This window comes from Salvelinus alpinus, chromosome 7 (genome assembly GCF_045679555.1).
Source record: "Salvelinus alpinus chromosome 7, SLU_Salpinus.1, whole genome shotgun sequence".
Taxonomy (NCBI): Eukaryota; Metazoa; Chordata; class Actinopteri; order Salmoniformes; family Salmonidae; genus Salvelinus; species Salvelinus alpinus.
The window spans coordinates 24,871,895-24,943,983 of NC_092092.1; the positions used below are offsets into that span (position 1 = coordinate 24,871,895).

Below are 72,089 nucleotides of genomic sequence, written 5' to 3' on the forward strand. Positions count from 1 at the left end.
CACCTTTCCAGAAACAAGTCTCTCACCATTGCCGCTTGTTATAAACCCCCTTCAGCCCCCAGCTGTGTCCTGGACACCATATGTGAATTGATCGCCCCCCATCTATCTTCAGAGTTCATACTGTTAGGTGACCTAAACGGGGGCATGCTTAACACCCTGGCCGTCCTACAATCTAAGCTAGATGCTCTCAATCTCACACAAATTATCAAGGAACATACCAGGTACAACCCTAAATCCGTAACCATGGGCACCCTCTTAGATATCATCCTGACCAACCTGCCCTCTAAATACACCTCTGCTGTCTTCAACCAGGATCTCAGCGATCACTGCCTCATTGCCTGCGTCTGTAATGGGTCCACCGTCAAACGACCACCCCTCATCACTGTCAAACGCTCCCTAAAGCACTTCAGCGAGCAGGCCTTTCTAATCGACCTGGCCCGGGTATCCTGGAAAGATATTGACCTCATCCCGTCAGTAGAGGATGCCTGGTTTCTCTTCAAAAGTGCTTTCCTCTCTGTCTTAAATAAGCATGCCCCATTCAAAAAATTTAGAACTAAGAACAGATATAGACCTTGGTTCACCCCAGACTTGACTGCCCTTGACCAGCACAAATATACTAAGTCCGTTAGGAAAGCTAAGGCTATCTTTTTAAAACAGAAATTTGCTTCCTGTAGCACTGATTCCAAAAAGTTTTGGGACACTATAATGTCCATGGAGAATAAGAGCAACTCTTCCCAGCTGCCCACTGCACTCAGGATAGGAAACACTGTCACCAACGATAAATCTAAATAAAAAATAATTAGAAGAAGCAATAATTTCAAGAAGCATTTATCTACGGCTAGCCATGCTTTCCACCTGGCTACCCCTACCCCGGCCAACAACTCAGCACCTCCTGCAGCAAATCCAAGTTAATAAACAGATCACCGACCATTTAGAATCCCACCTTACCGTCTCCACTATGCAATCTGGTTTCCGAGCTGGTCATGGGTGCACCTCAGCCATACTCAAGGTCCTAAACTATATCATAACCGCCATCGATAAAAGACAGCCGTCTTCATCAACCTGGCCAAGGCTTTCGACTCTATCAATCACAGCATTCTTATAGACAGACTTAATAGCCTTGGCTTCTCAAATGACTGCCTCACCTGGTTTACCAACTACTTCTCAGATAGAGTTCAGTGTGTCAAATTGGAGGGCCTGTTGTCCGGACCTCTGGCAGTCTCTATGGGGGTGCCACAGGGTTCAATTCTCGGGCCGACTCTTTTCTCTGTAAATATCAATGATGTTGCTCTTGCTGCTGGTGATTCTCTGATCCATCCCTAATCAGACGACACCATTCTGTATACATCTGGCCCTTGTTTGGACACTGTGCTAACAAACCTCCAAACGAGCTTCAACGCCATACAACACTCCTTCCGTGGCCTCCAAATGCTTTTAAATGCTAGTAAAACTAAGTGCATGCTCTTCAACCGATTGCTGCCCGCATCCTCCCGCCTGACTAGCATCACTACTCTGGGCGGTTCTGACCTAGAATATGTGGACAACTACAAATACCTAGGTGTCTGGTTAGACTGTAAACTCTCCTTCCAGACTACATTATTAAGCATCTCCAATCCAAAATTAAATCTAGAATCGGCTTCCTATTTCGCAACAAAGCCTCCTTCACTCATGCTGCCAAACATACCCTTGTAAAACTGACTATCCTACTGATCCATGACTTCGGCGATGTCATTTACAAAATAGCCCCCAACACTCTATTCAGCAAACTGGAAGTAATCTATTACAGTGGGGTGGCGGATAGCCTAGTGGTTAGAGAGTTGGACTAGTACCCGGAAGGTTGCAAGATCATATCCCTGAGCTGACAAGGTAAAAATCTGTCGTTCTGCCCCTGAAAAAGGCAGTTAACCCAATGTTCATGGACCCTCATTGAAAATTAGAATTTGTTCTTAACTGACTTGCCTAGGTAAATTTAAAAAAGTGCCCTCTTTTTTGTCACCAAAGACCCATATACTATCCACCACTGCGAACTGTATGCTCTCATTGGCTGGCCCTCACTACATATAATTTCGCTAAACCCACTGGCTCCAGGTCATCTTTAAGTCTTTGCTAGGTAAACCCTCGCCGTATCTCAGCTCACTGGTCACCATAGCAACATCCACCCATAGCACGCGCTCCAGCAGGTATATTGCACTGGTCCCTTTGAGCGCCTTTCCTTACAGTTCTCTGCTGCCAATGACTGGAACGAATTGCAAAAATCTCTGACGCTGGAGTCTTATATCTTCCTCTCTAACTTTAAGCATCAGCTGTCAGAGCAGTTTACCGATCACTACACCTGTACACAGCCCATCTGTAAATAGCACACCCAACTACCTCATCCCCATATTATTACTTACCCTCTTGCTCTTTTGCACCCCAGTATCTCTACTTGCACATCATCATCTGCACGTCTATCACTCCAGGATTAATGCTAAATTGTAATTATTTCACTTCTATGGCCTATTTATTGCCTTACCTCCCTTATCTTACCTCATTTGCACACACTGTATGTATACTTTTTTCCCCTAATGTGTTATTGACTGTATGTTTGTTTATTCCATGTGAAACTCTGTGTTGTTGTTGTTTGTGTCGCACTGCTTTGCTTTATCTTGGCCAGGTCGCAGTTGTAAATGACAACTTGTTCTCAACTGGCCTACCTGGTTAAAAAAAGGTGAAATATACAGTGGGGAGAACAAGTATTTGAAACACTGCCGATTTTGCAGGTTTTCCTACTTACAAAGCATGTAGAGGTCTGTAATTTTTTATCATGGGTACACTTCAACTGTGAGAGACAGAATCCAGAAAATCCTGAAAATCACATTGTATGATTTTTAAGTAATTAATTTGCATACGGTTTGCAACTGCACAAGGGGACAAAGATCGTACTTTTTGGAGAAATGTCCTCTGGTCTGATGAAACAAAAGTTTGGCCATAATGACCATCGTTATGTTTGGAGGAAAAAGGGGTGAGGCTTGCAAGCCAAAGAACACCATCCCAACCGTGAAGCACAGGGGTGGCAGCATCATGTTGTGGGGGTGCTTTGCTGCAGGAGGGACTGGTGCACTTCACAAAATAGATGGCATCATGAGGCAGGAAAATTATGTGGATATATTGAAGCAACATCTCAAGACATAAGTCAGGAAGTTAAAGAAAACTTGGTCGCAAATGGGTCTTCCAAATGGACAATGACCCCAAGCATACTTCCAAAGTTGTGGCAAAATGGCTTAAGGACAACAAAGTCAAGGTATTGGAGTGGCCATCACAAAGCCCTGACCTCAATCCTATAGAAAATATGTGCGCAGAACTTGAAAAGCATGTGCGAGCAAGGAGGCCTACAAACCTGACTCAGTTACACCAGTTCTGTCAGGAATGGGCCAAAATTCACCCAACTTATTGTGGGAAGCTTGTGGAAGGCTACCCAAAACGTTTGACACAAATTCAACAATTTAAAGGCAATGCTACCAAATACTAATTGAGTGTATGTAAACTTCTGACCCACTGGGAATGTGATGAAAGAAATAAAAGCTGAAATAAATCATTCTTTCTACTATTATTCTGACATTTCACATTGTTAAAATAAAGTAGTGATCCTAACTGACTTAAGACAGGGAATTCTTACAAGGATTAAATGTCAGGAATTGTGAAAAACTGAGTTTAAATGTATTTGGCTAAGGTGTATGTAAACTTCCGACTTCAACTGTATACACAAAATGTTTAGGTGGTCTATTCGAAGCTATTTTACGCTAAATAAAAACAACATCATAAAACAAAACGTTTTTTAAAGTTATAAAAATAGAATATGAATGGCCGGTTTCCTGGACTTAAAACAAGCTCAATGGAGAATCTCCACTGAAAAATATTTTTAGTCCAGGACTAGGCTTAATATTCGGGAAACCACCCTAAAATGATTAGTGGAACAGTCAGTCAGTCCGTAGATTATTGCTGAATGTTTTCTCATCGTCAGTAACACGGTTCAGAGCATAAAGACCTGCCATATCCTTCTTCATCATGGGAAGATCATCTGCTGGCCGACAGATCACCTCGAGGCGCTGGAGAAGTAAAGCGGTATCAATATAAGTATAATCAATTTGCAGTGAAAGCATTCTTCAAAATGTATCTCAGAATAGTTAAAAAATATGAGACAGGCCCAGATGAAATGTCCCAGCCTTATTGATCGGATTGTCATAATTTATTTTATTTTATCTAGCAGCAATAAAAAATATCTTTCAAGTGCTAAATATTCAAGAGAAAAACTAAAATGCCATTGCCAGAAATGTCCCATTGCCTCGGTACAGTTTGTAGACCATAGTAATGGGGATGAGAGAGAGGGAGGACATAGCCAGGAACCAGCCCAGCCCGTAGGCCCACCACGGGTACACATAGGTGTTGTTGAACCACGGGTACACATAGGTGTTGTTGAACCACGGGTACACATAGGTGTTGTTGAACCACGGGTACACATAGGTGTTGTTGAACCACGGGTACACATAGGTGTTGTTGAACCACGGGTACACATAGGTGTTGTTGAACCACGGGTACACATAGGTGTTGTTGAACCACGGGTACACATAGGTGTTGTTGAACCACGGGTACACATAGGTGTTGTTGAACTTCAGAGGGTTGTACTTCAACAGCGACAACACAAAGGTTCCCTGAAGAGGAAATAGATGTCCAAAATATGTTGTTTCGTTCTTATCTCGTCTTATTTTATATTAATAGAATATGGTATTGTAAGCAACTGCAATTGTGAAATTATATCCATAAATGTAAGCAAAATAATGATAGAAATGGACTTGACCTGAAGTCACTGTGCACATAGGAGGGGTGAGGTATAGCCAACAGTACTTCACCAGAGACTTGGGCCTGTAGCCAATCATATCCTCAATGTTGACACAGAAACGTTTAGCACCTTGGACAGAGACAGACAGGTGTACTCATGAACAGTTTCCTTGTTTTTAAAGGGATAGTTAAAGGAACTATAACTATGAACTATAACAAAATACTTGAGAATGAGAATAAATATGGTGATGAAGCTAGTTTTCCATATTGGTGTATTACCAAATATCCATCCAACACTGAGTGACGGCATATGGAGAGGACTAGCAGAGTGGCACCACTGCACACATAATGATCAAACAGCTGGATGATGTAGAGGCCACACTGCAGCGAAATAGACATTCATTACAACTCATTTGAGATATTTCGTTTGACAAAAAGCCTTGCTTAGACACCCTTTCATCCCCACCCTTTCATCGCTGATTGTTTTAAAGTTATTTTACCTCTACTTACCTCAAATCAAAGTTTATTGGTCACGTGCACAGTTTAGCAGATGTTGTAGCAGGTGCAGCAAAATGCTAGTGTTACTAGCTCAGAACAGTGCAGTAAAAATGTAAAATCAAGTACACAAATAGAAATAAAAAACTAGAAACACGAATAAGGTAAAAAATAACACACAAAAAAATGAATTACTGTAAAGTTGGCAAGGAGCTAGAAACAGGTCGCCATCTCATTTGTTCTTCTATCAGAGAACCACTTTTACCTGTCATCACACAACAACAATGGTTTGAGAGCTTTTTTTGCAGGGGTGACCTGTGTCTGTGACCTCTCACCTCTGTGACCATGATGAGTCTGACCAGGCAGCAGCAGCAGCAGCAGCAGCTCCCTCCGGTAGCCCTTTCTGAGGACGTTGAGGTAGATGTCCGTTACCGAGGTCATAAGGCTCTCAAGGCCGACAAACTGGAGAACTTGAGAAAGAGGGTAATGTACATGGGAAGGGAGAGGGAGGGACACAGCAGGGACAGGACACCTAGATGGAGGGTGTGGTGGGTGTTGAGCTCTTACCTGGCTGTCCAATCCTAACAGGATGATCATGGTGAAGAAACACACAGCCCAGAACTGACGGCAGGGGAGCAGGGACACTGCCTGGGAGTACACTATGAACACCAGAACAGGACCTGCAGTAGGGCAACAACAAGACAAATCGTTACAGTATATCTGTACCTCTGTACCAAATGTAATTCAATTGAACTAATTAAATGAAATATTCTGTTACGTGTAATAGTATGTCAGCAAAGTTGATGATTCCATGAGGCGAGACAGTGCTTCCACCAGACAAGGTGAAGGTGTATTGAAAAAAATGTCAGTTGAGGGAAGTGTGAGCTGTGACTACTTTACCCAGCTAAAGCAGATGGGCCATTGCTGATGGTTAAAGTGGAGGCTGAGGATAACATAGAAAACCATATACTGTTCGTCTTAAATATTACACTGCTCAAAAAAATAAAGGGAACACTAAAATAACACATCCTAGATCTGAATGAATGAAATATTCTTATTAAATACTTTTTTCTTTACATAGTTGAATGTGCTGACAACAAAATCACACAAAAATGATCAATGGAAATCAAATTTATCAACCCATGGAGGTCTGGATTTGGAGTCACACTCAAAATTAAAGTGGAAAACCACACTACAGGCTGATCCAACTTTGATGTAATGTCCTTAAAACAAGTCAAAATGAGGCTAGGTAGTGTGTGTGGCCTCCACGTGCCTGTATGACCTCCCTACAACGCCTGGGCATGCTCCTGATGAGGTGGCGGATGGTCTCCTGAGGGATCTCCTCCCAGACCTGGACTAAAGCATCCGCCAACTCCTGGACAGTCTGTGGTGCAACGTGGCGTTGGTGGATGGAGCGAGACATGATGTCCCAGATGTGCTCAATTGGATTCAAGTCTGGGGAACGGGCGGGCCAGTCCATAGCATCAATGCCTTCCTCTTGCAGGAACTGCTGACACACTCCAGCCACATGAGGTCTAGCATTGTCTTGCATTAGGAGGAACCCAGGGCCAACCGCACCAGCATATGGTCTCACAAGGGGTCTGAGGATCTCATCTCGGTACCTAATGGCAGTCAGGCTACCTCTGGCGAGCACATGGAAGGCTGTGCGGCCCCCCAAATAAATGCCACCCCACACCATGACTGACCCACCGCCAAACCGGTCATGCTGGAGGATGTTGCAGGCAGCAGAACGTTCTCCACGGCGTCTCCAGACTCTGTCACGTCTGTCACATGTGCTCATGTGCTCAGTGTGAACCTGCTTTCATCTGTGAAGAGCACAGGGCGCCAGTGGCGAATTTGCCAATCTTGGTGTTCTCTGGCAAATGCCAAACGTCCTGCACGGTGTTGGGCTGTAAGCACAACCCCCACCTGTGGACGTCGGGCCCTCATACCACTCTCATGGAGTCTGTTTCTGACCGTTTGAGCAGACACATGCACATTTGTGGCCTGCTGGAGGTCATTTTGCAGGGCTCTGGCAGTGCTCCTCCTTGCACAAAGGCGGAGGTAGCGGTCCTGCTGCTGGGTTGTTGCCCTCCTACGGCCTCCTCCACGTCTCCTGATGTACTGGCCTGTCTCCTGGTAGCGCCTCCATGCTCTGGACACTACGCTGACAGACACAGCAAACCTTCTTGCCACAGCTCACATTGATGTGCCATCCTGGATGAGCTGCACTACCTGAGCCACTTGTGTGGGTTGTAGACTCCATCTCATGCTACCACTAGAGTGAAAGCACCGCCAGCATTCAAAAGTGACCAAAACATCAGCCAGGAAGCATAGGAACTGAGAAGTGGTCTGTGGTCATCACCTGCAGAACCACTCCTTTATTGGGAGTGTCTTGCTAATTGCCTATAATTTCTACCTGTTGTCTATTCCATTTGCACAACAGCATGTGAAATTTATTGTCAATCAGTGTTGCTTCCTAAGTGGACAGTTTGATTTCACAGAAGTGTGATTGACTTGGAGTTACATTGTGTTGTTTAATTGTTCCCTTTATTTTTTTGAGCAGTGTATTTTTCTCTCTCAGCTTTCCACTCTCTCAGTTTAGGTAAATCAATGAGCTAGTTCAGGGCTACAACAAAATAGTGAAATGTCTGGGTGTCCCCAAGGAGAGGTTTGGATACCACTGCTTTAGAGTGTCACCTGACTCAGCAACTACGAAGATGTCCATACCCTGTTCTCCAGCCATATAACCCAGTATTGAGAAGATGGTAAAACCAGACACAAAGCTGGTACCACTGTTCAACAAGCACAGACAGAAAGGCACAAAATCGCAGAACAAGTTTTCAACATATTAGGTCACCATCCTCTTTCACACACATTATTGTTGTCATTGGCAAGGGTCTAATAAGATTTAAATACAGTTGCTTAACGTTCAGGGCAATTGAGGTAATACAACATTCCATGTCATAAATCTTCCTGGCATAGCTGAATGAGCCAACTATGCAAGATCTTCACTGTGCCAAATCAATACTGAGAATTCTAAATCAAACCCACACCCTAATACTGAAGACTCACTTATAACAGTTGTTGTTGTATTTGTTGTAGCTTCTGAGAGAAATCAGGTATCCCAAGCATATGGTGTACGAAAACAATCCATTGAAGACAATACCTGTGGATCAGCTAGCCGTGTTGCATTGGGATATATGTAGTAGAAGATTCCATCTATACTTCCAGGTACAGTAGGATCCTCCTCATGCTACTGGTGCAAATAGAGAGAGCCAGTTAGAGAGAGCCAGTTTCATCATAGCGCTTGATGGTTTTTGCGACTGCACTTGAAGAAAAGTTATTGAAATATTCCAGATTGACTGACTTTCATGTCTCCTGTTTGGGATAGGGGGCAGCATTTTCATGTTTGGATGAAAAACGTGCCCAGAGTAAACTTCCTGCTACTCAGGCCCAGAAGCTAATATATGCATATTATTAGTATATTTGGATAGAAAACACTCTGAAGTTTCTAAAACAGTTTGAATGATGTCTGTGAGTATAACAGAACTCATATGGCAGGCGAAAACCTGAGAAAAATCCAACCAGGAAGTGGGAAATCTGAGGTTTGTAGTTTTTCGACTCATTGCCTTTCTAATATACAGTGTCTATGGGGTCATACTGCACTTCCTAAGGCTTCTACTAGATGTCAACAGTCTTTAGAACCTTGTTTATGGCTTCTACTGTGAAGTAAGGGGGAATGAGAGCTGTTTCAACCAGGTGTCTGGCAGAATGCTGTGAGCTGGTCACGCGCATAGCCGTGGGAGCGACCTGCATTCCATTGCATTTCTAAAGACAAAGAAATTATCCGGTTGACACATTATTGAAGATTTATGTTAAAAACATCCTAAAGATTGATTCTATACATCGTTTGACATGTTTCTACGAACTGTAACGGAACTTTTTTGACTTTTCGTCTGAACTTTCGCCTGTACTTGCCCGCGCCTCGTGAGTTTGGATTGTGAACTGAACGCGCTAACAAAAAGGAGGTATTTGGACATAAATGATGGACTTTATCGAACAAAACAAACATGTATTGTGGAACTGGGATTCCTGGGAGTGCATTCTGATGAGGATCATCAAAGGTAAGTGAATATTTATAATGCTATTTCTGACTTCTGTTAGCTTGTTTTTGTTTTTGTGTCTGAGCGCCGTACTCAGATTATTGCATGGTGTGCTTTTTCCGTAAAGTTTTTTTGAAATCTAACACAGCGGTTGCATTAAGGAGAAGTATATCTTTAATTCTGTGCAAAACAGTTGTATCTTTTATCAAAGTTTATGATGAGTATTTCTGTAAATTGATGTGACTCTCTGAAAATTCGCCGGATGGTTTTGAGGCACAACATTACTGACCATAACGCGCCAATGTAAACTGAGATTTTTGGATATAAATATGAACTTTATCGAACCAAACATAAATGTATTGTGTACCATGAAGTCCTATGAGTGCCATCTGATGAAGATCATCAAAGGTTAGTGATTAATTTTATCTCTATTTCTGCTTTTTGTGACTCCTCTCTTTGGCTGGAAAATGGCTGAATTTTGTTTTTGTGACTAGGCTCTGACCTAACATAATCATATGGTGTGCTTTTGCTGTAAAGCCTTTTGGAAATTGGACACGATGGGTAGATTAACAAGAAGTTAAGCTTTAATTTGGTGTATTGCACTTGTGAATGTATGAAAGTTACATATTTCTAAAAAATATTTTTGAATTTCGCGCTCTGCCTTTTCAGCGGGATGTTGGAACCCCTAGCCATAAGAAGTTTTAAAGTAATGATGGACTGTCATTTATCTTTGCTTATTTGAGCTGTTCTTGCCATAATATGGACTTGGTATTTTACGAAATAGGGCAATCTTCTGTATACCAACCCTGCCTTGTCACAACTGATTGGCTCAAACGCATTCAAAAGGAAAGAAATTCCACAAATTAACTTTTAACAATGCATACCTGTTAATAGAAACGCATTCCAGGTGACTACCTCATGAAGCTTGTTGAGAGAATGCCAAGAGTGTGCAAAGCTGTCATCAAGGCAAAGATTTGCTATTTGAGGAATGTCAAATATTTAATACATTTAGATTTTGACACTTTTTTGGTTACTTTATGTTTCCATATGTGTTTTTTCATAGTTCTGATGTCTTCACTGTTGTTCTACAATGTAAATCAAATCCAAGTTTATTTGTCATGTGCGCCGAATACAACAGGTTGTAGACCTTACAGTGACATGCTTACTTACAGGCTCTAACCAATAGTGCAAAAAAGGTATTAGGTGAACAATAGGTAGGTAAAGATAGGTAGACACACAATGCAAATAGTCCGGGTAGCCAGATGTAGAATGTAGAAAATAAAAAAATTAAGAAAAACCCTTGAATGAATATGTGTGCCCAAACGTTTGATCTCACTTGGTGAAGTCCGTAGGACCGAAAATAATTGAATGCAACAAACATGTCTGTGTCACTAATAAATCTAGTCATGGGCGGTAAATCTACAATTTATTTGAAAAGCACTCTGGGAAATATTTGAATAAGGCTTTACAATAAGACAGTGTGTTAATTTAACGCTATTACGATATCTTTATGGGTCTAGAGACTCAACTCTTTCACTGTTGATTTAACACTCTCAGTGTAAATGAATCTGTGCTGTGCAGGGATGTTCCCAAGGAAGTTTTTAGGAAGTTCTATTGAACATTGTGTCATAGTCTCCTGGAGGTTTTTGTCTAGTTGTGGTGAAAATACAGTAAAACTACAACTAGTTACTGTATTTTTACAGCTAAATTAAGGTGTTAATGGACAGTATGTTGATTACTTGGGACTTAACCCTACTTGTGATTTGAACTCACAACCTCTTAGCTACTTGGTTCCTAGCTACCTAATTATCCTAACGTGTCAGGTTAATTATCCCAACATGCCACATTAGTTATCCTAACGTGCCACGTTAATTATCCTAGCGCCCCACGTTCGTTATCCTAGCATGCCACAATAATCATCCTAACGTGCCACAATAGTTATCCTAACCTGCTATGTAAACAAACCATATGTAGCGACAAATCATCAGTATCGCCCCACCGCCATAACACCACCTATGAGGGTGTCGGCTATCGCGTGAATCTAGGCCTTTATGTCAAGTGTCCCTGAGCACTACTACTTTTGGTGTTGTCAGCTAATCAGCTAATCACTCAATTATTGATTTGATTCTTGGCAACTTTTTTACCCCTTTTCTCCACAATTGGTAGTTACAGTCTTGTCTCATCGCTGCAATTCCCCTACAGACTCGGGAGAGAGCCATGCGTTCTCCGAAACACAACCCAGCTCCCTTAACCCGGAAGCCAGCCGCACCAATGTGTCAGAGGAAACACCGTCCAACTGACGACGAGTCAGCTTACAGGCGCCCGGCCCACCACAAGGAGTCGCTAGAGCACAATGAAACAAGAAAATCCCGGCTGGCCAAAAACTCCCCTAACCCGGACAATTGTGAGTCGCCTCATGGCTTTTTTCTTTGCAGGCATCACCTGTGAAACTTCATGTTAAATATCATCACGTGAAGTATTCCAAAAACACATGGTTTCACATGATTTCACATGTGCAAAACTTGTGTAAATGTCACATGTAAGCTAACTTAAAGGGGCAATCTGGGTTTGGTACATCAATTTTTTTACTTTTAAGTTAACAATATATTGATTGATTCTTGAAGAATATAACTTGTAGTGCCTCACGAGCTTGCCTCTTTAAAATCCAATCAAAGCAAGTGTGACCGTCTGGGTTTTAACCTAGGTTGTCAGCATGCCACATCAGACTCTTGATCCTTTGAGCTAAAGCCCAGGGGAGAATAAACAGGGAAATTGTGAACACGACACATTAAAGACAGCATTGCAATCATGTGGGTTATACTGCCACTATCTGGCCAGTTGGTGAAACCACAACACATCTATGTTGTTGTTGTTGTTGTTGTTGTTGTTGTTGTGATTTCAAACACTCGCTTAGCTCCAAAACAAAGAGCCCAATGTTCAAAATCAATGGGGAGTAAAAGACAGACACACTCAGATGACAGATGAGTATCAATTTGATTTATTTACAGTGTGTGCGTGCGTGCGTGCATGTGCGTGCTTCCATGCTTGCGTGTCTCGCCTGTGTGTATCTTCCGAGTGAGGGGATGGTATATGCCTATATCATAAAAGCTGCTTAGTATCTATTTCCTATCGAAGGCTGTATGTATTACTGCCCAGGGAGTTTATGAGGCTTCATTGGCTTTCAGTGGGTTTTACTGCCGAGCGTCTGTCTGTCCGTCCGGCGGGGGGGGGGGGGGGGTATCAGGCTTTTACTGGGCCCAGAGAGGACTAGGGATGTGTCTCAAATGGCACCCGATTCCCTATATAGTACCTTTGATCAGAGCCCTATGGATCCTGATCAAAAGTAGTGCATTATATAGGGAATAGGGTGCCATTTGAGACACACCCCTAGTCTGATAATATTAATGAATTCATATTTTCCCCAGACTTGTTCATCTCAAGAATGCAACTCTCCAAATGGTCAAATCTATCATGTGTATGAGTGCTCGTGAGCATGTTTGCGTGTGTGTGTGTGTATTTCAGGCATGCATGCATGTGTGTGTTTCTGTCTATAATTACATTGGCACAATGCCAGCATTATTTGCTTCATATGGACCCGGACAGATTCCTACCAGTCCTTGCTCAACACCGGTCTCCATTGAAATCTAAAAATGTCTGTTCGCTGGCATGCGCTTGCCTCTGCGTTTCTCTTCTAATAGGATTTGTCATCGTTTACACGACAACACGTAAGATCACTCAGACAGCACTACAGATGTTCTGGTGTCAAAGGGAGGGGTTTCAGCTTTAGAAGCATTGATCTTTTTAATGACCCTGATGGTAAGTATGTGCTTGGCCCTGCTGCCTGTCAATATTAGTGCTACAAGGGTCTGCTTTATATTTCACTAGAAGGACAGTACCCATTTGCTAGATATCATGTAAACACTGATGTTTCCCATCTGTTTTGAGGTATGTTGAAGCCATGTTGACCGTATATTTAGATTAAGTATTGAGAGGCCTATATTTCTGCACCACTACACACAATCAAAATCCGGCTAAAAGCTGCTCTCCATCTATCTTTCCAATTGTGTTGTAAACCATTCAGTCCCTTGTCTTCCTCTTTCACCGCCAATAAAAGTATTAGAACTTCAGAGTGAATGTGTGTTTGCATAAGTGAAGTTGATGGATGAAGGAGGAGAAGGGGTTAGAGTTGGTTTAGTTCGAGGATTGCATCAGCCCTGAGTTTCCTTTATTCCTTTACATGATGAACGCCCTAAAGGGTAGAGTTCAGATATGTGTGACGATGAAGGGCTCAGTCTTGACCTTGGGGAACCTTGGGGACGGTCTGGAGAGCCTGAGGGGTTCAATGTCCAGGGGTGTTCAATAAGGCGTGGGCCACTGGGCCTTTCCCCCTCATGATGAATGAATGTCTCTGCCACTGGGGAGAGGGGGAAAAAACACAGCTTGTCCACTTTGACCTCTTAGAACAGCGCTCAGGGGAGAAGCAGGCAGGGTTAGTTCGATCAGGGCCCAGGCTAGTAACCTGTTTTCTCAGTTACAGGTTATGACTAGAGCCACAGCGGACCGGGATCATGTTCTTAAACAACCATCGCCCTCAGACGCCCGCCCATAGGAATTTATAGACCCTTTAGGAAAGAGGTGCACCTTGAGCCAGGGTCGCCTTTGAAGAGGGCGGTGATGTGAAAGCACAACAACTGTGTACAGTTGAAGTTGGAAGTTTACATACACTTAGGTTGGAGTCATTAAAACTCATTTTTCAACCACTCCACACATTTCTTGTGAACAAACTATAATTTTGGCAAGTCGGTTACGACATCTACTTTGTGCATGACAAGTAATTTTTCCAACAATTGTTTACAGACAGATTATTTCACTTCTAATTCACTGTGTGTCACAATTCCAGTGGGTCAGAAGTTTACATACACTAAGTTGACTGTGCCTTTAAACAGCTTGGAAAATTCCAGAAAATGATGTCATGGCTTTAGAAGCTTCTGATAGGCTAATTGACATAATTTTAGTCAATTGGAGGTGTACCTGTGGATGTATTTCAAGGCCTACCTTCAAGCTCAGTGCCTCTTTGCTTGACATGATGGGAAAATCAAAAGAAATCAGCCAAGACATCAGAAAAAAAATTGTCGACCTCCACAAGTCTGGTTCAAATATCCAAACGGCTGACGGTACCACGTTCATCTGTACAAACAATAGTACGCAAGTATAAACACCATAGGACCACGCAGCCGTCATACTGCTCAGGAAGGAGACGCGTTCTGTCTCCTAGAGATGAACATACTTTGGTGCGAAAAGTGCAAATCAATCCCAGAACAACAGCAAAGGACCTTGTGAAGATGCTGGAGGAAACAGGTACAAAAGTATCTATATCCACAGTAAAACAAGTCCTATATCGACATAACCTGAAAGGCCGTTCAGCAAGGAAGACACACCGCTCTAAAACCACCATAAAAAAGCCAGACTACGGTTTGCAACTGCACATGGGGACGAAGATCGTACTTTTTAGAGAAATGTCCTCTGGTCTGATGAAACAAAAATAGAACTGTTTGGCCATAATGACCATCGTTATGTTTGGAGAAAAATGGGGTGAGGCTTGCAAGCCGAAGAACACCATCCCAACCGTGAAGCACAGGGGTGGCAGCATTATGTTGTGGGGGTGCTTTGCTGCAGGAGGGACTGGTGCACTTCACAAAATAGATGGCATCATGAGGCAGGAAAATGATGTGGATATATTGAAGCAACATCTCAAGACATCAGTCAGGAAATTAAAGCTTGGTCGACAATGGGTCTTCCAAATGGACAGTGACCCCAAGCATACTTCCAAAATTATGGCAAAATGGCTTAAGGACAACAAAGTCAAGGTATTGGAGTGGCCATCACAAAGCCCTGACCTCAATCCCATAGAAAATGTGTGGGCAGAACTGAAAAAGCATGTGCGAGCAAGGAGGCCTACAAACCTGACTTAGTTACACCAGCTCTGTCAGGAGGAATGGGCCAAAATTCACCCAACTTATTGTGGAAAGCTTGTGGAAGGCTACCCAAAACGTTTGACCCAAGTTCAACAATTTATGGGCAATGCTACCAAATACTTATTGAGTATATGTAAACTTCTGACACAGTTGGAATGTGATGAAAGAAATAAAAGCTGAAATAAATCATTCTCTCTACTATTATTCTGACAATTCACATTGTTAAAATAAAGTGGTGATCCTAACTGACCTAAGACAGGGAATTATTACTAGGATTAAATGTCAGGAATTGTGAAAAACTGAGTTTAAATGTATTTGGCTAAGGTGTATGTAAACTTCCGACTTCAAATGTACATGTGTGTGTGTGTGTGTGTGTGTGTGTGTGTGTGTGTGTGTGTGTGTGTGTGTGTGTGTGTGTGTGTGTGTGTGTGTGTGTGTGTGTGTAAAGCGAGCCAGGTCAGATCTCTGATTACAGAGCCATTGTTTTAATCTCACCCAGCCAGGTCACACCAGATCAACTACAGTATTCAACTCTTTGTTCAGATCCCCAGGACGTCAGGAAATGCCTTCAATACTGTCCACCAGCGGCAACATGAGCATCTATTACCGTACCATCTAGTAGGCTCGTGACTTACATGCTGACACACTGCTCGCGTGTGTTAATTTTGTCCACCCACACCAGACCCGATCAGGACACGCAGGTTGAAAAATCAAATTAACTCTGAACCAACTATATCATTTGGGGACAGGTCGAAAAGCATAAAAAAATGATGCCAATTTAGCTAGGTATCTTGCTGTTGTTAGCTAATTTGTCATGGGATATAAACATTGGGTTGTTATTTTACCTGAGATGCACAAGGTCCTCTACTCCAACAATTAATCCACAGATAAAAGGGTAAACAGAGTTTCTAGTAATCTCTCCTCCTTCAGGCTTCTTCTTCTTCTTTGGACGTTATATGGCGGTTGGCCACCAACTTTAAGGTGCATTCCCACCACCAACTGGACTGGAGTGTGGACCTCAGTTCATCTTTCAATCACCCACGTGGGTATATGCTCAAAAAAAACTATCAGGAGATGGGAGAGGCAGGACTTGCAGCGTGTCAAGCGTCACAAATAGAACCAAGTTCTATTTTAGCACCTGGCTGAGCAGACGCTCGTTGACACGCGCGAGTAGTGTGGGTGCAATGATTGAATAACATGTATGTGTACATTTATTTTGCAACGGGCCGTGTGGTCAGCATGTTAGTAGGGCACTGTGAATGGGGATAGAGGAAATCCTGAAACCGTGCATTCCAGCTCCAAGGGTCGCAGGTTCAATCCCAGTGTTAGGCACTTGTTTTAAATCTATCCCAAACCTTAACCCTTACCTTAACCAGTCGTAATTATTGCCACAACTCTACCATTTAAATTGTAAGTTTATCCCCTCCCACCGGACAAATGTTGAGTACTGAAGTGAGACCGTGAGACCTGGTTGGCACGTCTATGACCTCTTCTACCCTTCAGCCCTCTCCTTCCCAATTTTTTAATTAAGAGAGAAAATGATTAAAGCTGCAAATTATCCCTGTTCCGAAAAGCCTTTACTGTGGCGATAGCAGTAGCAGATGGTGACAGGGCCAGATGACCCCCCCTCCCACACGTGATATAAAACTCCATTTGCATTTCATGAGCATTAATTGCGTCTGTTGTCCTCTACCCCACCCGACCCACCGGCCCACCGATTTTGAGCCTGTCACACACACACACACACAGCACACACACACACACGATGAGATGCCTGTCACTCTGCACCCAGGCATCCTCTGAAGGAGTGTTGATAGATTAAGGTGGACCTTCTGCTTGCATCTACTCTCATTGTGTTTCAAAAATTAAAAAATATGATCTCCCCATAGACCCTAAGCTAAAGGGGGCGGCAGGGGAATAATGATATTGGACAGGGTAGCATGGAAAGGGGGTTGGTTAGGGAGGTTTGGGGAGGTTTGTGGACAATGAATGGAAAAAAGTGATTACTTCACAGTCTTGTCCTTGAACCCATGAATGAGACAACTAGACTAGTTGAGGTCCAAAAGGGAGTGTTGTTGGACTCTCCAGTGTAGCACAAGTGTTGAAAAAATATTCTCAATCAATAACATGAGTATCACTGGCCTCAGTGTAATGATTTTCTTTACAAATCAATGTGTTAATGTTCAGAAATAATGACTGTTCAAGAGTAGGATATTAGAAAGATAAACAAGTGTTTAGACGTTATCGAGGGGACTGGGAAAAGGTCTTTTTTTTTTTTTTTACAAAAAAATGAGGCTATTGAACCAGCATAGTGTTGGAAAGAGGATAAATCTACTGATTTCAACAGAACCATATGCTTCATGTGAAGGCCATGTATCTGATTTGGGCAACCCCCAACAAAGTGTTAGTTTATTATGAAATGATAAATCTGTCTAATCTCTGTCTCATCTGTCCTCATACACATCTGTAGTAATCTGTATCCTGGGGCTTGAGCAATGGAAGGCCTGGGGACCGGGTGGATGTGTGCATGTAATTGTGTGAGTGGGTGTTGGGGTTGGAGGTTCACTCAATAAAATCACCCCCAGATTGTGGAGGGGGGTAGGGGTTATGGGGGTGGAAGGGGAGAGGCGTAGCAGATCAGATTACAGTGACAGGAGTGAAATTTGGGGGTCACCCCTGCACCCCTGCTACTGGCGTCAATCACCCCCCAGAGTGAGGAAGACATGGGGATACTTGTTTTGGGGGTCCCCGTGTTGCTTCAATTCACCAGATCCCCCTTTTACCTATTTTGTCCTCATGTTGTCCTCTATGCTTATCCTACAGAATCCTTCACAACTGATCCACTAGGCCTAAGGTTTCATAATTTAGGTCCTAAACATTCTAACATAACAACACAGAGAACACCCTAAGGAACCTCCCAACAAAGGAAAAGGCAATATTAAATGTCCCAAATGTTGCCAAAATTGCATCCCATTTGTCTTGTCACCATGGGCCCTCCTATTACTGACTAGTCAATGATAATCTGCTGTGCCATAAAACCTCCATAAAGCTTTATAATGGGACAATAGAGGAGGATCATTCATTAATTTGATTGAATGGTAATGGAGAGCAGAAACACAGACAAAACACTGGACACATTAATGTTCTTTAGCACGGCAAGCAACCCAGCTACACACACACACACACACACACACACACAATGCATGTAAATTACTGTGGGGTTTCTTTCCGTTCTCCCAAACAAGCTGTGATAGAAATAAAGCCTAATGATCGCATGGCACACAGACAGTTAATGACCCCTCACATAGTTCAATAAGACAAAGTGATCACTCAGTGAAGGTGTGGGGAGAGATTTATTTGTATATTTAGACCCTCCAGCCCCCTTTTGGGATCAAAATGAATTTGACTGAGATGGATTTCTGAGCCAGTATGCATCAAGAATCTTAGAGAATGAGTGCTGATCTAGGATCAAAACAGATCATAGGTCAGGCTCACTATTCTGAGCAGCTTTATGAATACAGGCCCTGATAGACAACCATTCACTTGTCATACTCAGATCTCACCACATGGCTGCAGTGTTAGCTAGTGAACTTTAGCTATAACGCCAAGGTACTTGGGCATAATTTTGTATATGTATTTACATCATATCGCCACAAGATGGCAGTATAATTGTTCTGTAAATCTGCAGTACTTACTAACTACTGTGCTGCCAGTAATTTTCTGTAATTCGGTATCACCACACAGAATACAGTACAATACTGTATTTTTGGAAACCTACAGAAAAGTACTGGCTACTGTACTGCCAGTAAATTACTGTATTCAGTACCACAGAATACATTACCATACTGTAATTTAGGAGTCGCCAAAGCCTTTTGTGGGTGCATGGTATTATTGTGACCCATTAACACATTTTGAGGCGTGCCTTGAAAGAGTCTATATGTACTTGTTGCACCCATTAGTGAGAGTGCTGTACCAATTTAAGTGATATGTGATAGTTGTTTCCAAACAATTTAATGTATATAGGAGACAAATCAGTGACAGTCATAAATCTCAGTCTTAAATGGTTGAATATTAAGCTGTATCCTTTTTATGTTTTGCCCTCCCTCTGCAACTGGATCCTGGACTTCCTGACGGGCCGCCCCCAGGTGGTAAGGGTAGGTAACAACACATCCGCCACGCTGATCCCCTCAGGCATGCGTGCTCAGTCCCCTCCTGTACTCCCTGTTCACTCATGACTGCACGACTCCAACACCATCATTAAGTTTGCCGATGACACAACAGTGGTAGGCCTGATCATCAACAATGACGAGACAGCATATAGGGAGGAGGTCAGAGACCTGGCTGTGTGGTGCCAGGACAACAACCTCTCCCTCAACGTGATCAAGACTAAGGAGATGATTGTGGACTACAGGAAAAGGAGGACCGAGCACGCCCCCATTCTCATCGACAGGGCTGTAGGGGAGCAGGATGAGAGCTTCAAGTTCCTTGGTGTCCAAATCACCAACAAACTAACTTGGTCCAAGCACACCAACACAGTCGTGAAGAGGGCACGACAAAACCTATTCCCCCATCAGGAGACTGAAAAGGCATGGGTCCTCAGATCCCCAAAAGTTCTGCAGCTGCACCATCGAGAGCATCCCGACTTGTTGCATCACTGCCTGGTATGGCAACTGCTCGACCTCCGACCGCAAGGCACTACAGAGGGCAGTTAGTACGGCCCAGTACATCACTGGGGCCAAGCTTCCTGCCATCCAGGACCTCTATATCAGGCGGTGTCAGAGGAAGGCCCTACAAATTGTCAAAGACTCCAGCCACCCTAGTCATAGACTGTTCTCTCTGCTACCACACGGTAAGCGGTACCGGAGCGCCAAGTCTAGGTCCAAAAGGCTTCTAAACAGCTTCTCGCCCCAAGCCATAACACTCCTGAACATCTAATCAAAGGGCTACCCAGACTACTTGCATTGCCCCCCCCCCCCCCCCCCCCTTTTACGCTGCTGCTGCTCTCTGTTCTAGTCTATAAGTCACTTTAATAGCTCTACCCATATATATATATATTATCTCAATTACCTCGACTAACCGGTGCCCCCACACAATGACTCTGTACCGGTACCCCTTGTATATAGCCTCTCTATTGTTATATTACTGCTGCTCTTTAATTATTTGATTGGGCTTGTAAGTAACCATTTCACTGTTGTATTCGGCGCATGTGACAAATAAAATGTGATTTGATTTGATTTTGATTTACTCAGTAATGTACGTTGCACTTACCAGAGCTGGGCAAAGATATATTCAAAAGTTATCTTGTTACAAATAAAGGATATTTTGAAGATCAATGTATGCTTAACTACAAAAACATTCCCAGTAACAGTTACAGAAACGTTATACTTGCTATGACTTTGATACGTGTTTTTTTTAATCAAACTTAGACACTGACTAAGTCATTCTGGACAAGAGCGTCTGCTAAATGACCAAAACGTAAATGTAACCGCCGTAGCCGGGAGTCTCATAGGACAGCGCACAATTGGCCTAGTGTCATCTGGGTAAGTGGAGGGTTTGGCCGGTGAGGCTTTACTTGGCTCATCGCGCTCTAGCAACTCCTTGTGGCAGACCGGGTGCCTGCAGGCTGACTCCGGTCGCCAGTTGAACTGTGTTTCCTCAGACACATTGCTGCGGCTGGCTTCCAGGTTAAGGAAAGCGGTTAGGCGAGTCATGTTTCGGAGGACACATTACGTTCCACCCGAGCCCGTTGCAGCGATGAGACAACATCGAAAACTGGGGAGAAACAGGGGGGTAAAATTCAACGGCAATTTTTTTTCTCCATATTTTGTTAAGTTACAGCTTTATTCAAAAATGGATTAAATAGCTTTGTTTCAATCATCAATCTATATACAATACCCCAAAGTAATAAAGCAAAACCAGGTTTTTATAAGTTTTTGCTAATTTATTAAAAATGCAAAACTGAAATATTACAGTTACATTAGTATTCAGACACTTTACTACTCAGTACTTTGTTGAAGCACCTTTTGCAGCGATTACAGCATCGAGTCTTCTTGAGTATGACATTACAAGCTTGGCACACCTGTATTTGGGGAGTTGCTCCCATTCTTCTTTGCAGAACCTCTCAAGCTCTGTCAGGTTGGATGGGGAGCGTTGCTGCATAGCTATTCATGGTCTCTCCAGAGATGTTCGATCGGGTTCAAGTCCGGGCTCTGGCCAGGCCACTCAAGGACAATCAGAGACTTGTCCCGAAGCCAATCCTGCATTGTCTTGGCTGTGTGCTTAGGGTCATTGTCCTGTTGGAAGGTAAACCTTTGCCCCGGTCTAAAGTCCTGAGCGCTCTGGAGCAGGTTTTCATCATCTCTGTACTTTGCTCCATTCATCTTTGCCTCGATTCTGACTAGTCCCCCAGTCCTTGCCGCTGAAAAACATCCCCACAGCATAATGCTGGAACGACCGTGCTTCACCGTAGGGATGGTACCAGGTTTCCTCCAGACGTGACGATTGGCATTCAGGCCAAAGAGTTCCATCTTGGTTTCATCAGAACAGATAATCTTGTTTCTCATGGTTTGAGAGTCTTTAGGTGCCATTTGACAACTCCAAGTGGGCTGTCATGTGTCTTTTACTGAAGAGTGGCTTCCGTCTGGCCACTCTACCATGAAGGCCTGATTGGTGGAGTGGTGCAGAGATGGTTGTCCTTCTAGAAGGTTCTCCCATCTCCAGAGAAGAACTCTGGAGCTCTGTCAGAGTGACCATCTGGTTCTTGGCCAGCTCTAAGAGTCTTGGTGGTTCTTAACGTCTTCCATTTAAGAACGATGGAGGCCACTGTGTTTTTGGTGACATTCAATGTTGCAGACATTTTTTGGTACCCTTCTCCAGATCTGTGCCTCAACACAATCATGTCTCAGTGCTCTACGGACAATTAATTCAACCTCATGGCTTGGTTTTTGCTCTGACATGCACCGTCAACTGTGGGACCTTATATACCCAGGTGTGTGCCTTTCCAAATCATGTCCAATCAATTGAGTTCACCACAGGTGGACTCCAATCAAGTTGTAGAAACATTTCAAGGATGATCAATGGAAACAGAATGCACCTGAGCTCAATTTCGAGTCTCCTATACAAAACATGTATTTCTGTTTTTTATTCTTTATAAATTTGTTAAGATTTCTAGAAACCTGTTTTCGCATTGTCATTATGGGGTCTTGTGTGTAGATTGATGAGGAACTTTTTTTTATTTCATCCATTTTAGAATAAGGCTGTAAAGTAACAAAATGTTGAAAAGGTCAAGGAGTCTGAATACTTTCCAAATGCACTGTATATAAACTTCTCCTATTTTGCATACCTCTTATGATGCGGTTTACAGCAGCACTGACAGACGTGTTGAATTGACAACTACGTTGGAGTTTTGAACAACCCTTACTCCCCCATTTGTTCCATGTTGGCTGAAGACCTAGCTAGCCAGTAACTAGCTAACACCAGACAAAATGAAAGGGGAAACATAAGTATCTTTGCCATAGATTAATAGGGCAAACTTATAATTGTCAGATTTTGGCACCAGTAGAGTAGCTATCTGTAACGAACACGATGGGAGACAGAGAGCTGGTTTCAAGCGCAGGGCGCAGCAGGTGTTTATTTGTAAAGGACTACAGGAGGAGGCAGGTAGCTGGGTCCAGGGGCAGGCAGAAGGTCATACACATGGTGTCCAAAAAGGCAACAGTACAGGTAGGGAAAAGGCTAGTAACGTCGTCCGGGAGATCAGGCAATAGGTTGATAACAGGAAATCCTTATTCCCTGCCAGACTAAAGTACAGGCAGGGAATAAGCAAAATGCGTCATTAGTGAGGCAGGCAAAAACTATCATACACGGGAGGATTAAATTACAGGGGAACAACAGCACTCCAAATAGAAGTGTGTCACAAAACAAACAATACCTCACAATGATGGGGTGCAAAAAACTTAACTAAATAGTGTGTGATAATGGTGTGTGAACAGGTGATCAGAATTCAGGTGATTGGGATCTGGAGAGTGAGCTGCGTTCAGGGGATCTATGTGTTTGAGAGTGTGAGCTGGAAGCAGACGTTACACCATCTAGCTACATAAACCACCCCCCTCTGCAAACACGCCTTCTCCATTGTTGTTTACAAGGCAGTACTTATTTAGTTACCATTGGTGTATTTAAATGAGTGTTAAGGTGACGTCACCTTGTTCCCTTAATAATGAATCCAAGTGTTGACATGGGGGACCAGTAACTTTAAACTATTTTGTATTTTTTTTAACACATTTGGTCTTGTTTGGGGGCCATTAGAATAATACCCAGCAGTGTGCTTTGCAAGTGTTCATTTTTACATTTACATTTTGGTCATTTAGCAGATGCTCTTATCCAGAGCGACTTAAGTCAGTTTAATACACTAAGGTAAACAAGAATATACCACAGTCATAGCAAGTAAAACGATTAAGTTACCGTTACCGAGAATGTAGTAGTTAAGCGAGTTACTTGTACGTATCAGAAAATACAAAATACATGTATTCTAATTAAACTATTACAAAATAGGCTGCATGAATTGTAGTTAAGGCCAGTGAAATACTAATGACAAAATAGGTATTGAAATACCTATATCAAATACATGTAACAGAAATATTGCCTGTCATTGGCACTAGCTACTTGCACTGTAAATCTGACCACTGTGCTTCCAGTAATGCACTGTACATTCCAGAAATACAGAATGTTACTGTAGTCAGGTGTTCCAGTAATATGCTATAAATGTGTGTTACAGTAAAGGTCCTGTAAATCTACAGTAATTTACTGGCTTCTGTGCTGACAGTAATTTACAGTACATTTACAGTAACCTACTGGCTACTGTGCTGCCAGTAATCTACTGTACGAATGACAGGAAATGTTTTACGGTGTGTTGTTAGAAACCAAGTTGTTAATCAACACAACAGAGATACCGTGTGGACAGAATATGACATGGTTGTTTTGAGGAAAGCAGCGAGTACTGAGCCCCTGGCAAGGCCAAGCATCCGGTACAACACTCTTGACACTACAAATCCTGTCAGTTGCCATGGAGAAGCAGACCCACCATTCCCTTCATTTGACCTCCCTGGCTTTCCTGCTGTCAGTGGACGGGTTCAGTCCGGGTGCAAGGCACCCTCTCCTCACCCCACCCCCGTAAAGGTTTTGGCCCCAGCAGGGTGGAGGGGGTTAGCTTCTTTCCTTGTTTAGGGAGCAATGGCAGGATGGAAGGACGGAGGGAAAGGATACACGGCTGTTTCTGGGAGCTATCGCAGTCTGGGGAGGGTGGTGGTGGTGGTGGTGGTGTTGTAGTAGGGACCACACATTGTTTACAGAAAACAACTGGCCCGGACCTGGCCTGCACATTCTGTCCTTCTGAGAGGAGAGGTGGGTTGGAGATAGATTGTAAAACAAAAAACACAGAGCAAGAGGAGGAAATGGACAGATACCTTGCCACTCCATCATCTGCTCCTCCCTTTCCTCTAATGTGTTTATTTCCTGAGTGTGTGTGTGTGTGTGTGTGTGTGTGTGTGTGTGTGTGTGTGTGTGTGTGTGTGTGTGTGTGTGTGTGTGTGTGTGTGTGTGTGTGTGTGTGTGTGTGTGTGTGTGTGTGTGTGTGTGTGTGTGTGTGTGTGTGTGTGTGTGTGTGTGTGTGTGTGTGTGTGTGTGTGTGTGTGTGAGAGAGAGAGTGTGTAACTTTCCTAAGTAAGTGCCATGGCTTTGGCTGAGGCTTCAGGCCACAAAGACTGGGGACCTTTAGTTCTCTCCCCAGGCCAGCAGAGGCAGTTAGGTCCCATTCTATCAATCAGTCTAGCCTGCTCTATGGTCCACATCCCATTTTCCCAATACTGGAAAATTATACCAAAAGACAGACAGGCATACACACACGGGCATACACACACGGACACCCACACAAGCACAAACACACACACCCCCCGATGCCTTAGCCTTCCTGGTTAATCGAGCACGTGTGACCTGCCTCCAACATTCAGAATGCGGCCTGGGCTTCGGGTCCTCATCTCCCTGCATACAGAGTTTCCACGAGATGCAGCGTTCTAGAGGGGCTGTAGTGTTTGGGTTAGCTCCAACAGTCATTCCATCTAAGGGCTGGATTGTCATCAAGTGTGGTTGACAAGGCCTATGTTTCATTTCATGTTTTCTTTTTCTCCCCACCAATTCGATATGTGTTAACTTTTTCAGTATGTCTGCATTGGAAAAGTGTTTGTGTCAGCTTTACTTCAATATGAAGAGTACCGAGTACTACACCACATAGTGAATCAATCAATCTATCAAATGTATTTATAAAGCCCTTTTTATATCAGCTGATGTCACAAAGTGCTGTACAGAAACCCAGCCTAAAACCCCAAACAGCAAGCAATGCAGGTGTAGAAGCACGGTGGCTAGGAAAAACTCCCTAGAAAGGCCAGAACCTAGGAAGAAACCTAGAGAGGAAGCAGGCTATGAGGGATGACCAGTCCTCTTCTGGCTGTGCTGGGTGAAGATTATAACAGAACATGGCCAAGATGTTCAAATGTTCACAGATGACCAGCAGGGTCAAATAATGATCACAGTGGTTGTTGAGGGTGCAACAGGTCAGCACCTCAGAAGTAAATGTCAGTTGGCTTTTCATAGCCGATCATTCAGAGTATCTCTGAACCCAATGATGAAACTCTTAAAAGGGATAATCGACACCAAACCACTAATTCCTATGATTAACAGTGTTTAAAGGTGTTAAATAACACTAATATGTGAAAAACAATTGTGAACAATGTTTCATTTTGTCATTGTAACAAGGTTGGTAGAAACGTGAAAATAGTTTTTGGAAGTCTGCTGCAGCTCAAATCTACAAAAAAACTATGCAATACTCTCTCTATCTGGGCTGGTTGGCTGGCTAGCTACATAGTTAGCTAGAAAGCATAGCTACACAAAATAATACCAAAGTCATTATCATCATGTAAAGTAGCTAGCTAGCTGTAAAATAGCTTAAACAAACTGCACTACCAATTTAGGAGTCTTACTGCCAGAACAAGAGCAGAGTGACGTTGCTTTCCCACAGAGATACTTTTGAGGAAACTCTTAACGCCCATTGTGTACATCGTCCATAAGTCGTCAATGGGCAGCATAGTACATTCTAGCTGATTCTGGGACAAGGAGAGAATGGGTGTCAATTGGGCGCAAGCTCAAAAACCGAACATTAGCATTTATTTTAGTACAACATTGTAAATATTTTCCAAGATGTGAGATAATGTAAGTAACTTGTTCTCTGTTATATTGTATAGCTTTGGAATCGTGACATTATGTACTTTTAAAGAAAATAGGCAGGGTTCCCAACTCATACCATGACTTTCAGAAGGGATTGCATGACGATTAGCTGAGCAACCACGTGACGGAGCATGACAATGTGAATGGGATTAGTCGACAGTCAGTTGAGTGGGTCGTTTCTCCATTCATTGCCCAATGGGATTCCTATCTCCTCCTTTCTGTAATATCTTTAGTTGTCTTTGTTTGTGGCACTATAGCCCTTAAGCTTCACGCTCATTTTGTTGGCGTCATTTTAAATAAAGGTAAAATGAACGCTTACCACGCTGCACCTTGGTCTTCTTCCAGCATCGGCCGTGACAGAACTACCCACCACCAAGGGACCAAGCAGCGTGCGCCAACCTGGAGTACGAGCTGGACCGGGGAGGAGAGAATGGCAGGGGACAAGACCCGGTCACGGAAGCCCGAGAGGCAGCTCGGTGTCTATACTGTATCCAGTATAGACAAATAGGCCATGGTGGCAAAGTAATTACAATATTGCAATTAAACACTGGAATGGTAGGATATGCTGAGGATGAATGTGCAAGTTGAGATACTGGGGTGCAAAGGAGCAAGATAAATAAATAAATAAATAAATAAATACAGTATGGGGATGAGGTAGATTTGATGGGCTATTTACAGATGAGCTATGTACATGTGCAGTGATCTGTGCTCGGACAGCTGGTGCTTAAAGCTAGTGAGGGATGTAAGAGTCTCCAGCTTCAGTGATTTTTGCAGTTCGTTCCAGTCATTGGCAGCAGAGAACTGGAAGGAGGCGGCCAAAGGAAGAATTGGCTTTGGGGGTGACCAGTGAGATATACCTGCTGGAGCGCGTGCTACCGGTGGGTGCTGCTATGGTGACCAGTGAGCTGAGATAAGGCGGGGCTTTACCTAGCAGAGACTTGTAGATGATCTGGAGCCAGTGGGTTTGGCGACGAATATGAAGCGAGGGCCAGCCAATGAGAGCATACAGGTCGCAGTGGTGGGTAGTATATGGGGCTTTGGTGACAAAACGGATGGCACTGTGATAGACTGCATCCAATTTGCTGAGTAGAGTGTTGGAGGCTATTTTGTAAATGACATCGCCGAAGATCGGTAGGATGGTCAGTTTTACGAGGGTATGTTTGGCAGCATGAGTGAAGGAAGCTTTGTTTGCGAATTAGGAAGCCGATTCTAGATTGTGAGTCTGGAAGGAGAGTTTACAGTCTAACCAGACACCCAGGTATTTGTAGTTGTCCACATATTCTAAGTCAGAACCGTCCAGAGTAATGATGCTGGACGGGCGGGCAGGTGCGGGCAGCGATCGGTTGAAGAGCATGCATTTAGTTTTACTTGCATTTAAGAGCAGTTGGAGGCCACGGAAGGAGAGTTGTATGGCATTGAAGCTCATATGAAGGTTAGTTAACACAGTGTCCAAAGAAGGGCCAGAGGTATACAGAATGGTGTCGTCTGCGTAGAGGTGGATCAAAGAATCAAAAGCAGCGAGAGCAACATCATTTATGTATACAGAGAAGAGAGTCGGCCCGAGAATTGAACCCTGTGGCACCCCCATAGAGACTGCCAGAGGTCCGGACAACAGGCACTCCGATTTGACATACTGAACTCTATCGGAGAAGTAGTTGGTGAACCAAGCGAGGCGTCGTTTGAAAAACCAAGGCTGTTGAGTCTGCCAATAAGAATGTTGTGATTGACAGATTCAAAAGCCTTAGCCAGGTCGATGAATACGGCTACACAGTAATGTCTCTTATCGATGGCGGTTATGATATCGTTTAGGACCTTGAGCGTGGTTGAGGTGCACCCATGACCAGCTCTGAAACCAGATTGCATAGCGGAGAAGGTAAAGTGAGATTCGAAATGGTCAGTAATCTATGTGTTAACTTGGCTTTCAAAGACCTTAGAAAGGCAGGGTAGAATAGATATAGGTCTGTAGCAGTTTGGGTCTAGAGTGTCTCCCCCTTCGAAGAGGGGGATGACCGTGGCAGCTTTCCAATCTATGGGAATCTCAGACGATACGAAAGAAAGGTTGAACAGGCTAGTAATAGGGGTTGCAACAATTTCAGCAGATAATTTTAGAAAGAGAGGGTCCAGATTGTCTAGTCCGGCTGATTTGTAGGGGTCCAGATTTTGCAAGTCTTTCAGAACATCAGCTATCTGGATTTGGGTGAAGGAGAAGTGGGGGAGGTTTGGGCGAGTTGATGTGGTGAGCGCAGGGCTGTTGACCGGGGTAGGGGTAGCCAGTTGGAAAGCATGGCCAGCCATAGAAAAATGCTTATTGAAATTCTCAATTGTTGTTGATTTATCAGTGGTGACTATCAGTGGTGACTATCAGTGGTGACAGTGCCCACTGCCTCAGAGCAGTGGGCAGCTGGGAGGAGGTGCTCTTATTCTCCATGGACTTTACAATGTCCCAGAATTTTTTTGAGTTTGTACTACAGGATGCAAATTTCTGTTTGAAAAAGCTAACCTAACTTTCCTGAAAAGTTGCATATCACAGGGGCTATTCGATGCTAATGGAGAACGCCACAGGATGTTTTTGTGCTGGTCAAGGGCAGACAGGTCTGGAGTGAACCAAGGGCTATATCTATTCCTGGTTCAATTTTTTTTGAATGGAGCATGCTTATTTAAGATGGTGAGGAAGGCACTGTTAAAGAATAACCAGGCGTCCTCTACTGACAGGATGAGGTCAATGTCATTCCAGGATACCCCGGCTAGGTTGATTAGAAAGGCCTGCTCGCAGAAGTGTTTTAGGGAGCGTTTGACAGTGATGAGGGGTGGTTGTTTGACCATTACGGATGCAGGCAATGAGGCAGTGATCGCTGAGATCTTGGTTGAAGATAGCAGATGTGTATTTCGAGGGATATGGAGGATTTGGAGGATATAAAACAAATGGATGTGTTCTCGACAAGTATGCCCATACAATATATTGGCTGATTTGGCAATCTGGAGAGCAGGTCATTAAAACCATTATGAAATGTGATAATGTGTTCTCCCTATCTCCAGTGACGAGAATTATGTAGCTATGACGCGTTCCTTCACGATTTCCTCATTTTCACAGACAAACTACTTAGAAGTTAAATCATGGGGAAATGTTTTATTTTACCCACTGACAGAACATGATTGTTTTTCTGGCGCTGGATAATCTCTTTAAGTAATGAACAATTTCAAGTGGGTTTGTAAGTGGGATTTAAGTATATTATCTAATTATTATGTATTTCTAAAGACAGAGGAAGAGGAAGTAGCCTATTCTGTGAAACAAACCGTTTCCCTGATCCAATCAGTCCCTACACAGCAAATTACCCAGTGTTTAATTAACACTGAAAGTGTGGAACTGTATATATACAGTATTTATATATACATATTTTTTATTTAATCTTTATTTAACTAGGCAGGTCAGTTGTAAATTCTTATTTACAATGACGGCCTACCCCGGCCAAACACGGACAACGCTGGGCCAATTGTGCGCTGCCCTATGGGACTCCCAATCATGGCCGGTTGTGATACAGCCTGGATACAGTATAGACACTGAACAGTGTTGAATTAACAAACGACTTATTTGCATATTTCCCTGAATGCCTTACCTTTCGACTGAATTGTAGAGTTACCACCAATTACTGAATTTGTTAGTAAACAGCGACATAAGTATTGCGTATTAACTATAGTCCTATTAACTTCACAGAGTGAGATCCTAAGTGAATATGTTATTGTTGAAATTATATTATTTAAAGGTTATGAACAGTCAAAATCATGTTTTTCCTGAAATTTGAGGATATTTGAACCAGATCAAAGTATGATGACCAAAGTATGAAAAATGAATGTTGCTTTTACATTGATAAAGTTTGATCACCTGGTCTCCTCCCCCATGTCAAACAATTGGATTCATTACTAAGGAGACAAGGCGACGTCACCTTAACTATCATTTTAATACACCAATGGTAACATGATATTCTCTCATCTAATTAAAAAAAATATTGCCTTGTAAACAACATCGGAGAGCTGGTTGGCAGAGGAGTGTTGGCAGAGGAGTGGTTTACATATCAAGATAGCAGTGAAGGCTGCTGAGGGGAGGAAGGCTCATAGTAAATGGCTGGAACTGAGTGAATGGAATGGCAACAAACCATGTGTTTGATGTATTTAATACCATTCCACTTATTCCGCTCCAGCCATTACTACAACCCTTCCTCCCCAATGAAGGTGCCACCAACCTCCTGTGCTAAATAGATACTCTACTGGTGCCAAAATTTGACTGTAACGTATCAGCAAATATACATAATTAAAAGGTTACCCTATTCATCTTTGGCAAAGATACTTGCTAGGTTTTCAGCCAGTAGCTATCTAGCTATATTTATTTGTAATTTTTTTTATTTCACCTTTATTTAACCAGGTAGGCTAGTTGAGAACAAGTTCTCATTTGCAACTGCGACCTGGCCAAGATAAAGCATAACAGTGTGAACAGACAACAACACAGAGTTACACATGGAGTAAACAATAAACAAGTCAATAACATAGTAGGGGAAAAAAGGAAAAAAAGAGAATCTATATACAATGTGTGCAAAAGGCATGAGGAGGTAGGCAATAAATAGGCCATAGGAGCGAATAATTACAATTTAGCAGATTAACACTGGGGTGATAAATCATCAGATGATCATGTGCAAATAGAGATACTGGTGTGCAAAAGAGCAGAAAAGTAAATAAATGAAAACAGTATGGGGATGAGGTAGGTAAATTGGGTGGGCTATATACCGATGGACTATGTACAGCTGCAGCGATCGGTTAGCTGCTCAGATAGCAGATGTTTAAAGTTGTTGAGGGAGATAAAAGTCTCCAACTTCAGAGATTTTTGCAATTCGTTCCAGTCGCAGGCAGCAGAGAACTGGAAGGAAAGGCGGCCAAATTAGGTTTTGGCTTTAGGGATGATCAGTGAGATACACCTGCTGGAGCCCGTACTACGGGTGGGTGTTGCCATCGTGACCAGTGAACTGAGATAAGGCGGCGCTTTACCTAGCATAGCCTTGTAGATGACCTGGAGCCAGTGGGTCTGACGACGAACATGCAGCGAGGGCCAGCCGACTAGGGCATACAGGTCGCAGTGGTGGGTGGTATAAGGTGCTTTAGTAACAAAACGGATGGCACTGTGATAAACTGCATCCAGTTTGCTGAGTAGAGTATTGGAAGCTATTTTGTAGATGACATCGCCGAAGTCGAGGATCGGTAGGATAGTCAGTTTTACTAGGGTAAGTTTGGCGGCGTGAGTGAAGGAGGCTTTGTTGCGAAATAGAAAGCCGACTCTCGATTTGATTTTGGATTGGAGATGTTTGATATGAGTCTGGAAGGAGAGTTTGCAGTCTAGCCAGACACCTAGGTACTTATAGATGTCCACATATTCTAGGTCGGAACCATCCAGGGTGGTGATGCTAGTCGGGCGTGCGGGTGCAGGCAGCGACCGGTTGAAAAGCATGCATTTGGTTTTACTAGCGTTTAAGAGCAGTTGGAGGCCACGGAAGGAGTGTTGTATGGCATTGAAGCTCGTTTGGAGGTTAGATAGCACAGTGTCCAAGGAAGGGCCAGAAGTATACAGAATGGTGTCGTCTGCGTAGAGGTGGATCAGGGAATCGCCCGCAGCAAGAGCAACATCATTGATATATACAGAGAAAAGAGTCGTCCCGAGAATTGAACCCTGTGGTACCCCCATAGAGACTGCCAGAGGACCGGACAACATGCCTTACGATTTGACACACTGAACTCTGTCTGCGAAGTAGTTGGTGAACCAGGCAAGGCAGTCATTAGAAAAACCGAAGCTACTGAGTCTGCCGATAAGAATATAAACCACGCCCCTCTGCAAACACGCTTTCTCCAATGATGTTTACAAGGTAAGAGAATATCATGTTACCATTGGTGAATTAAAATGAGTATTAAGGTGATGTCACCGTGTCCCCTTAAAAACCTATTAAGGAACCGCCCCTTTTTTTCAATTTTCGCCTAAAATGACATACCCAAATCTAACTGCCTGTAGCTCAGGACCCGAACCAAGGATATGCATATTCTTGGTACCATTTGAATGAAAACACTTTGACATTTGTGAAAATTTGAAATTTATGTAGGAGAATATAACACATTAGATCTGGTAAAAGATAATACAAAGAAAATACATGTGTTTCTTTGTATTTTTTTGTACCATCTTTGAAATGCAAGAGAAAGGCCATAATGTATTATTCTAGCCCAGGCATAATTTAGACTTTGGCCACTAGATGGCAGCAGTGTATGTGCAAAGCTATAGACTAATCCAATGAACCATTGCATTTCTGTTCAAAATGTTGTACCAAGACTGCCCAAATGTGTCTAATTGGTTTATATTGGTTTATTTTCAAGTTCATAACTGTGCACTCTTCTCAAACAATAGCATGGTATTCTTTCACTGTAATAGCTCATGTAAATTGGACAGTGCAGTTAGATGAACAAGATTTTTAGCTTTCTCCCTATATCAAATATGTCTATGACCTGGGATTTTTTTCTTGTTTCTTGCAACCTCATGCTAATCACATTAGCCTACGTTAGCTCAACCTTCCCGTAGGAAAACACCGATCCTGTAGGTTAATAATGAATCCATGTGTTTGACATGGGGTAGCAACAGTCTTCACACTCTGTGTTAATTTAGTACTCTCAGTGTTGATTTAACTTTCTGTGTAGTAAGTCACAGTATGTTTACCTTCAAGAAAACCAGGTCAAAGTATGATGACCAAAGTATGAAAAATGACAGCGTTGGTTCATTAGCTTTTGTAACCATTTGTTGGTTTAATCCTTAACCCCTAACGTTTACTCTGCCAAGCAGCAGGCCCCAGGCGACTGACAGCGGTCACAGCCACTGGGGGATTAATGAGCCGTTTAGCCAGCCATTCACAAACACTGGAACACAAGGCTGACCAACGGTGGTGCTGAGACGAGGTGGGACTATTTGTTTGGTACAATCACCATGGCAACAGAGAATTGAACAGGGGAGCTTAATGAAATCGAAGGCTTGCGCTTGGCTAGAAGTTTGACCAGGAGAAGAGGCGTTGGCAGGACATGGATGTCTGTCTGTATGGAGAGAAGAATTTGAATTAATATACTTTATTGACATTTCATGTGAAGGGTATGAAGCCTTTCCTGAAGGAGCTGCTGGACCCAACAGGACGCCATGTCTTTGACAGCCTAACCAGATCAGAGGCAGGGCTAACCCAGACCCATACACACTGTCTCAGGAAAGGTGAGGGCTTAACTGTTGCCTCAGTTTGGGTCTGTGAGAGATACATTCCTAGAAAAATCTGTTGCATGTTCCATTGACAAACCTTTGTAATATTTATGTCATTGTTGCTGTTATGAAGGTATTGGTAGCACAGGAGATTGGTGGCATCTTAACTGGTGAGGACGGGCTCATGCTTTTGGCTGGAGCGTAATTATTATGAGACGTCCTCCCCTCAGCAGCCTCCACTGATTGGTAGCAACATTACTCCAGGCTATCCCTTGCTGATAGGCCAATCTTGTAACAGTGCAGTAATCTCTCTCTCTCTCTCTCTCTCTCTCTCTCTCTCTCTCTCTCTCTCTCTCTCTCTCTCTCTCTCTCTCTCTCTCTCTCTCTCAATTCAATTCAATTCAATTCAATTGACTTTATTGACATGGCAAGTTATTATTACTTACATTGTCAAAGTATACATATCGAAAAATTTAAATAAAATATATATGTATATATATACACAAAATATATATATATTTATATATAAATAAATGGTGGGATTAACAGCAATAATAATAGTAGTAGTGGACATGGGATTACCATTAATAACAGCTACAACAACAATATTAATCAGAACAACAATACATTAAAGCAACAGTAGTAGACCAGTGTCAACATGACTGAGAAGACACATGACCTGGTACGAAAGACAAAACAAAACTAAGCTAAATGGGAAATATTATCAACATTACTTTGCATTTTTCACTGGCTGTCCCTCAGGCTGTGGCAGGAGGACACATATTTGGCTGCCAAAACTGCACATTTTGGCTTTTCACCCAATAAATATTTGAATTTTTCTTCATCTTTTATAGTTTCAAATTCTTTGTATTGAATTATAATTTTGGGAAAGAAATATGCTCTTAGGTCTGAGTATTTGTCACAGTGTAGTAGGAAATGCACTTCTGTCTCTACCTCTCCCCTGGAGCAGAGTGAGCACAGCCTGTCCTCCCTGGGCAGCCAGGTTTGTCTATGACGACCGGTCTCTATAGCCAGACTGTGCTCACTGAGTCTGTACCTAGTCAATGTTTTCCTCAGTTTTCTATCAGTCACAGTGGTCAGATATTCTGCCACCATGTACTGTCTGTTTAGAGCCAAATAGCATTGAAGTTTACTTTGATTTTTTGTGGTGTCTTTCCAATAGGTTATATATTTTTCTTTTTGTTTTGTGATGATTTGGTTGGGCCAGATTTTCTGAGGGCTGTCCCGAGGCTCTATGGGGTTGGTTTGGGTTGGTGAACTGAGCCTCAGAACCAGCTGGCTGAGGGGACTCTTCTCTGGTTTCATCTCTTGACATTGTAGAGCTGTGTGATGGAATGTTTTAGGGTCACTTGTTTTTAGATGGTTGTAAAATTTGATGGCTCTTTTTTCTATTCGAATGAGGAGGGGATATTGGCCCAATTCTGCCCTACATGCGTTATTTGGAGTTTTTCTTTGTACTTGCAATACAGTCTTGCAAAACTCTGCATGCAATACTTCAATTGGATGTTTGTCCCATTTAGTAAATTCATTATTAGACAGTGGACCCCATACTTCACTGCCATATAGAGCAATTGGTTCTATAACTGATTGAAAAATTTTGAGCCAGATTCTAATTGGAATTTCAATTTTGATGTTCCTTTTAATGGCATAGAATGCTCTTCTTGCTTTGTCTCTCAGCTCATTCACAGCCATGTGAAAGCTACCTGTGTTGCTGATATTTAGTCCTAGATATGTGTAGTTTTTGGTGTGTTCTAATAGAACTGTGTCCAAATAGAATTTATATTTGTCATCCTTATTTCCGGACCTTTTTTGGAATATCATTATATTTGTTTTTTTTAGGTTAACGGTCAGAGCCCAAGTCTGACAGAACCTGTGAAGATGATCTAGGTGTTGCTGTAACCCCTCTTTAGTGGGGGACAGCAGCACCAGGTCATCTGCGTACAGCAGACACTTGATTTCAGTGTTGTGTAGGGTGATACCAGGTGCTGCCGATTCTTCTAATGTTTTTGCCAATTCATTAATGTAGATGTTAAATAATGTTGGACTTATTGGGCAGCCCTGTTTCACTCCCCGCCCCTGAGAGAAGAAGTCTGTTTGCTTGTTGCCAATTTTAACCGCACATTTGTTTTTAGTGTACATTGATTTAATAAAATCATATGTTTTCCCTCCAATACCACTTTCTATTAGTTTATAAAAAAGACCTTCGTGCCAAATTGAATCAAATGCTTTCTTGAAATCTACAAAACACGAGTAGATTTTGCCTTTGTTTTGGTTAACTTGTTTATCAATTAGAGTGTGGAGGGTGTAAATGTGGTCTGTTGTACGATAATTTTTTAGAAATCCAATCTGGCTTCTGCTCAGGACGTTGTGTTCGTCAAGGAAATGATGTAGTCTGCTATTTATAATACTGCAGAGAATTTTCCCCAAGTTGCTGTTAACGCATATTCCTCTGTAATTATTTGGGTCAAATTTGTCTCCATTTTTATAGATTGGTGTGATCAATCCCTGGTTCCAAATATCGGGGAAAATACCTGCAGTGAGGATAATGTTGAAGAGTTTGAGTATAGCCAATTTGAATTTGTGGTCTGTATATTTGATCATTTCATTTAAAATCCCATCAGCACCACAGGCCTTTTTGGGTTGGAGATTGCATATTTTTTCCAATAATTCTTCTTCTGTAATCTCTCTCTCTCTCTCTCTCTCTCTCTCTCTCTCTCTCTCTCTCTCTCTCTCTCTCTCTCTCTCTCTCTCTCTCTCTCTCTCTCTCTCTCTCTCTCTCTCTCTCTCTCTCTCTCTCTCTCTCTCTCTCTCTCTCTCTCAAAATTCAATTTAAGGGCTTTATTGGCATGGGAAACATATGTTAACATTGCCAAAGCAAGTGAAGTATTTAATAAACAATACAAATTTACAGTAAACATTACACTCACAGAATTTCCAAAAGAATAAAGACATTTCACATGTCATATTATATCTCTAGAATGAGAGAGAGACATTTAGAGAGGAGTGTTGCAGGACGACCACACACAGACCAACCTCACACCTCCACTTTACGGTGAGGGGTTTATTTATGCAACTGGGACATATAGTGTATTATACCCTTCAATTCAACACGGAATGTCTCTAAAAACCATTATTTTAATGTTCCAGTTGATGGCTCTAGTTTCAGAGTCATGTTTTCATAGTTGTTACAAAGTGGGAACGTTTCTAATTATGTGTTATTACTTCTAATACTTCAAGAGCTGCATTGCTAGAGGAAAGTGAAAAACAAACCCGTAATGATGAAACTGCAGCAAGGGCCAAATGAAGGTCCTGACGGCTGTTAACTCTCAAAACCGTTGGAAAATATTTACCAACATTTTTCCAAAATATATCCCCTTGCTTCTAACTAACAAGGACGGACTTCATTCCAGAGCTGTCAGGCATGAGGAGGGTGAAGACCGCAGAGAAAAACCTGAGTCTGCCCATTCTTCACCCTGTCTGCACCTCACTTCACCCGTTCAATCACAAGAGTGCACGCAAGCACACGTAAACATACACAAACGCATCCGCACGCACGCACGCACACACACGCACGCACGCACGCACGCACGCACGCACGCACGCACGCACACACACACACACACACACACACACACACACAAACACACACACAAACACTCCCACGCATTACATGAAGCCTCCATCACAACTAAAGCAACATCACTTGAGCAATGCGATTAAAATGTTATAGCCTAGCCTGGAATTTGAAACCGATCTTTTTCCATTAAACACATGTAAAAAATATATTTTTAACAATAATAGTTTCCTGATCTTTCTTATATCCTCTCAGTTAAAGGAAAGACACTTCAGAACAAACTTTGTATTTTTCATTATCTGTTGTTCCGTGTAGTGAATCTGTTAACCTCTAACGAGCCTCTACCCCGGGTCCGGGATCACCCCCCACCCCCCCCACACACTGATTAGCATAGCTAGCATAGCTTCACAAGTAGATAGTAGCATCTAAATATCATTAAATCACAAGTCCAAGACACCAGATGAAAGATACAGATATTGTGAATAAAGCCACCATTTCAGATTTTTAAAATGTTTTACAGGGAAGACAAAATATGTAAATCTATTAGCTAAACACGTTAGCAAAATACACAATTTCTTTGTCCACCATTTTTTCTCTCCACCAGTAGCTATCACCAATTCGGCTAAACTAAGATATTGATAGCCAATAACCTATAAAAAACCTCATCAGATGACAGTCTGATAACATATTTATGGTATAGGATAGGTTTTGTTAGAAAAAAGTGCATATTTCAGGTAGAAATCACAGTTTACAATTGCACCGACCATCACAACACGACTAGAATTACTATAGAGAGCAACGTGTATGACCAATTTACTCTTAATAAAACATTTCATAAGAATAGACAAAGCATAGCAATGGAAAGACCCAGATCTTGTGATTCCAGACAATATTTCAGATTTTCTAAGCGTTTTACAGCGAAAACACAATAAATCGATAAGTTAGCATACCACATGTGAAAACGTTACCAGAGCATCGATTCAAGCCAAAGAGAGCTATAACGTAATCATCGCCAAAATATATACATTTTTTCACTAACCTTCTCAGAATTCTTCCGATGACACTCCTGTAACATCATTTTACAACATACATATACAGTTTGTTCAAAAATGTGCATATTTAGCCATACAAAACCGTGGTTACACAATGAAAATACTAGGAAATCAAGCCTCAAAATGTCGGACGTCATCTTTCAGAGTGATCTAGTTTAATCGAAAGCTAATCATATACTTGACTAAAAAATACAGGGTTGACAGGAATCGAAAGACAAATTAGTTCTTAATGCAATCGCTGATTTACATTTCTAAAATTATCCTTACTTTCTTATACAGCGTTCGCCAAGAGAAGCTATAACAAACAAAATGGCGTAATATGCGTTTAAAATATTTCGACAGAACAACGATTTATCATATTAAATATTCCTTACTATGAGGTGATTTTCCATCAGATTCTTGGGCAATGTATCCTTTCTTGGGTCTAATCTTCTTTTGGTCGATAGATGTCCTCTGTCCTTCGAAATATCCACTAACGATCGAACGGGACCCCGAAACGTGCCCAAAGTTTCAGAGTGCACGACAAAGAAATTCCTCAAAATCGCACTAAACGGATATAAATTGCTATAAAACGGTTCAAATTAACTACATTATGATGTTTTTAACAACTATAACGACTAAAAACATGACCGGAGAAATATCACTGTCTAAACAACCATTTGGAAAGAGGCAAGTCCGATGTTCATCTTGCGTAAAACGCGCGAAGGGAAAGGACTGTACTTCCACGTATTCTTGTTTTATAGTGGCTCTGATTGTGCAATCGACTCCATTCAAAGCGTGATGACGTACTGACACCCAGAGGAAGACGTAGGCAGTGTCGGTTTCTCCATAGCATCTACTGGCACCTTAAAACCGATCCCAGATCAGGGGTAAAAATTTCTGAAATCTGACTCCCTGTCAGGAAAAGTGCTGTAGAAGTAGTTCTGTACCACTCAGAGACAAAATTCCAACGGCTATAGAAACTAGAATGTGTTTTCTATCCAATAATAACAATAATATGCATATTGTACGATCAAGAATTGAGCACGAGGCAGTTTAATTTGGAGACCAAAAAATGCTAATGCGGAACAGCACCCCCTATAGTTGCAAGAAGTTTAATCAATGTGTTTGTATGGGATAATAAAAATATATATTTTTTAATATAGTATTTTTAAGGGGTCTTAAAATTCAAAATGAAATAGCTATATGACCCTAAATGACCCCCCGCTGATGGAACTACAGTATTGTACAGTATTGTGTGTAGTAGTAGTGTGTTTTCGTAGTCGTGTGTGTGGTAGTAGTGTTTGGTTAGTAGTGTGTATGGTGGGTGGTAGTAGTGTATTTGGGTAGTCGTGTGTGTGAGTTTGGCAAACTGACTCATACTCTGCCACCCATGTACAGTACCAGTCAAAAGTGTGGACACACTTACTCATTCAAGGGTTTTTCTGTATTTGACTATTTTCTACATTGTAGAATAATAGTGAAGACATCAAAACTATGAAATAACACACATGGAATCATGTAGTAATCAAACAATTGTTAATCAAATCAAAATACATTTTATATTTGAGATTCTTCAAAGTAGCCACCCTTTGCCTTGATGACAGCTTTACACACTCTTGGCATTTTCTCAACCAGCTTCATGAGTTAGTCACCTGGAATGTATTTAAAATAACAGGTGTGCCTTGTTAAAAGTGAATTTGTAGAATTTCTTTCCTTAATGCGTTTGAACTAATGTGGTGGCATATTTCTGCTTTACCAAATGAGGAGAGTTACAAACTTTACACAACAGTCAGAGTTATACTTAAACTACATCTTTAATAATAAGAGCTTTGCAATTGTCACACCCTGACCATAGAGAGCTTTTTATGTCTCTATTTTGGTTTGGTCAGGGTGTGATTTGGGTGGGCATTCTATGTTCATTTTCTATGTTTTGTATTTCTTTGTGTTTGGCCGGGTGTGGTTCTCAATCAGAGGCAGCTGTCTATCGTTGTCTCTGATTGAGAACCATACTTAGGTAGCTTTTTCCCACATAGTTTTTGTGGGTAGTTATTTTCTGTTTAGTGTTTTGCACCTTACAGGACTGTTTCGGTTTCATTTATTCTCTTGTTATTTTGTTTAGTGTTCAGTGTAAATAAAAAAACATGAACACTTACCACGCTGCGCTTTGGTCCAACTACTCTTCTTCAGACGATGAAAACCGTTACAGCAATAGCAATTTTTGACTTTCAATGATGCGCTATCTCTAATGAACCATTGTGAAGTGACTACAGAAAAGTACAAAGATCTTTTATAGCCAAGATACACCCCTCTCAACTTACATGACGAACCACAGATCTTAGGAACAGTTCACAAAGGTTAAGATTTGTATAAAAGATATCTATAAAACATAACAGACAGTTACTGCTGTGTCAACAGTTTTCATTGTAAAGACCAGTGTCTGGCCCCCTTACTCCAAAAGGGAACCGTCTCTCCCTGGTACGGCATAGAACAGAACCATTAGCTTATGTTCTCTGGAATGCTCTTTAGGTTTTATCACCCAAAGACATCATAAATCTCCTCTGTCAGGGTTATCTCATAGAGGCCCATCCTCAGTAGAACACATACACAATAGTTAACAAAATACTCTATTCTGTCGAATAAAGCAACCATTATAATGCAATACAAGCATTATAACATAACATCTTGCAATTTTCCACGACACTAATCAGTTGTGTTGTGACAAGGTAGGGGTGGTTTGCAGAAGATAGCCCTATTTGGTATAAGAACAAGTCCATATTATGGCAAGAACAGCTCAAATAAGCAAAGAGAAACGATAGTCCATCATTACTTTGAGAAATGAAGGTCACTAAATCCGGAACATTTCAAGAACTTTGAAAGTTTCCTCAAGTGCAGTCGCAAAAACCATCAAGCGCTATGATGAAACTGGCCCTCATGAGGACCGCCACAGAAAAGGAAGACCCAGAGTTACCTCTGCTGCAGAGGATAAGTTCATTAGAGTTCAAGTAGCAGACACATTTCAACATCAACTGTTCAGAGGAGACTGCATGAATCAGGCCTTCATGGTCAAATTGCTGCAAAGAAACCCCTACTAAAGGACACCAATAATAAGAAGAGACGTGCTTGAGTAGGTGAGTAAGTGAACAGATAATCTCCGCATGTGTGGTTCCCACCGTGAAGCATGGAGGAGGATGTGTGATGGTTTTGGGGTGCTTTGCTGGTGACACTCTCAGTGATTTATTTAGAATTCAAGGAACACTTAACCAGCATGGCTACCACAACATTCTGCAGCGATACACCATCCCATCTGGTTTGCGCTTAGTGGGACTATAATTTCTTTTTCAACAGGACAATGACCCAAAACACACCTCCAGGCTGTGTAAGGGCTATTTGACCAAGAAGGAGAGTGATGGATTGCTACATCAGATGACCTGGCCTCCACAATTACCTGACCTCAACTCAATTGAGATGGTTTTGGATGAGTTGGACCGCAGAGTGAATGAAAAGCAGCCAACAAGTTCTCAGGATATGTGTGAAATCCTTCATGACTGGTGAAAAAGCATACCAGGTGAAGCTGGTTGAGAGAATGCCAATAGTGTGCAAAGTTGTCATCAAGGCAAAGTGTGGATACTTTGAAGAATCTCAAATATAAAATACATTTTGATTTGTTTAACAATTTTTTGGTTACTATGTGATTCCATATGTGTTTTTTGATGTCTTCATAATTATTCTACAATTTAGAAAATAGTAAAAAATAAAGAAAAACCCTTGAATAAGTAGGTGTGTCCTAACTTTTGACTGGTACTGTACATGATACTGACATGTTCTACTCTGCACTGCGGTTTGAATGTTCGTCTGTAATCTTTGTCTGGGATGGAGGGGTTGTGTAAAACACCAGGCCTGTTAGAAGGGGGTGTCCCATGACCACCTGCAGAGCTCAGAATTGGTCCCCCATTAGACCAATGACCTTGGCACTGATATGGGTTGCAGCTGCGGCTCCCAGGTCCATGTATCTGCTGCTAATGCACTCCCCTCAACCAGCTCCACCCTGCCTGCTGGCCTGCCTGCAACCCTCTATCCCCCCAACTCTCATTTCACCCAAACTCAAATTCCTTACAGATGTCTACCTGGGAGTAATCTGCTGTCACAGTCAGACAAAGGGATGTCCCATGCCTGGCTCAAAGTACAAGAAAATGTTATGCAGCTCTTTCAATACACAGACTTGACAAAAATAAAGTTTATGAACCCTGTAAGATGTATATGAAAAGGACGACAGCTCCTGACATTAGAGGCATATTAGCCTCTAATGTCAGTTTAAGCTGTAGAGTTGCATGACGTCCATGCTAGGGGTAGCGTTCCTCACTGGCCATAAATACACATGCATTGAGCGCCGCAGATCACGATGGCACATATTCTAGTTGTGACCCGTCAGATATTTTACACAGATATCTTGTTGACTGCTTACACACATACAGATGTAGCATCTAAATTTGAGCCAGTTTGCTACAGCAGGGAAAAAATCCTGCAGCAACAGGAAATGTGAATTATTATGTGGATTATAATTCATGGATATTTGTGCATGGGTTGATACATTTTTCATAAGGGAAAATCAGGTCTGAAATTTCAAACTGGAAATTACAATATTCAGAAGGCTTTTTAAACCTCAAATAAACTACACGTTTAAAATGTCCTGCATTGCAGGAACTTTCTCCTGGTATGGGGTGATCAAATGAAGATCCTACATCTGTACACACACACACCTAGTACCACTTATTACTCTCGTTATAACAAGCCTCAGTGAATTTCTCTCATGTCTAGAGGGGTGTATTTATAAGTGGCTAGTCTGCCTAGCCTAGCATGCCACAGATTACTGGGCTGTTACCAGACCTGCCACCAAAGGCCAAACTACATTCCTGAAACCCTCTATTAGATGCATGGTTATAACATAACATAGAGAAGCACGGTCAGCTCCTCTCCCATCCACATCGCTATACATTAGTCCTCATCTTGTTGATGTCCATGTGGTATATCTTCATCTGAAACAACAAGTCGTAGTGATATTCCTTCCAAAAAGATGCCAAGGCTATGTTAATAATGTTTATTTTGGAGGCTGGGTTCCTAGCATGCAAAGTGATGGGTGTGTCTGCTATGGTATTTTTATTTAACCTTTATTTAACTAGGCAAGTCAGTTAAGAACAAATGCTTATTTTAGAATGACGGCCTACCCCGTCCAAATCCTCCCCTAACCCGGATGACACTGTGCCAATTGTGCGCCACCCTATGGGACTCCCAGTCACGGCCGGATATGATGCAGCCTGGATTTGAACCATGAACTGCAGTGACGCCTCTTGCACTGAGATGCAGTGCCTTAGACCGCTGCGCCACTCAGGAGCCCCCCCCCTCTTTAAGCGGGCAACATTAAGGGACTGGACTCAGCTCCTTCTCAAAAGACATGGTTAAAACCTACATCTTCTCTCCCTCTCCCACTCTGTCTCGCTCTTGCTGAACGATATTAAACCTATTTGGATGCAGCCTGCCTCATGTTCAGTTTCCATTCCACCATCCCCTGCTTAAAATAAAACCAACAATCCAGCCTGCTTATTTTTAGCCTCAGAATCTGCACTATAATATCAGTCTAATGGCATGGTTCTGGAGATACTGAAACGAGTTCTCAAACTGTAAAAGTCAAAAAAGTGTGATGCATTGGGATTTGAACCAAGGTTTCCTGCAGGCCACAAGACTGCGTTAGCCCATTGAGCTAAAAACTAGTCATAAACACAAGTCTCCAGGTGTCTGGTAAGGCTCCTAATCATGCGAGGGTGGTTAAGAAGCAGGTTCAAACCAGGACCATCATGTTCTCCTGCTCTTCAGTGAACCACATTCCCTGGCCAGATAGTCCAACTCATGCCAGTACTGAAGAGACCAGGAATAGCACCACGTTCCTGGTCTCTGAATCCCAGCTCCCAGCCTTTCCTGCTTGTCAGTAGATGAATGAGAAGCAAATCTTTGGCAGGGGCTTGGATGGGGATGGTGTAGTGGGGAAGTGGGAGTTGGGTTGCCAACTAAGGGATGCACATGCTGCGATTAATGGCCAATTTGAAGGCTACCAGATGCCTGCTTTTAATGGACCTGGTCCCTCATAAAGATACTATAGGCTTACAGCTGAACTGAGGGCAATAATGACCAAAAAATGAAATGCTGGGTTAAAAATCAACCCAATTTTGGTTATTTGGTATTGCATATTATAATAAGGTGGCATCTATCCCAACATTGGGATTAGCATAGTCTCTTAGCAAAATCATACACTTCTGTAAGCCTCATTGAAGCCACAAAAATGTCAATATTCAACCTTTACACACAATAGCTATACAACAGAATAGATGAACAGGAATGATATTTACTCTCACGGGTGGCTAAAAAGAACAACCTGAAAGCCACGCCCCAACAAACTATGCCTCTAGTCTTCTGATCAATAACCCAGCACCAATAACACACAGCATCAACAACCCAAACTTGCTCTTTTAAAGAAAACAACCAAACTATGTGACCCAACACCTGCAACCCAGCATTTGGGTCAACCACACAACCCAGCATTTGGGTCAACCACACAACCCAGCATTTGGGTCAACCACACAACCCAGCATTTTTTAGAGTGTAGGTGATTGTTTCATGGGTCTATGGGGTCTGTGTAGGAGTGGACTGGATGCTAGAGATAGAGATGCTAAACAAAAGCAAGCCCTTGCTGTTTCCAATTCGTTTGGTTAAAAAAACACCCTGCCAAAGCAACCTCTACCAAATCAAAAGACGACATCTGTACGCTTTTCTTTGTAATTTTGATGCAGCAAGTAAGAATAGATGATTGACAGATACAGAGGGGTTAAAATCCCCTCAGGCTCTGTCCCTTTGCAGATGCAGTGGCCTCCAGTCTCATTCACTGGAGCACATCCCTACAGCCAGCAGATATTTTACAAGTGGACTGTGTGACCAGGCAAGAAGTACTTCCAGATAAAAGGTCCAGGGGACATCCACCGTGCCACGAGAGAGAAACAGAAGAACAATCCTCCCCTCCCCTTCCTGTTCTCATCTAAAGCAGACCACTGAGAATCATAACAAGAGACAGTAGTGTAGAGGACGAGAGAGAAAGTGCAGGACAGAGAAGGGACATCATGGATGGAAACAAGGGGCAGGAAGTCAACATAATGAATAACACATTAATAGTGTAGGCCTATTTGCCGCTTTGCCATAACTCTGAATTAGATTTTCCGTTGGCTCTGCTACCAGCCTAACAAGGCAGACGGGTGTGTGTGTATGTTAATGCAGGCCAGGGGTGTGAGAGAGAGTCCTACTTCTGGGCCAGTTGTCAAGCTCACACTGTGGGCACTGGACAGCAGCAGGACTTCCCCCCCCAATAAACAAGGTGTTGTCCTCAAACTCAGGGAAGGCAGAGTGAAAACACGCTGGAACCAGCCTGGTGTTCAATAGGCAACAAATTGTAGAAAAACGCTCCGAAATTGAGTAAACCGGATACTATCTGAATTTGTTTTCATTTTATGTTGCACAACATTTTGCTACAGTGTGCCCTAATGAACATGACCTTGGAATCTCAGTTTCACCAACCAAATGGGGAGGAAATAGTTCCTAAGGGTTGAAGTGCTGTTTATGATCAAAACGTTCCTTGGCTGAAAGCCTGAGTATCCATGTGTGGAGATGTATGTTTTGGGGTAGTTTTTAAGTGGTCTAGGTTTTGTGTTACAGTGTGTGTTTGTGTGTGTGTGTGTGTGTGTGTGTGTGTGTGTGTGTGTGTGTGTGTGTGTGTGTGTGTGTGTGTGTGTGTGTGTGTGTGTGTGTGTGTGTGTGTGTGTGTGTGTGTGTGTGTGTGTGTGTGTGTGTGTGTGTGTGTAGTTCAGGATGTCCATTGACTTCCTCTATCTGACAGAATGCTTTATGAGCACAGTTGAAGAATTTGTTGGAATGCGCCTTGGAGTCAGGAAATTAGAAAACACAAAAAAATAAAAGTGGCCCTTTAGGCCCTTTAGGACTCTTTTGGTTGATACAGGAAGAAAGGGGCCTCTTGTGAAAACCAAAATACAAGCAACTTTACAGTACTCTGCTGCATTGCTAGAGTACTAAAAATCAAGGATAAGGAATGTACAGTAACTATGTCATACAATCTAAGAAATATGATAAGCACTTATTTGCTCTACCTGCTGTAGTACACTGATCAACAGCATTCAATCTCAGCACCTTTACTGTACAGTACACGTCATACTGAGCTGATTATATGTGCTACTCCACACTTACATACTGTTCAATGTGTTTTTAAAATGTAAACAGTCTGAAAAACTAACACTAAATCCTAAAGCAACTCTTCCCTCTTTCTGCAACTGCAGTCCAGGAGCAGGATGGCCAGGCTTGTAACAGGGTTAATAATGACCATGAGGTTGTGTTTAAAATGTAAAGGTCACCTCCAGACAGTCCCTGATTGGTCAGCAATTGTGAACAGCCAACCACGTCCCTGGAACCCTCTCCTTTAACCAGATTTGAAAGACACTAACGAGCAGAACACATTCAGCTCTTAACTCTTGCCCTCCACTCATGGTAAAACATGATGAATAAAAGCTGTAGTTAAAAAAAAAAATCCTAGCTCAGATTACTGACTACTGCTGAGTTTATTGCCAGACCCAGATTACTCACATACACAAATACCACTCAGTGCACTGCAAGTGCCAACAGGTTGATAAGCATTATGCACAAATGTTACATACTCTGATAGAAAATTAAATTCATATGTTGCATAGAATACCCACAGTATTTATGGATGACTTTAGAGAGAGTTGCTGGTTTATCTAAGCCTGTGAGGTGAAAACCACCACTTATTACATCTTCCATGTGGTGACTCTGACCCTGCTCTGTCTCCCAGGGTCTTGCAGCACCGGTCTAGGTCTGCACCCTGGCTGTCTGCCTGTTCTCCAGAGCTGGCCTGCCTACATCACCTATGTGTCTGACACAGTCCGAGACCTGCAGGAGAGTGAGAAGAGGAGGAGGGGAGAGAACTCTACCTGTGTCACTCAGACCGCATGGGCGTCACCCCACCGCCAACCACAAACAAGTCACAGGAGTGGCAGACCAAGGCACCATGACAACCCATAGATTATTTCCATGGCAACTAGACCAACAGGTCATCTCCAGTCTCAGTGGATGAATAACTCATCCTCTCCAGCGTCCTGCACAAAGTTTGACATATACAGCAACACACAATCCCTTTCTTCTCCTCCTTCCAGTCTGCTGTCCATCCCTTTCTCTCTTAGTTCCTGGTCCCCTCCCCTGACCTCTCCTTCTTCTGCCCCTCCGCCTCCTCTTTCTTATGGTTCAGCCCCTTAACGCCCTTCTTCTCCCCCCTTCTCTGTTTGGCAGGACAACCCCTTCCCTCCCTTCTCTAGCCTCCTCTCCTCTCTTTTTCCCTTCCTTCTTCTCCTCCAGCCTCTCATCCATTCTCTTTCAGCACAGCCCTTTCTTTCCCTCCTTGTCTTTCTTCCCCTCTTCTCTTAGCAACCTCTCTCCTACCTTCTCAGTCCACCCAGGCTGTCCATGGCCATTCCTTTAGGATGCTGTTCTGCAGGCAGGGGACAGAGAGAAGAGCAAAGTATGAGCTCATGTTGTAGGTACAACGTTTATTTAACCAGGCAAGTCAGTTAAGAACAAATTATTATTTACAATGATGGCCTACCTCAGCCAAACCCGGACGATGCTGTGACAATTGTGCGCCGCCCCGGATGTGATACAGGCTGGTTTCGAACGAGGGACTTTAGTGACGCTTCTTGCACTGAGATGCAGTGCCTTAGACCGCTGTGTCGCTCTGGAGCCCCTAAAAATAAATAAATACAGAATATATTGTCTAATCAAAAACGCATCTTTTGATCAATGGGTAAAATAATTGTGTATACATTGTTTGTGTGTGAATACTCCGCTAAGAAAACCAATAGTCCAAACCTCATGTCTCTATTGTCACGTTCCTGACCTGTTTTCCTTTGTTTTGTATTCATTTTAGTTGGTCAGGGCGTGAGTTGGGTGGGTTTGTCTATGTTTGTATTTCTATGTTGGGAGTTTGTGTTCGGCCTGGTATGATTCTCAATCAGAGACAGCTGTCAATCGTTGTCCCTGATTGAGAGTCATACTTAGGCAGCCTGGGTTTCACCTGTGTTTTGTGGGTGTTTGTTTCCTGTGTCAGTGTTTGGACCACACAGGACTGTTTAAGGTTAGTCACGTTTGTTATTTTGTAGGTTTAAGTGTTTTCTTGTTGTTTCATTAAATCATGAACACTTACCTCTCCGCATCTTGGTCTGATCCATGCTCCTCCTCGTCTGAGGAGGAGAACGACATTGACAGCCTTAACATCTATCACAATCCATTCAAAAGTTATTGGCGTTCTTACCCTTGTAGGATGGCCAAAATTAGGGTGACTAAATCAATGGAGGCCAGAGAAAGAAAGTGGTCAAAAATCTGGAAAATAGTATTGCATCAGCGAGAATTATCTAACTGACTACTGCTGAGTTTATTGAATCATCTTTCTTCTGGAATCCGGAGGACATAAAACAATATAAAGGTAAGATAGATATCAATTTTTTGAGACATGACGTGGTATTTTCATATTTTAGTATATGCTTTTCATAATAATGCAAAGTTCCTTTCCTTTTTTCAGATTTTTCACAAAAACAAGCATATCTCTGTGAAATGTCAACGGGGCACTGAGCATACCGCAAGCTTTTCATTTTCAAAGCCATTTACATTTCATTCAGTTCGTGTCATGTTCATTTGGATTTTTGCGACCCGCGGAAACAACTTTGCAGACAACCACCACAAAAGTATTTATGAAAAAACCCTCAACAGAGCTTGGTGCTTATTGCCAATGTTTTATGTTACAAAATTTGACTTTTTGGAAATAATATTAATACGTTTGAGAAAGACCCCACTGAATAATTCAGAACATGAAGAATCATATTTGTCTTGGTAAAATGTATTTTATAACATAAGGAAGTGAAATTTCATCACCAAAGTGAATTTTCACTCAGTCTGGGCAGAGTAGAGTGGATGGACACCCTACAAAGTAGCTTGAGGTGGACCTGTCCCACAGTTTGTTTTGTGTCTCTCACTCACTCACTCACTCACTCTCTCTCTCACACACACACACAACTTACTGACAATTGTGGGACGCTGGTATGATGTCAATGCTGGAGGTGGGAGGACGGCGGGCAGGATAATAATACAGCACAAACAAAGAGATGGGGGCGTTGAAGAGACTGTTGATCTGTGTGTGTCACAGAGCAGCTCTTTTTCCATCTCTACAGACAGGGGGCATTGGTCTCCCATCCTCACTCCTCCTCTGCCCTGCCCCAGACACACAGCCAAGGATTGGAGGAGAGAAAAGAGCTGTGTGGCTTTTCCAGAAAACACCCAGAAGATGTGTGTGAGAAACTCCCTGAGTGACACTTAATATGTTGTCCAGTTGACAATTGATTTATTTCCTGTCATCGTACAGTAATCATGTTGATTCTCTGCATGAGGTGGAGTTCTCACACCAATCTTCTGCATTCGTCCTCGTCTGGAGCTAAGTAGCTGATGCCAAAAGAGGTACAGTACTAGGGTGTGCGTGCGAGTGAGCGATAGAGAGAAGGTTTGAGCATGGTAATCTCAGCAATGTACCATACAGGCTAACAACCCTCTTCTCTGACATACAGGAACATCTGTTTCTTCAATGTCCAATCAGAGTGGCCCAGGCAGAAACATTACTCTATGACCTCACCCATGGGACATGCAGAGAACACCATATATGGAGAAAGGTTCTTTACAGAACCATTCTAAATCTCGAAGGTTCTTTGTAGAACCATATATTCTGTTTTTTATATTCTGGTTCAATAGCCATATTATATTGTTAAAATTCCATAGGTTTTATTATTGTGTTTTATTAAAGGTCAGGAACAATGAAAATTATATTTTTCTTGAAATATGATATTTGGATGAAACCAGATCAAAGTATGAAAAATGACTGTTGCTTCTACATTGATGAAGTTTGATCATAAAGTTACTGGTCTCCTCCCGCATGTCAAACACTTGGAATCAGGAGGTTGGATAATTAAGGGGATAGGGTGACATCACCCTAACTCTCATTTTAATACACCAATGGTAACATAATATTCTCTTACCTAATGTAAATAAGTACCGCCTTGTAACCAACATCGGAGAAGGCGTGTTTGCAGAGGGGCACAGTTTATATGTAAGGGATAAACACTGACAATCTGTACATTACTTTGGAAATAATGGACAACGCAGCCGCGAGTACCTTTGCGGAGTTCATTTTTCCAAGGAAATTTCCAAGGAAGTTATTTATCCTGCTTTTACCACAGTTGCCAAAGAAAACAATACTAGGACACATCTACAAGAACACATTTACCGGTAGAAATAACCTATTTTTTTATAAATATATATTTTCATTTTTATATGAGATCTTTTTGTTACTAGAGATGTGACCCATTCGTTCGTTCGATTAGTTTGATATTTATGGAAGCGACCTAGTTGTACGTTCTATATGTTCCATTACCGTGCTCGCTGGCAACGTTCTTGTCCCTTGTTTGCTAGCAACCCTTAGGAACTAGCTACGGCTAACAAAGTCACAACCTTAGCAGAAGAATAAAAGCAAAGTAGCTCTTTTATATGGACATTCATTTGGATACATCCATAACAATGAGCTGATAGTGCCCAATTTTGTCTGGCACAGCTAGAAAAGTTTGCCTTCTCGTCAGGACGCTCGACACTGTCCATTACGAGGAGATCGCATTACATATCAAACACTAGGCTAGAAGCGAACTAAATAGTTTGTTGCTAGCAAACCTGCCAATATGACATCCAAATTCAAAAATACCAGTTGCTGAAAACAGCTGGTCAAACTAGAAACGTGGGTGGATTTGACAGCATAGCGGCACTTACGTCACAACCGCAACAGTAGGGACAGAGAAATTAATGTTCATCACTCACCAAAATATGTCTCTACAAAACAAATCAATGCTAGGTACGTTTTTCATGGTTGGAACTGCGTTTACAATGTATCCAATGCAGTTTGTGTGATTTTTGGTTTAGCTTTCTCTAAGTTTGTAGCAAGTACAGTCTGCATGTTCAGGTGCATATTGCGTCATGATTGCAAGGTGTCCAGATATCTGTCCCATTATCTTGTTTTAATGTTCATTCTATAATGCCCTTCTAGCCAAACAGAAACGAGTATTCAACAATGCTGTGGTATAAAGCTAGATTGCTACTCTACTGGTGCCATTATTTGACTTTAGGGTGTCAGCAAATATAATTAAAAGTTTACACTATTCATCTATGGCAAAGATACTTATACGTCTCCCTTTCATCCATGTCTGGTGTTGTAGTTAGCTAACAGGAGATGTATATAAAAAGATGGAGATCATTGATGTAATTTCAATGTTGTTTCAGTTGCTTTATCTATCACCAAATTTGCTTGAAAATATTTTAGTGCTACACTGCTCACTGCGTCCAAGTTTCTTGACATAGGCATTTCAAAGAGCAGTCAGTCAAGGCAAGCTCATGATTATAAGCTCCCCACCCACTCAGCCTGTCTTTTCAAACTTCCTGTTAGTTAGCCATGAGAGAAAAAGTAATTTTTTGCAATTTTTTGCAAAAAAGGGTGATATTTTAGTCACTCAAAAGGCTACTTTACAAAAGGCTACCTTTATTTGGGACCTTTAAGGCCTTATTTTGATGGCCAGCTCTCTAAGCATAACAAATAACTCTGTATTGTTGAATTAACACTCATTGGTGTAAAATAACCCAGTGTTGGCATTAATAACCAGTTGAACCAAAACCATGTCCAAATTATCATAATTCCCAGCATGCTCTATTTCAGTTTGATTTTAAGAATTGTTTGTTTCAATATCTATGTTCTTGCATGTACATTGATTGAAGCATATATTGCACCTGTTACTGAAACAGTTGTTCCAGTTAGATGTTTATGTAGTCTCATATTTTATTCTTCCCAACCTTGGCAGTCATTCTGAATGAATGTTGTGGGTGTTAACATTTTTATTTATTAGGCTCACCATACCAATGGCGACAGCTAGTCTTACTGGGGTCCGACGTATAACGATAAAGACATTACAAACAAGAATTTACAATTTACATACATTTAAAAACATGAACACATGGTGTGTTACACATACAGTTGAAGTCGGAAGTTTACACACACCTTAGCCAAATACATTTAAACTCAGTTTTTCACAATTCCTGACATTTAATCCTTGTAAACATTCCCTGTCTTAGGTCAGTTAGGATCACCACTTTATTTTAACAATGTGAAATAATAGTAGAGAGAATGATTTATTTCAGCTTTAATTTCTTTCATCACATTCCCAGTGGGTCAGAAGTTTACATACACTCAATTAGCATTTGGTAGCATTGCCTTTAAATTGTTTAACTTGGGTCAAACGTTTCGAATAGCCTTCCACAAGCTTCCAACAATAAGTTGGGTGAATTTTGGCCCATTCCTCCTGACAGAGCTGGTGTAACTGAGTCAGGTTTGTCAGCCTCCTTGCTCGCACACGCTTTTTCAGTTCTGCCAACAAATTTTCTATAGGATTGAGGTCAGGGCTTTGTGATGTCCACTCCAATACCTTGACTTTGTTGTCCTTAAGCCATTTTGCCACAACTTTGGAAGTATGCTTGGGGTCATCGTTCATTCGGAAGACCCATTTGCAACCAAGCTTTAACTTCTTGACTGATGTCTTGAGATGTTGCTTCAATACATGCACATATTTTCCTTCCTCATAATACCATATATTTTGTGAAGTGCACCAGTCCCTCATGCAGCAAAGCACCCCCACAACATGATGCTGTCACCTCTGCGCTTCACGGTTGGGATGGTGTTATTCGGCTTGCAAGCCTCACCGCTTTTTCCTCCAAACATAACGATGGTCAATATGGCCAAGCAGTTCTATTTTTGTTTCATCAGACCAGAGGACATTTCTCCAAAAAGTATAATATTTGTCCCCATGTGCAGTTGCAAACCGTAGTCTGGCATTTTTTATGGCGGTTTTGGAGCAGTGGCATCTTTCTTACTAAGTGGCCTTTCAGGTTATGTCGATATAGGACTCGTTTTACTGTGGATATAGATACTTTTGTACCTGTTTCCTCCAGCATCTTCACAAGGTCCTTTGCTGTTGTTCTTGGATTGATTTGCACTTTTCCCACCAAAGTACGTTGATCTCTAGGAGACAGAACGCGTATCCTTCCTGAGCAGTATGACGGCTGCGTGGTCTTATGGTGTTTATACTTGCGTACTATTGTTTGTACAGATGAACGTGGTACCTTCAGGCGTTTGGAAATTGCTCCCAAGGATGAACCAGACTTGTGGAGGTCTAAAAAAAAAGGTCTTGGATGCTTTCTTTTGATTTTCCCATGATGTCAAGCGAAGAGGCACTGAGTGTGAAGGTAGGCCTTGAAATACATCCACAGGTAGACCTCCAATTGACTCAAATTATGTCAATTAGCCTATCAGAAGCTTCTGAAGCCATGACATCATTTTCTGGAATTTTCCAAGCTGTATAAAGGCACAGTCAACTTAGTGTATGTAAACTTCTGACCCACTGGAATTGTGATACAGTGAATTATAAGTGAAATAATCTGTCTGTAAACAATTGTTGGACAAATTACTTGTGTCATGCACGAAGTAGATGTCCTAACCAACTTGCCAAAACTATAGTTTGTTAACAATAACTTTGTGGAGTGGTTGAAAAACGAGTTTTAATGACTCCAACCTAAGTGTATGTAAACTTCTGACTTCAACTTTACATCTATTGGTTACACATACATGTCAATACATACACACAACAAGTAGGACACGTGGGGGAGAGGCGTTGTGTCGTGAGGTGTTGCATTTATTGTTTGCTTAAATGTTCAACTGTTATATGTGATAACAATGATGAACCGGAAATGACATTTCCTCTCATGGGAGGCCAAAAATAACTCCTTGAAGCCTCAACCCTACTAAACCAAGCCTCCAGTCTTCTGATCTGACCCGTTGGATCATAAATCAATAACCCAGCATCAACAAACTAACCTTGCAATTTCTTTTAAACAATCCAATTAAGTGACCTAATACCTGCAACCCAGTAGTTGGGTCACGCAAACAACCCAGTATTCTTTGGAGCGTAATCCCTCAAAATAAGGCCTTATGAAATACATATTTTATTGTGTTAAATAATCAAGTTTGAACAATAACATTTTCATTCAGGATCTCACTTGGTGAAGTCCATAGGAATGAAAATGAATGTTTGCAAAAAGCATGTATCTAACCAATACAGTCATGGGTGGTAACTGTTACGTCCGTCGTCAAATGAATGAGACCAAAGCGCAGCGTGGAAAGTGTTCATGATTTTTAATACTGAACTCCGACAAAACAACAAAATACAAAACCGAACATAACGTTCTGCAGGGCTAAACAGCAACTATGCAAAAACAAGATCCCACAAACTAAGGTGGAAAACAGGCTGCCTAAGTATCATCCCCAATCAGAGACAACGATAGACAGCTGCCTCTGATTGGGAACCATACCCGGCCAACAAAGAAATAGAACACATAGATTGCCCACCCAAATCTCACCCCGACCTAACCAAAAAGAGAAATAAAAAGGCTCTCTAAGGTCAGGGCGTGACAGTAACTCTACAATTTACTCGTAAAACAAAGCATTCTGGGAAATATGCAAATAAATCTTTACACTAAGCATTGTGTTAATTCATCACTGTTTGCCTATACGGGTCCACACTTTCAGTGTTATTTTAACACAGATGAATTTGAATTTGCTGTGCATGCCAGTGGAATATCATCTGTGTTCTGCAAATTTCAAACACCATTCATAACGTTGTGAGCAATATTGCAGAGAACGGCCAAAATAAGCAAAGGGAGATTTTTACTGTGATAAAGTTAAGGTGAATCATCATAAATCAAGTGTGTGTCATCTTGCATCTGTTCAGATAATAGAGAAATGGGAGAAAATGAGGCGTGCTTTTTGCATTGCCAACTATTACAAAAGCCATGTGGCCTTGGTTCAGCAGCTCTAGCCCTGTTACTGTACAGTAGCAACATCAATCTTCTACTCATAAATGTCACTTTCTATGAACAGCTGTCTGTATATGGTGAAATGCCACAGTAGACCAATATAAGCAGAAATTGAACTGATTTCATTGGTGTTCTTGCAGTCAGAAATCTACCATGCATGTTGTGAGGGAAAAGGTGCTAAATGGCATATGTTATCATATTATTATAGATGTGGATTGACATGGATCTGACAGTAAATCTTGCAACGCACCACTGTCGAAGACCAAACTCACCATGCCCATGTCATACTTAACCATACAGAAAGCACCCAGCACAGCAGCATCTTAACCTAACAATGGAGTGGAACGCCTTACATTGATATCCCTAGACTATAGGAAGAGGGTGCTGCAGCTGTCCTCTGTAGGCTGGGATATGAGAGGTAAACGGTTAGTTCTTTAGTTCCAAAGTCATGAGTCAGAAAAGTGAAACCCAGTCCGAGGTGCAGCTGCACCCTGCTCTCCCTGGCAGCTGTGGCACGCTGTACTGTGGGCACACGTAATGCCCGGGGTGCTGCCTGCACTGGGAGAGAGGCGGGAAGGGAAGGGCCTCCTCAGGTTCCCATGTGTTGCCTGTACTCATAGAGCGAGTGAGAGAGAGCGAGAGAGGCAGAGAGAAAAAGGTTGGAAAAGGCCAGCTCTCTGGTTCCCGCTCTGTCTGCTGGGAAGCAGCCATGCTGTGGGGTGTGGTGCGGTGGAAGGCCCTGGGTGGTCGGTTGGTCCTGCCCTGCCCTGCCCTGCCCATACCCGAGCACTGCACGGAAAAAGCTTCATTCAACAACTGGAGGCTCTGCAGAGAAGCCAGAGAAAGAAAGTCAGCAGCATACACCCACACATACACAGAGAGAGAGGAGACATAAATAGTGAAGGGTGTTTAGTGAAAGAGGGGGACTATACATTGCAGTATGCTTGCTCACTTACTATGAACAATATGCAGTGAATTCCTTCCACAAAACAGAACCAAAGAACAATATGAACAGCTTTTTTGTATTTTGCCGTTTTGGGATCTTTGCTCCCAGTTTTTAGATTATAGTGACTGGCTACCCTCACAATAACCCACATCGTGCTTCTGTGAAAAATGTGTCTACCGGTAGTCTACCCCTGGTAGTGCCACCACCGCTGGGCAGTGTGATCAACACGTTGGCCTCCCTGTATGGCTGTCTGTCTCCTAAGTAGTGACTTTGCCTCCTCCTATTGAGGTCAGTGAGTTTTAGGGTGCATTCCCAGCTGCTGCAGCTCGTCCTGTCCACACACCACGGGACCTTGCCATGGGGCCACCAGGGGACCCAAGGGGCCATTAACTAACACACAAAGGCATGTCATTATTACTCACGTGGCCCAGACACTTGACATATGTATGCACACCACAGGAGGGAGAGAGAGGCAGAGAGTGGCACCTTAATTGGGGAGAAAGGGCTCTTGGTAATGGCTGGAGCGGAATAAGTAGAATGGTATCAAATACCTCAAACACATGGTTTCCCTATGTTTGATGCCATTACATTAGCTTCGTACCAGCCATTATTATGAGCCGTCGTCCCCTCAGCAGCCTCCACTGACATATACCATCACTTTGATCAGCAATACTATCTTAGGGAAGGAGGCTTTTAGGGTGGGTTGAATGAAAAATAAAGTTGGTATTATTGCTTATCACTTGGGATTCCAACTATCCGTTCAATGTCCAAATAAGAGGCCACATACCTCCGCCCTTACATCCTGGCACCTCTGGTCGGCATACCAATGATACCAATGATCAGCTCAACCTACAATGTCAGTTAGCATCCAAAAGATGGAGGGACGGTCATTCAAATTATGGCATTTGCAAAATGGCTGACCATCCTACTCTATGTCTCTCTGTTGGGTGTGAGGCAGTGCCACTCTGGCCTTCCTTCATTAAAGGGAAGAATAGCCCTATTCTACTTCAGTCAAATTTGGGCGAGTTGCAGAGAACAATTTGAAAGCTTGTGAGGAGCTTTCCCCAACCAGACACCATCGGCATTTGGGACAGAGATAGAGGGGGCAGGGGTCAGAAAATGTCAGCAAACAAAAAAGGAATGCTTTTGCATTCCTCTTTTTCCGCCTCATTGTTTATAACTGGATATTGGGTTGGCATTTGGTTTGGATACAGAGTGAGCTATGAGAGAGGGATGCAGAGAGGAAAACTCCCAAAATGTTATACGCTTCACACAGAACAGACTTTTTACAGACAATTACACACTGTATACTGATACTTGAAAAGTACAATGTTAAATTGAACTCAACCCCGTAGAGTCGATTGACGCACTGGGGGTGTCAGTCTAAGTAACATAATAAAGAAATGCCAATCAAGATCCCTCAGTTTAAGCTAAAGATGTCTGTTTTTTTACATGGAATGCATCTCAATATACAGCATATGCCGATTTCGCACTTCCGCATCTATGGTGAAAGGTGGCAGAGCTAGAGCAGTGTTTGTCAGACCATGAGAGATCCTGAAAATTGGTCTTTGCACGAAAACGTCTGTAGCATCCGGCCTACAAACTATGATGACCATTCTATGGAAAGGGGACTCTCACGAACACGATGGTCATCTTCGTTTTGCTCTACAACAAGTGTCACAGGACTCGTCTGAAGGTAACCGGTACCTGTTTAAAAGAAATTATGGAAATATAAATGTATGCTGAACAAAAATATATACGCAACATGTAACAATTTCTAAGATTCTACTGAATTACAGTTCATATAAGGAAATCAGTCAATTGAAATTAATTCATTAGGCTCTAATCTATGGATTTCACATGACTAGGAATATAGATATACATCTGTTTGTCACAGATACCTTAAAAAAAAGGTAGGGGCGTGGATTAGAAAACCAGTCAGTGTGTGACCAAATTTGCCTCATGCAATGCTACACATCTCCTTCACATAGAGTTGATAAGGCTGTTGATTGTGGCTTGTGGAATGTTGTCCCACTCTTCAATGGCTGTGCGAAGTTGCTGGATATTGGCGGGACCTGGAACACGCTGTCGTACACGTCGATTCTGAGCATCCCAAACATGCTCAATGGGTGATATGTCTGGTGAGTATGCAGGCATTGGAAGAACTGGGACATTTTCAGCTTCCTGGAATTGTGCACAGATCCCTGCGACATGAGGGCGTGAATGATCATGCTGAAACATGAGGTGATGTCGGCGGATGAATGGCACTACAATTGGCCTCGGGAACTCATCACGGTATCTCTGTGCATTCAAAGTGCCATCAATAAAATGCAATTGTGTTTGTTGTCCGTAACTTATGCCTGCCCATACTATAACCACACTGCCACCATGTGGCACTCGGTTCACAACTTTGACATCAGCAAAACGCTCGCCCACACGACGGCATACTTGTGGTCTACGGTTGTGAGGCCGGTTGGACGTACTGCCAAATTCTCTAAAACAACGTTGGAGGCGGCTTATGGTAGAGAAATTAGCATACAATTATTTGGCAACAGCTCTGTTGGACATTACTGCTGTCAGAATGCCAATTTAACGCTACCTCAAAACTTGAGACATCTGTGGCATTGTGTTGTGTGACAAAACTTCACATTTTAGAGAGGCCTTTTAATTGTCCTCAGCACAAGGTACACCTGTGTAATGATCATGCTTTTCAATCAGCTTCTTGATATGCTACACCTGTCGGGTGCAGGGATTTTCTTGGCAAAGCCACTTTGATTCCTTGAAAAGCGCTATATGAGTCCCATGTATTGTTATTATTATTAAAGGAGAAACACTCACTAACAGGGATGCTAACACATGTTTGAGAGACATTTTATGGGATCTTTTATTTTCTGGGATCTTTACATGTTGCGTATATATTTTTGTTCAGTGTAGATTTGTGACTACCCAAAAAAGGGATTAAATATGTGTAATACATACACTACTGTCAGAACTACTCATTCAAGGGTTTTAAAACTATGAAATAACACATACGGAATCATGTAGTAACCAAAAAAGTGTTCAACAAATCAAAATATTTAAAATAGTTCATTCTTCAAAGTAGCCACCCTTTGCCTTGATGACAGCTTTGCACACTCTTGGCATTTTCTCAACCAGCTTCACCTGGAATGTTTTTCCAGCAGTCTTGAAGGAGTTCCCAAATATGCTGAGCACTTGTTGGCTGCTTTTCCTTCACGCTGTGGTCCAAGTACCCCCACACCATCACACCTTCTCATCCATACTTCACGGTGGGAACCACACATGCGGAGATCATCCGTTCACCTACTCTGCGTCTCACAAAGACACGGCGGTTGGAACCAAAACTCTCAAATTTGGACATACTTCCACCAGTCTAATGTCCATTGCTCGTGTTTCTTGGACCAAGCAAGTCTCTTATTATTATTGGTGTCCTTTAGTAGTGGTTTCTATGCAGCAATTCAACTATGAAGGCCTGATTCACACAGTCTCCTCTGAACAGTTGATGTTGAGATGTGTCTGTTGCTTGAACTCTGTGAAGCATTTATGCTGCAATTCCTGATGCTGGTAACGCTAATGAACGTATCCTCTGCAGCAGAGGTAACTCTGGGTCTTCCTTTCCTGTGGCGGTCCTCATGAGAGCCAGTTTTATCATAGCGCTTGATGGTTTTTGCGACTGCACCTTCATGTCTTAAAGTAATGATGGATTGTCGTTTCTCTTTGCTTATTTGAGCTGTTCTTGTCACAATATGGACATGGTATTTTCTGTATACTACCCCTACCTTGTCACAACACAACTGATTGGTTCAAACACATTAAGAAGGAAAGAAACTACACAAATTGCCTTTTAACAAGGCACACCTGTTAAGTGAAATGCATTCCAGGTGACTACCTCATGAAGCTGGTTGAGAGATTGCCAAGAGTGTGCAAAGCTGACAAGGCATAGGGTGGCTACTTTGAAGAATCTCAAATATAAAATATAACACTTTCTTAGTTACTACATAATTCATGTCTTCATGATTATTCTACAATGTAGAAAATAGTAAAAATAAAGAAAAACCCTGGAAAGAATAGGTGTGTCCAAACATTTGACTGGTACTGTACATTTTCTTTTTGTTCTTTTTCTGAGCAGTATTATATCTCCTAGATGTAGAACAAACACTTAACCTTGTTTCTTATTATTTATTTTGTGACTGTCTTTTTTGCCATTTATGAATGTGTTATTTAACATGTTTCTCTAGGCTATATTAGTAAAGACCAAATTCAATATTTTATCAAATTATTTTTTATATATATATATTTTTATACCTCAAGGGGTCCAAAAATTCAAAATCAAATTGCAAAATGTTCCATAGTATGACCATCTTAAAACATGTTCATATGTCAGCTTAGACACAACCTCACAACCTCAAACTACACAGATGAAAGAAACCAAGTCACAGAAATATAAAACAGCTCTCATTTAATGGGTGTTCTCACTCTAGCCCATTTTTTCCTCTAGAATTTTTTCAGCAGCGGTGGCAAAGGTAGCGGGAGGAAGGTGGATGGTCTGAATAAAAATACAATTATGAAAACATAATCCGAAATGAAATGTTCACTTTAAAACAGTGATATTCAAACTTTTCCAGCAGGGACACAATGTTTTTCGCCAGAATTTCTCTATCCTTTAATTCAAGTGTGCAGGCCAATTAAAACTATTGTTTGATAAGCGGTGTTTCTGTAGCACATGAGATGGAGTTTGCAAAAGATATGGCCACTGGATTGACGCAAATAATCATAATATCATTCTGCCAGGTAGACATGGGCTACTTTGTAGCTAGTTAACATTTAATAGAGAAGGTTTATGCCAAAAACCTTCTCCCAGAAGACGGTTAGGCCTATCATTATCATATATATTTATATATATTTTTACTGTTTCTTAATTGTTTGAAACCTGGACGTTTTACTTCATATTATGAGGCATGTCTCACCTTGCTTCAAAGTAGCCTATAGCCAAAATCCCACCATAAAAAACATGGAGGTAATTATTTTTATAAAGACTTACTCTTTATGTTTTCCTGTTTTTTCCAACTTTATCTCATTGTCTAGCAGCCAAAGACATTATCCTAATCATATTAGCAACCCATGATAGTTGTTGCATCTTTAAATCACCCCTCTTTCTAACGGATATTTCAATCTCTGTCCATGAAACTGCTTGCATGTGTGGAGCGCATTTTAGAACAGTGTTTTCCCCGCAAATTGCATTTTCAAACGTTCACGTGTAGGCCTACTGCCGTGTGTATATTGCTGCGCCTAAAATGTGAAATAATAGTTTATCAAAATTTGAAGCTAAGCATTCCAATCTGTTCCATCATCCCTATTAATTGATACGGTGTATACCTCCACTACACTACTTTGATACGTATCAGTGGGGATTAAGAAGTTAGTATACGCAATGCCCACTAAACTACATGTATTTGTATTGAGTGTATACCAACATTTGTAACTTGAGCCTGATGATTACCTGATAATACTTGTGGAATATAAAAATACTTGATATACATTTCTTCCAGTTTCTTGAAATACTATCGGTCCCCTAACACTAGTAAAGGCCCAGTGCACTACTCTTTATTAATATATTATTTGAAAACTGATTTTCCAGCCCCTACTTCCCACGGCTATGTGTGTATGCCTTCCACTACACCATTGATCCACAGCCATGGGCAAGCAAACACACTGACAATTAGCAGGGTGATGAAGGTGACACAATGCCACAGTGGTCACAAAGCTTACAGAAACCTAACAAGGCAGAGACATACAGTACAAGCCAAGGAGGAGAACAGAGGAACTATTTTCCATTGAGGTCTAAGGCAGCAAGCCCTGTCCCCTTGAGTGTTGACTGAGGAAGGACCGTCTGGCAGTGTGTGCAGAGTGAAGGGGTCTTGTTAAATACTGACTGCCACTCTGACTGAGTCCATCTGGACAGAGAGAACCAGCAGCAGCCCAAGTTTCAGTCCAGTCCAGCCCAGCCCCAGTTAAACATTGTGAGGACACTGTCTGTCACTCTGGCTGAGTCCCTCTGGCGTCGACACAGAGCCTCAGCCCCAGTAGCCATAAAGCCCCAGCCTCAGCCCAACCCCGACAGCAGCAGCCTCAGCCCAGCTGTGCAGTCTTCTATTAACTTCTAACAGACGCCTCGTTGTGTCGACAGACATGGGCTGACTCTCTCTGACTTAACAAGCGATTGAAAAGAGGGAGAAGAAGGAGAGCGAGAGAGACACAGAGAGAGAGAGAGAGAGAGGAGAGAGAGCAATAGAGTGAGAGAAAGAGAGAGAAAGCGAAAGTGAGGGGGAAGAGACAAAGACAGAGGGAGAAAGAGATAGACACAGACTTTCCTCATTACTTCCTCTCTTTATTTGTCTTTTTGTGCAGAGACTTTGCCTGCGGTCCACACATCAGACCAACACATGTTAAACCGGCCCCTCGCCCTTCCAGTGAGAAAAAAAAGGGTGTAAGATGGAAACTGTGTAGTCGTTCCTCGTGACAAAGTCTCGTGACGAAGTCAAAAGATATTCTTCTGACTGACAATGACTTACTTATAATGAGTCACAAAATAAACAAACCGGATCAGGGGATTCTCTAGCCCTGACTCATTCTTTATTCCCTATTTAGTGCACTTTTTTGACCAGGGCCCATAGTTTTCTAAGTACCTTAAGACCCCAAAAAAGGGAGTGTTGGGGGGGTTCAAAGGGAAGGTTTCTGAGTGGGGTAAGACCAATGTGTGGGTTTCCATGTGGCTCCTGCTTTTTGTTTCATAACCATGGGCATATTAACACTAATGAAAAGTTATTCATGATTATTATTAATAATGCGTAGTTTTTTTTTACAATGGCAAAGCTAGCTATTCTCTCTTGGAATTTGCAATGCCTAAACTGTCCTATTAAACGTTCCAGCTGTCTTGATGTCCTAGCAAGAAACCATGTTGATATAGCAATGCTTCCAAAGGACTCACATAGAATAGAGAACCATTTGTACAAACTGGCTGCTTTTTTCCTGAGCCCCAAACAAAACTAAAGGTATAATCATAATGATGCATAAGAAACTCAAAATTACCATCTTGGGGTAAAGGTGAAGACCAAGAAGGCAGAATCACTTTCCTTAAATGTATCCATATTGGAAAGAAAATTGCCTTTATTAATGTATATGCTCTAAAATTAATATAATCCAAAAATAAATATTCTCTGAATAGCATATTGTTAGAATTAACTGAATTCCATCTGTTTATTGGGACAGACATGAATGCCATTTTGGACATGCAGGACAAATCTAATAAGACCAACTACAATCCCCACGTAACCAAGGCTCTCCAGCATATACTCTCTGTTTACAACCTCATTGATACCTGGCGAGCACATAATCCTTAAGTAAAAGAGTACACTTTCTACTCAAACAGGCATAAATCATTCTCACAAATCGATTTCATACTATTATCTACATCTAAATTATCTAAATTTGACATATTAACTTGTCTGACCACCACGCTTACTACTGCCAACTTTAAATTTCAGAATCTCAACAAAATGTTGTTGTTTTATTTTTAAATAAAGCAACCGCATTTGCATCTGGGTTGTATAAATCACAGTTAAAGAAAATATCAGATTTTGAAAAATTGTTAACTGTGTTAGAGTATTCTCAACAAACACTCTTCAGACCAGGCAGCTATTACTCTTTCCAAAGTCAAAACAGAACTTCATTTATTGATAAGACAGAGCAGAATTTGTAAAACTTAACCATGACTCAACCACTATTTCCATTGTAATCATCCTAGTCATTTACTGGCCAACAAGCTATGCAGTAATGATCAATTACCTGATAGCAACTATTGAATCTGAAACAGGGGAATTACTATCAGAACCCAAATTATTGAATTAAAGATTTTTCAGCTTTTACAGTACCAGTCAAAAGTTTGGACAGACCTACTCATTCAAGGGTTTTTATTTATTTTTACTAGGTTCTACAATGTAGAATAATAGTGAAGACATCCAAACTATGAAATAACAAATTCGGAATCACGTAGTAGCCAAAAAGTGTTTAAAAAGTAGTCATATTTGAGATTCTTCAAAGTAGCTACCCTTTGCCTTGTCAGCTTTACACACTCTTGGCATTCTCTCAACCAGCTTCATGAGCTAGGCACCTGGAATGCCTTTCCATTAACAGGTGTGCCTTGTTAAAAGGCAATTTGTGTAGTTTCTTTCCTTCTTAATGTGTTTGAGCAAATCAGTTGTCTTGTGACAAGGTAGGGGTGGTATACAGAAAATAGCCCTATTTGGTAAAAGACCATGTCCATATTGTGACAAGAACAGCGCAAAAAGCAAAGAGAAACAACAGTCCATCATTACTTTAAGACATGAAAGTCAGTCAATTTAGACAAGTTCAGGGACTTTGAAAGTTTCTTCAAATGCAGCCGCAAAAACCATCAATCACTATGATGAAACTGGCTCTCATGAGGACCGCCACAGGAAAGGAAGACCCAGAGTTACCTCTGCTGGAAAGGATAAGTTCATTAGAGTTACCAGCCTCAGAAATTGCAGAACAAAAAAATGCTTCACAGAGTTCAAGTAACAGACACATCTCAACATCAACTGTCCAGAGGAGACTGCATAAATCAGGCCTTCATCAATAAGAGGAGACTTGCTTGAAACAAAAAAAAAGCAATGGACATTAGAACGGTGGAAATCTGTCCTTTCCTCTGGTGAGTCCAAATTTGACATGTTGGTTTCCAACCGCCATGTCTTTGTGAGACACAGAGTAGGTGAACGGATGATCTCTGCATGTGTGGTTCCCACAGTAAAACTTGGAGGAGGATGTGTGGGGGTGCTTTGCTGGTGACACTATCAGTGATTTATATGGAATTCAAGGCACACTTAACCAGCATGGCTACCACAGCATTCTGCAGCGATACGCCATCCCATCTGGTTTGCACTTAGTGGGACTATCATTTGTTTTTCAACAGGACAATGATTCAACACACCTCCAGGCTGTTTGACCAAGAAGGAGAGTGATGGAGTGCTGCATCAGATGACCTGGCCTCTACAATCACCCTCCCTCAACCCAATTGAGATGTTTTGGGATGACTTGGACCGCAGAGTGAAGGAAAAGCAGCCAAAAGGTGCTCAGCATGTGTGGGAACTCCTTCAAGACTGTTGGAAAAGCATTCCAGGTGAAGCTAGTTGAGAGAATGCCAAGAGTGTGCAATGCTGTCATCAAGGCAAATGTTGGCTACTTTGAAGAATATTAGATAAAAAAAACATGAGCTGGAGCACACCCAGAATAATCGTTTGTGTGGAAGTGCTGACTAACGGCAAATTAACCAACGTTTCATTAAATACCCATTAAATTGCTGGGAGATTACGCATGGAGTGTGTGACTTTCTTTATTTTGATAGTTTATACTTTGAAGAATATCAAATCAAATCAAATGTATTTATATAGCCCTTCGTACATCAGCTGATATCTCAAAGTGCTGTACAGAAACCCAGCCTAAAACACCTAACAGCAAGCAATGCAGGTGTAGAAATACGGTGGCTAGGAAAAACTCCCTAGAAAGGCCAAAACCTAGGAAGAAACCTAGAGAGGAACCAGGCTATGAGGGGTGGCCAGTCTTCTTCTGGCTGTGCCGGGTGGAGATTATAACAGAACATGGCCAAGATGTTCAAATGTTCATAAATGACCAGCATGGTCAAATAATAATAATCACAGTAGTTGTCGAGGGTGCAGCAAGCCAGCACCTCAGAAGTAAATGTCAGTTGGCTTTCATAGCCGATCATTAAGAGTATCTCTACCGCTCCTGCGGTCTCTAGAGAGTTGAAAACAGCAGGTCTGGGACAGGTAGCACGTGAACAGGTCAGGGTTCCATAGCCGCAGGCAGAACAGTTGAAACTGGAGCAGCAACACGGCCAGGTGGACTGGGGACAGCAAGGAGTCATCATGCCAGGTCGTCCTGAGGCATGGTCCTAGGGCTCAGGTCCTCCGAGAGAGAGAAAGAAAGAGAGAAAGAGAGAATTAGAGAGAGCATACTTAAATTCACACAGGACACCGGATAAGACAGGAGAAGTACTCCAGATATAACAAACTGACCCTAGCCCCCCGACACATAAACTACTGCAGCATAAATACTGGAGGCTGAGACAGGAGGGGTCAGGAGACACTGTGGCCCCATCCGATGATACCCCCGGACAGGGCCAAACAGGAAGGATATAACCCCACCCACTTTGCCAAAGCACAGCCCCCACACCACTAGAGGGATATCTTCAACCACCAACTTACCATCCTGAGACAAGGCAAAGTATAGCCCACAAAGATTTCTGCCACGGCACAACCCAAGGGGGGGCGCCAACCCAGACAGGAAGATCACGTCAGTGACTCAACCCACTCAAGTGACCCTCCTAGGAACGGCATGAAAGAGCACCAGTAAGCCATATATAAAATATAACATATACTTTGATTTGTTTAACACTTTTTTGGTTAGTACATTATTCCATAAAATGTAGAAAATAGGTAGGTGTTTCCAAACATTTGACTGGTGTTGAATAAAGAACTATACACCTCTGACTGTAAATCCACACCAAGTAAGACTAAGTCCTCTCTAAAAGAATTAAGAACTCTTCTCTCAACAGAGGAAGACACCTCGCTGGGAGCCCAAATCTCTCTCAGTGAACTCAAAAGGGCATTGGATAGCATGAATAAAGGCAAATTACCTGAATGTGAAGACTGTGGCAAGCGCTGAAAGAATCAAGGTGAGTGGCATTTTATTTCAACTTTTACTCTGCTAACCTTGACTTTAGTGAGGTAGTCAGCTGTGCCTTTTTAAACTCTCTGTAAAACGTAATGTACCACAACCAACGACTCCGCAGTGGGGCAATTGATATGGAGGAGGATAGGGAGGATGAAATGGATGATTACATTGAGAGATAGGCCTAGATGATGTTGGCCCTTGGTCACTCCCACCTCTCGTTATGTTCAGAAAAAGACCTGTGTTTGTTCAAAAAAAGAAACCCAAAAGAGCACTTTGTCTCTAATTGTTTTTATGGAAGATGAACTTGAGATATAATATGTCTTAATTGCAGATTGGACCCCAGGTGTTTTTTTGTCCTAGTTTAAACTTTTTTGTACCTACAGATTATGTAGATTTTTATGTTGGAACTCAGCTAGCTTCCACCCCTTTTTTGTTTAAAAGTTTTTTCTTCAGGAAAATTGTCACGACTCCCACCCAAGGTGGCTCCCCTGCCTGTTCAGGCGGCACTCGGTGGTCGTCGTCGCCGGTCTACTAGCCGCCACCGATCCCCTTTTCCTTTTCTGTTCGTTTGGTCTTATTGGTTGCACCTGTCCCTTATTTTGTTTCTTGATTTATGTCTATTTAAGCCTGTTAGGCCCGCCTATGTTCGTGGGATTTATTTTCTGTTAGTCGGGGTGTGCGTGTTTGTGTTCCTGTCCGTTTGTGGCCTGTGTTGGGTCGGACTATTTTTCTGTCTGTTTATCGCCTATGGTTTTGGGCGTTCGTGTGGGAATCCCAATAAAGACGGTTTTCCCCAGTATCCTCTGCTCTCTGCAAGTGACTCTGCACCCACCACTCCAGGCGTTCGTGACAAAAATAAACAAAATTGAGCACTTTAAATGTTTCTAATTGTATTCTGCTTAAAATCGTCCTAAACATGAGCACATATGGCTTTTTATTGCTTTACATGAAATTAACGTGAAATGTATCGCAGATTTTCAGATAAACTGCTGCAAAATCCGACATTTGTGGCTGCAGAAATCCCCAAAAAATTACTTACGGAATCCAATTCTTTCCCCATTTTAAATATTTGTGAGTACATATAGTTCCTTCCTTAGATAAAACCATTTCCAGAGCCTTACCAGAATGTTCAAATCAGGCCTCCCGAGTGGCGCAGTGGTCTAAGGCACTGCATCACAGTGTTGCGGCGTCATTACAGGCCGTGACCGGGTGTCCCATAGGGCGGTGAACAATTGACCCAGCTTTGTCCGGGTTAGGGGAGGGTTTGGCCAGGGGGGCTTTACTTGGCTCATCATGCTCTAGCAACTCCTTATGGTGGGCTGGGCATCTGCAGGCTGACTTCAGTAGTCAGTTGAACGGTGTTTCCTCCGACACATTGGTGCAGCTGGCTTCCGGGTTAAGCGGGTGTTAAGAAGAGCGTTTTGGCGGCTTATGTTTCGGAGGACGCGTGACTTGACCTTCACCTCTCCCGAGCCCGTTGGGGAATTGCAGCGATGATTCATTTTAAAAATGAACACTCGAATCAATTCAAACTGACCTCAGTAGATGGACTACTATCCCAGTTCCTTTAACATGCAGAATATCTATTGTCAAAATGTATATATACAGTGGGGAGAACAAGTATTTGATACACTGCCGATTTTGCAGGTTTTCCTACTTACAAAGCATGTAGAGGTCTGTAATTTTTATCATAGGTACACTTCAACTATGAGAGACGGAATCTAAAACAAAAATCCAGAAAATCACATTGTATGATTTTTAAGTAATTAATTTGCATTTTATTGCATGACATAAGTATTTGATCACCTACCAACCAGTAAGAATTCCGGCTCTCACAGACCTGTTAGTTTTTCTTTAAGAAGCCCTCCTGTTCTCCACTCATTACCTGTATTAACTGCACCTGTTTGAACTCGTTACCTGTATAAAAGACACCTGTCCACACACTCAATCAAACAGATTCCAACCTCTCCACAATGGCCAAGACCAGAGAGCTGTGTAAGGACATCAGGGATAAAATTGTAGACCTGCACAAGGCTGGGATGGGCTACAGGACAATAGGCAAGCAGCTTGGTGAGAAGGAAACAATTGATTCAAATTATGTCAATTAGCCTATCAGAAGCTTCTAAAGCCATGACATAATTTTCTGGAATTTTCCAAGCTGTTTAAAGGCACAGTCAACTTAGTGTATGTAAACTTCTGACCCAATGGAATTGTGACACATTGAATTATAAGTGAAATAATCTGTCTGTAAACAATTGTTGGAAAAATTACTTGTGTCATGCACGAAGTAGATGTCCTAATTGACTTGTCAAAACTATAGTTTGTTTACAAGAAATTTGTGGAGTAGTTGAAAAACGAGTTTTATTGACTCCAATCTAAGTGTATGTAAGCTTCCGACTTCAACTGTACATTAGAAGCCCTGCAGACAGAGCGGGAGACATTCCTCTGTCTGTGTAGCATTCTTTGCTCTGCTCTTTTACGCCCTGTTCTGCCATATCAATGACTCATCCCTTCCATAGCTGGCCAATACCCAGGCTATGATTAAAACATGAAGCACTTCATTACTCCACACTGTATCCCTCCACACCACACATAATTCAGCAGCACCACCATGTACTACCAAAGACTGTCTTATGGGGGCACTGTCCTATACTGAATCACATTCACTGTGAGCTCTTCCGATCCATGGAGGTAAGCAGGGTTTAGGTATCTCCCCTGGCTTGCTGTAAATACCAACAGTAATGCATTAGGGCATTTAACTCCAATATTGCTGAAACTGAGTGTGGCCAAAACTTTGCCAAAGTGCAAAATATACTGCTGGTTTTTGTGAAATCTTTCCTAACCAAGAGATGTTTCCAAACCAGACATTGTCAGCTATGACATTGCTATGCTGTAGCTCCTGTATGTGTTTTGGAGACAGTGGTATCCTACGTGACTTTCCCCCTATCCCTGGTGCTACATTGTGGCTCTGTGCTCAGCTGGCTAGCCAGTCCTCCACCAGCCCTCTCTTCTCCCCTGCTCTGCTGTGCTTTGAGTCCACACACACAGTGGCTCCAGTGGAATGTGATGACCATGTGCTGGACAAAGCCCTGCATTCATGTCCTCGCGTCCCACTCCACTTTGGGAGCCTGATTACTGCCGGGCAGACAGCTAGGCAAGGGAGACACAGTCCACTATGTGCCTGGTCCTTGACCCTGCTGGTTTGCATATATCCTACACACCCGTGCACCAGATCCAGGTCCAGGCACTCTCCTTCCCTACCTCCCCTCTCATAGAGCCCCACAGTGGAGGTGTCATAATATCCATAAAACCGGGAACAAGGAAATGGTTCCTCAAATTTTTTTCACCATAATTCTTTTCCATAGAGGATTTTAGAAACATTTAAAATAAGGGCTGTGTTTCGTGTAGGCTTACCCTGGTGTGACATTTTGATAAGCATGTAAATCTCTCTTGGACAAGGTGACTTTTATCAATATATTCACCTGCATTAACCCCCAAAAATGAAATTCTAATTAGCTGCTAATGTGGCTACCTTAAAAAAAGTTTTAATTTTAATTTGCTCCATAGCTCAGGCGGCCAAATAGACACAAAGCTGTTTGGCTCATGAAATGTAGCCTGAAAAGAATTTGTATGTAATATCATAGGATAAGACACCACATTCACACAGATTTGCACGATGTGGTAGTTCGGATTTGTCACTCCAAGCCAAAATAAACTCATCAAAAAAAGACATGTTCTCTCACTGTCAACTGCATTTATTTTCAGCAAACTTAACATGTGTAAATATTTGTATGAACATAACAAGATTCAACAACTGAGACATAAACTGAACAAGTTCCACAGACATGTGACCATTAGAAATGGAATAATGTGTCCCTGAACAAAGGGGAGGGGCAAAATCAAAAGTAACAGTCCGTATCTGCTATGGCCACCAGATGCATTAAGTACTGCAGTGCAACTCCTCCTCAGGGACTGCACCAGATTTCCCAGTTCTTGCTGTGAGATGTTACCCCACTCTTCCACCAAGGCACCTGCAAGTTCCCGGACATTTCTAGGGGGGATGGCCCTAGCCCTCATCCTCCGATCCAACAGCTCCCAGACGTGCTCAATGGGATTGAGATCCGGGCTCTTCGCTGGCCATGGCAGAACACTGACATTCCTGTCTTGCAGGAAATCATGCACAGAACTAACAGTATGGCTGGTGGCATTGTCATGCTGGAGGTTCATGTCAGGATGAGCCTGCAGGAAGGGTACCACATGAGGCAGGAGGATGTCTTCCCTGTAACGCACAGCGTTGAGATTTTCTGCAATGACAACAAGCTCAGTCCGATAATGCTATGACACACCGCCCCAGACCACGACAGACCCTCCACCTCCAAATCGATCCCGCTCCAGAGTACAGGCCTCAGTGTAACGCTCATTCCTTCGACGTTAAATGCGCATCATCCGTGGTGAGACAAAACCGCGACTCGTCAGTGAATAGCACTTTTTTCCGGTCCTATCTGGTCCAGCGACGGTGGTTTTGTGCCCATAGGCAACGTTGTTGCCAGTGATGTCTGGTGAGGACCTGCCTTACAACAGGCCTACAAGCCCTCAGTCCAGCCTCTCTCAGCCTATTGCGGACAGTCTGAGCACTGATGGAGGGATTGTGCGTTCATGGTGTAACTCGGGCAGTTGTT

At 42.2% G+C, this 72,089-nt stretch overlaps 1 pseudogene; it reads right to left on the bottom strand.

Annotated features, from left to right (window-relative positions):
* Nucleotides 1-3,956: 3,956 nt before the first annotated feature.
* LOC139581849 (sodium- and chloride-dependent GABA transporter 2-like) lies at nucleotides 3,957-21,102 on the bottom strand (annotated as a pseudogene).
* Nucleotides 21,103-72,089: the final 50,987 nt, after the last annotated feature.